Source organism: Miniopterus natalensis, chromosome 2 (assembly GCF_054644295.1).
Source record: "Miniopterus natalensis isolate mMinNat1 chromosome 2, mMinNat1.hap1, whole genome shotgun sequence".
NCBI lineage: Eukaryota > Metazoa > Chordata > Mammalia > Chiroptera > Miniopteridae > Miniopterus > Miniopterus natalensis.
This window is the reverse complement of record NC_142082.1, coordinates 154853291-154909411: the sequence shown is the minus strand read 5'-3', so window position 1 is coordinate 154909411 and position 56121 is coordinate 154853291. Positions and strand designations below refer to the sequence as shown.

Sequence of the window (56121 nt, the reverse complement as noted above, 5' to 3'; positions counted from 1 at the left end):
CACCAGGTGCACTGTCTCTGGGGCCTCCAGGGAGGTACAAAGCCAGCCTCTACTTGTGCCCTGCCCAGGGCCACCCAGCATGAGCTACACAGCAATCCGTAGATGGCTGCTACTTGTGCTGGGCTTGGAGGTGTCCAGAAGAGGCCAAGCTACGAACCAATACAGGCTACTGCTAGTGCCAGACCTGGGGCCACTTACCAAGAGGTATGGGGCATGATGCTGCCTGCTTGTTTGAGAGATTTTAGGAAAGTCCTAAGCCTGAGGCAAGAGAGGCCACTTGCATAGAAAAGCACTGGAAATGGCTTGGATGAGCCTGCAAGTAGGGAGGGTCAGGGTCTCCAGGAATCACCAGGGTGGAGCGCCAAAGGTGTGAGTCAGGTTGATGGAGATTCAGAGAAGGTGCCTGCCTGCCAGCTCTGTGGGGGAAGAGCTGGTCAAGAGAACAGTGGCCTCTGCCAGCTCTTCTGTCTGGGAGAAAGCTGCCCTTCCAGCTCCTACCCTGATTCCAGGCAAGTTAGTTCCTCCCTGAATGGCCCAGTTTTCTTTCAAGCTGCTGCCAAGCGCTGGAGCTCAGAGGGAGCATGTCTGAGTGAGTCCGTGCATGGGCCCTTTAAGAGGAGCTGCCTGGGACTCCCACAGCCTCTGCTCTCTCAGCGACAGTCCCCGCTGGTTTTCACAGCCTGAAGTTGTGGGGATTTCTTTTCCTGGCACTGGAACCCTGGGCTGGGGGGCCCCTCGCTCCTTCAGGAAACCTCCAGAGCTGAGATCCCTCTCCAGTTTTAAACTGCTGCACCCAGGTCCCAGGTTCCAGGATTCTGCCTGATTCTGCCCCATGTCTCAGCCCCTCCTACTGGTGTCAATGTGTTTCTTCTTTAATTTCCTTGTTGTAGGACTTCTGCTCAGCTGGACTTCAGGAGGTTCTGAATGATTGTGGTTGTGGGAGGCGTCGGGTACCACTTTTACCTACGCTGCCATCTTGTCTCTCATAGTCTATGCCACTTTATATAGGAGATTGGAGCATCTGTGGATTTTGGTATCCATGAGGGTTCTGGAACCAATCCCCCATAGATAACAAGGGACGACTATAGCTAAGTTTTTCGAGAGTCTAACATTTTACATGGGTTTTTGACTATGCAGGGGTCAGTGCTCAAAGCCCCGCATTCTTCAAGGGTCAGCTGTACTTTCAACTAATTCCCTTGTTTGTATGCACTAGCCAGTTAGTTTCTGTTGCCTGCAAATCAAAGTTTTTTATAACTATCATTGTATAACTGTGTCATAATGTATTCAACTATTTCCCCTATCAATGGATATTCAGATTGTTTGTAGTGTTCTTTAACCCCAAACAGTGCTGCATCAGACATCCGTATAGATAGTTCATGCACTGTACTTTAATCTCTGGTTTATAAATTCTCATAAGTTTGTTAGGTTTTGCTCATTTTAGTTATAATTTATCTTTTATAAAGAAAAAATAAATATACATGGTTTAAAATCAAGTATACACACACAAATAATTGGAACCTTACTATACACCTTGGTTCCTTTCTTTTTTCAAAATGTGTTTATTAATTTCAGAGGGAGGAAGGGAGGAGGGAGAGAGAGAGAAACATCAATGATAAGAGAGTCATTGATTGGCCACCTCCTGAATCCTCTCTACAGGGATCAAGCTGACAACCCCGGGCATGTGTCCTGACCTGGAATCGAACAGAGATCTCCTGGATCCTAGGTTGATGCTCAACTACTGAGCCAGGCTGGGTTTTTTTCAATGAAAGATACTGTTGCAAGTTGATTTTGTTCCATATGAGCAAAAGGAAAAGAGTAAACTTACTGTTCTGGAGTAACCAAAGCCTTCAGAAAATATGTTATATTGAAATCAGTATCAAAAGGTAGAATTGGACCCCCAATAAAAATATAGTACTAATCTTGAAACACAGGATGTACTTCATAAGTATCAGACATTGATAGGAAGGCTACATTTGGGCTATCTACAAAACTAACAGAAGAAATCTGGGTAGAATCAGTGTTCCCTAAAAGCTTTTCCCTGTCCTGGTTGTACGTAACCCCAAGCCTCAGCACATTGCTCCTGTTTGTATATACAGTTGAAGATGAATGAGGCTGGCCCTGAAGTAGAGACCATGCCTGTATTGTCTGCCATCTTCCTAGTGCCCAAGGCAATGCCTGGCACTTAGGAACTCAAAAAATATTTACTGAATGAGTGAAGATGAGATCCAAGTCAAAGACTATCATTGTATTAAAATTTTCAAGAATTTTGCCTCTGTGCTGATGTAACTTGACCCAGACATGTTAACCCTCTGTGTAATGATTATTTTGCAGCCCCTGGGTAAACTCGTTTCCATTTACCTGAGCCCCTCCCTACCTCAGTTTTACAAAGAGTGGTCCTTGCAAACATAATGGCCTATCCAAAGATCTTTTAGTCAACACTCAGGGTAAAGGATTTATAAAGTGTATTAGTTTGGTAGGGCTGCCATAACAAAATACCACAGACTAGGTGGCTTAAACAGAAATTGCTTTTCTCACAGTACTGGAGGCTAGCAATCCAAGATCAAGGTTGGCTTCCTGAGGCCTCTCTCTGCTTGCAGATGGCCTCCTCCTCACTATGTCCGTACATGGACTTTCCCCTGGTGTCTCTGCATATTCTAATCTCTTTTACAGACACTAGTCAGGTTAGACTAGGGCCCGCCCTAATGCCCTCATTTTAACTTAATCACTTCTTTAAAGCCCTGTCTCCAAATAGTCACATTCTGAGGTACTGTGGGTTAGGGTTTCACATGAATTTGGAGGGGGACACAATTCAGTCCCTAACAAAAAAGAAAACAATGGGAAAGCTCTGGAGGGAGGCCCAGATCTAAGGAAATCAGAGCCAAAAATTCTGGGGTCTGAATGAAATTTAATAACAGGTATCAAATATATCATTGAGTGAACTTTATACCAAAATGTTCTAGACAAATGCTGATGTGGAGATAAATATGTATGGGTATTGAAAAATTTTGAGTATTATGTTATTTGAAATGAATAATGGCCTATGACCTCAGAGAATTAACTTGGAAAAACATCTTTCACTGAGTAAAACTAATTCCCCAAAGAAGAGATCATGGCAATATTAACATTAGAAGCCTCCTAACCAATTCACCAGAGGAAAACTGAAAATAATCAATGACTTACATGTTCATTACTGAGCATAAAGCACACTTGGAAAGGGAGTCAGGCATCCCAAATTTTGGTCTGGGCACTATTTTATAACTGTGACTTCATAGAATTGACTCCATCCAGGATTTCCTTATTCTCACCACAAAAATGAAATAATTATATAATAAAATAAAGGGGTCAGATATCATGATTTCTAAAGTCCATTCCTGGTCTAATATTCTAACAATTTCTTTGTTAGAATCAGTTTACTATCCCATCTTCTACAGAACTCAACTGGTGTGTAGCACTGGTTAGCTGCTGTGGCTTAGCAACCTGGTAGTTAGCATATAACAGGTTAACAGAAATAAAACATTTGAAGAGCAGTGTAATCTTCCAGTAATACTACTTACTTTTCTTCAGTTTGACAAACCTGAAGTTCTAATGACACCAACATAAACTAATCCATTAAAGACATCAGCTGGCCCCAGATTTCATTCATTTCCTATTATTTCACCTATGCTTAAACTGATTTTTAAATTAATTATTTTTAAAATTTAATAATTTTGTTTTTATAGTTATGAAATTGTCCTCTTATGTTTTGTTACTATGGTACAAATACAGTTGGTAAAAAAAAATTATAAGGATTTTATAATAATGAGACTTTTTTAGCATTTTTTTCAAAATAGTAATTTATTATTAAAAAATTGTACAAACGGGCTTTTTATTATTCACAAATTATCATAAATTTTTTTAAACAATTTGTATCCCCCTCCAAAGAAATGTGTTCTGTCTTTACAATCTCCACTGGCAGTGCATTTTGATGGTATAGAAAATAACTCACAGACATTCCATATAACTTTGTTAGAAGGTACAAAGATATGGCGGAACCCAGAATCCCTATGGTGAATTATAAAAAAAAATTTTTTCCCTTCAAGTTTAAGTGCTACTGCAGTTATATAAATAGTGTGGATTACAGAATAAACCCTTCCCAAAAATTTCAAAAGCAAAAGTTGAAAGTCTTCCAGCCAGCTGAAACTTGAAAGATCTACTGTACTTTGGAAAAAACTCTTTAAAGCAGCATCATTTCAAATAGTGGTTAACTCACAAATGTGCATAAAACCACCACAACCACCCTGTCAATCAGGCCTGTCAGAGGCACCAGCTTAAAGTCCAAGGCAGAGCCGGTGGCAGAGGCTCTGAGTAAAGAGACAAGCCATCAGGAGCAGGTATGCAGCCCAGGGCATCCAGGTACTGTCTTAAGGTGAAAAAAAAAAGGGTCAAAAACTGAAGGGACTCTCCTTACAAATGCTAAGGTCCTAATTAAAAAAGCAGCTCCATAAAACACCCGAATCCTTTGACTACATCACTTTAAAACAAAGGCTTCATATAGAAATTTTTTGAAATTTTATTTTACATCAATGCTAACAACTAATTTAGTAGAATGGACTACAGAATGCAAATTTTTTAAAGGTTTCCTTATTAAGGGGATTATAGATTAAAGTAGGAGCCATTTGTACCCTAAAAACAAAACAATTCATAAGTCACCTAATACAGTTTAAATTAGAGATCAGCTATCAACACTATTTTAAAGGGCCTTAAAAGAAAACAAAACAAAACACAGGCCATTATTTGGAATATAAATAAATCATCATATAAAAGTTCTGTTATCTATATAAATTTGATGTATTTTCAAATAATTGAAATAATTTAGCTATTTAAATGACCACTTTAAGCAATAAAAAACAAAAACAAAGAGTATCTACTGAACTATACACTTAAAATTATTGATATGGTAAATGTGTTTTATCACAAAAAGAAGGGCACCTTTTGTTACTGATACTATGAAAGAAGCAACTAAGTAATAAGACTGCTTTTAAGTAGTTCTTTTGTACTCTGATGCTCAAAGACCCAGTATTAAATCCCTAAACCTCTCAATATCAAACCACCCTCCATACTCGTCCAAGTTGAGACAGACTAAGGTGAGAGACTTGTGCAAGGAGTTATAAAAAGAAACACTAGGACTTTACATGAGAATCGCTGTTTTTAAATTTTTGTGTGTGTCTGCATCTATGTAATGGAACAAGTTGATCATGTAAACCAAAAGGTAATTTCTCAAGTATTTTGAAATAAGGAAAAGCATCCCTACCACCAATTTTCTGATCATCTTTTTCATCACTCAGAATTACTGTAATCTCCTTGGCATCTTTACCATGTATCAGTAAGGACACCACACACAAAGAACCTGTTTTCTTCTTAGACTTGCACTGGAGATTACTGAAGCAGGCTGGGCAAAAACACCAAAGCCGAGGCAGTGATCACACTGACCAAGCCCTTCAGTGTCTACAGAAGCAGGGGTGTTCTCTCTCCAGCTGGCTGTTCCTTCCGGAAGAGCTCTCTGATCTGGGTTAATCGGCCATACAGCCTCTCTCTCAATGGAGGGATGTGGTAGCTGGGATCCAGAATGTTGGTTACTCTGCGTTCCCTCTCTCGTTTCCATAACTTGTATGGGTGGGGAGGAAAATACGGTCGCCCTCTTTCTCTTCGAATCTGTAATGTAATTCCACTAACAGCCAGCATCCCCCATACTGCCAGGATAATGAAGTCTAAAAAAAACAGCAAAAAGCACAGTTTGAACTTTTGTATTCTAAAACCTAGCAGATCTAACACGTAACCTTTTGTAGCCTAAATCCATGTATCCTTAGACTTTGTGGTGAGTTTGTCCAAACATATGTTACTTCCTTACTTACAAACCAAGGAATGAGTGAGGAAGCTATAGTCTTATATTTGAAAATAGGAATTTTCTATTAAAATAGGTATTTGAAAGTCCAGACAGGTTGTAAAGGAACCAGTTGTTTGGATCCTTGACATTCCAGTATTTTATGACCAGTGCCCACAGGCACAGCTGTTGGTTGTGTTTTCCACAAAGGGGCAGGGGGAAGAAGGCAGCCATCTAGGTATACCTCACACACATGCATCATGGAACACTGGCCTCCACCAAGCTTTTATCCCATTCCCCACCCAACTCAAATACAGGGGTATAGAGGAGCATGAAGAGATTCAACAAGTTGTACTGGGCTTCTGGTAAAAGGCTTGGCAAAGTATTGTCTTGTATATAAAACTTCTAAGACACATGGATTTCAAGGTCTCTACCATCAATCAACCTCTTATCCAATAAGGGCAGGCTCAGGACAATAACAATCACGACTGTGCTTGTACATCTTCAATTCTAAGACATGCTTTTCCATTTTCCATATTTTAACATTCCTGAAACCAATATATCTTACAACATTTAACTTAGTGGTCTCTTTTCCTTCAAAAAGTTAATGGAAAATATGTAACGGATAGAAATCCTACAACTAAAGAAATAATACACTTATTGACTAAAAATCACTTTCACTTTCAATTAGGGAAACAAGGAATAACCTAAAACACCAGGTTGTCATTCTCATCCCTCATCCCACCCCCAACCCATTAGGTGCTGTATTTATTCCCAGCATTTTTTTCACAATTGGGAATTGACCAAGTAAACATAAGTAATCCTGATTTAGAAATGTCTTAACAAAGTTCATTTAGTAGTTCATTTTAGAAGTATGAACTTCAACCACCTACGAAATTTAAATCCTTTGCTGCTATGATCGTAAGTTATTAATAGAGGGCTCTAATAGCATTAGTATGGTGTTTATTTCCTCCTTGTGTCCAGTTAACTTTCTTTCCATCCAGTTAACTTCTTTCAGTCTAGCTACCAAGTGCTTTTGTTAGCACAGGTGGGCCAACATTCCTCCTTGACTATTACTCTGATTCTTGGATTTAGAGTCTTACCATTGGTTTGAAAAGGCACATTTGTGAAAGCGCTGCGGAAGTGAACGTTGAGTGCTCTCTTGAGTACATTCAAAGTGATGTAAGAAAGACTTGTATACATGTAACTGTCGATGGCCAAGACCACCAAATAGGAGCCAATGAGTCCACAAGTCAGTATGTTCAGCTGTGGAAGAGTGGGAAAGTTAGGCTTCACCTCTGGTAGAACAAGAAGTTTCTAACTCTCATCACTGGCCTCCATCACAGGGAACGTCTGCTCCCATGGGGCACATGAAAAGGGACCAAGTCTTAGAGCTGAACAAAGGTTATCTAGAAAGATAAACTGAGAACAATCTTTGACACCCACAGTGAGCTCTTAAAACTCGATTTACCTCATATAAAAAATATCTTCCCTGTGAAAGAGCTTAAACAATAAAGTTTAATTAGATGAAGAACTCTTTTGCAGAGATGGCTAATGATCCATCAGGTTGTTGCATTACAGTGAGTCCTACCTTCTCTGCTCTCACTGTTAAAAGCAATTTTTTTACATTTATTTTTTTAATTAAATTTATTGGGCTGACATTGGTTAATAAAATTATATAGGTTTCAGGTGTACAATTCTACATCATATCATCTGTACACTGTATTGTGTGTTCACCACCCCAAGCCAAGTCTCCTTCTATCAGCATTATCCCCCCTTTACCTTCTTCTACCTCCTCCCACCCCTCTGGCGATCACCATACTGTCGTCTATGTCTACATATCTTTTTTTCTTCTCACCCAGCCCCCAACCCCCTCCCCTCTGACAGCTGTCAGTCTGTTCTCTGTATCCATGAGTCTGTCTCCACTTTGTTAGTTTATTTTGTTCATTAGATTCCACACATAAGTGATATCATGATACTTGTGGATAAAACACGCAAACCGATGCAGTAAGTGAACAGCTGAAGGCCCAGGACAATATAATAAATAAATCTAATTTTTGGTAAAATACTTACTATTCTTAGGCAGCCCATGAAAATTACTGGAATGAGAACAGCTATACAAGAGAAGGTCACCCAGAATACAGCATCATTACTAAATATTGTTAGGTTTCCTGAAAAAGCAAAAAGAAATCAAGAGTAAGCAACAGGTTTCCCAAGTTTAATTTCATTTTTTCAACATCTGAACATGGGCATATGTAGAAGGTTTAATATATAACAACCAGCAAGTGTGATGACACTTAGAAATGAATTCTGATTTTCTTCACTTAGCTGTCAATCCAATCACCTTTGAAGTTTGTCCTAGCAGGTAGAAGGTTGGGAGTAAAATCAAGCAGGTAAATGCTCTGCATTTATTCCCAGGATAATTTAGAAGAGGCCTGACTAGTCCAAGCTCTTCCATTCACTAGCTGTGAAGCTAGACCTCAGTTTCCTAACCCATAAAATGAGAAGATTGAACCACTTCATCTCCAGACTCCAAATCATCCATTCTAGCTCTAAATTTCTATGATTCCATGATTTTGTACCACAAAGTAAAAAAACTATAGAAGTAAATGGCATTGAGACTTAACCATATGAACTTCCACCCAATATAAGCAGCAAAACCCATTTAGATTTTTACCATCAATGCATTTCCTGCCCAGCCACTGCATACTGGAGGATGTGATCTCCTAATGCATCAGAAAGACAGGAGCTAGCCATTTATCTGTGCCTATGAAACTTATTCCAAAATGTGGCACACCTTGGGTGACCCAGGACAAACATATTACAACTCCTATTTATAAATAGGCTTCAACTGCAAGACTATAAGCCTGACAATTATTTAATACTGACACTGGCACCATCATTCAGTCCACCTGAAGGTGGCCCTATATCTTGAGATCCATGTATCCTGGAAGACTGGGAGTTCTACAGATTCCACATATAAGTGACATCATTTTGTATTTGTCTGACTTATTTCACTCAGCATAATACTCTCTAGATCCACCCTTGCTGTTGCAAATGGTAAGGTTTCTTTCTTTTTTTTTTTTTTATGGTCAAGTAATAGTCCATTGTATATAAGTACCACAGCTCTTTTATCCATTCATCTATCGATGAGCACTTGGGTTGCTTCCATATCTTGGCTACTGTAAATAATGCTGCAATGAACATCAGGTGCATTTGAATTAGTATTTTGAATTAGTATTTTGGGTTCCATCGGATATGTTCCCTTAAGTGGAATCACTGGGTCATAAGGCAGTTCCATTTTTAATTTTTTGAGGAACCTCCATACTGTTTCCATACTGACTGCACCAAGATGCATTCCATTAACACTAATTCAAAAATAAAATTAAGCCCTGGCCGGTGTTGCTCAGTGGTTAGAGCAGTGGCCCTCACACTGAAGGGTCCCAGTCAAGGGCACATACTTGGGTTACAGGTTCAATCCCTGGCCTGGGTCCGGGTGCATGTGGGAGGCAACCAATCGATGTCTCTTTCACATCGATGTTTCTCTCTTCCTCCCTCCTTTCCACTCTCTCTAAAAGAAAATCAATGGAAAAAATATCCTCCGGTGAGAATTAACAAATAAATTTAAAAAATAATAAATAAATAAATAATAAATAAAATAAATAAATAAATAAATAATAAAGCTACCTACAGCAAGTGCTGTGGGAATGAACTTTGGCTATAGGTTTGTTAAAATCAAAACAAAAGGGTCTCTTAATAGTAAACATACAGGTTGTCAATTCTCTCTGGTCTTAATAAACATCTTTAGAGAGCCAACTGCACTCTGTTATACCCTGCATTCTTAAGAGTTGATAGCCTCAAGAGACAGCTACACTTTTTTTTAAAATATTTTTATTGATTTCAGAGAGAGGAAGGGAGAGGGAGAGATAGAAACGTCAATGATGCAAGTCATTGATTGGCTGCCTCCTGCATGCCCTCTAGTGGGGATCGAGCCTGCAACGGGGGCATGTGCCCTGACCAAGAATGGAAACCTGACCTCCTTGGTTCATGGGTCAATGCTCAACTACTTAGCCATTCCGGTCAGGAAGACAACTATACTTATATCTAACATTCCTATCAACTTTAATGTGGTATTGTAATACAAGAACTAAACATTATTACAAAAAAGAATAGCCTAGTAGAGTACCTTGGAATGTAGGTACTCTTTTTCCATTTTTGACAACAGTCAGGAAATGTAAGTTATTGCACAACTACAAAGAAAGTCAACTTACAAGTTAACCAGATTTTTTACCTTGAGAAATGGAATTACTTAGAAAAAAGTCCCCAGAACCATCCCTGTTCTATGGTCCAAGATGACTACAAGTAGGTATCTTAGGAACACAAAGTTTGGCGACGGGTGGGAGTAGAGGTTAGAGGTAAAAGAAAACACTGGGAACAAGGCACCAAGTTCCCCAAGTCAGCTGCCATCAAAGCAGCACCAAATTTACCTATGGGATATATTGGACTTCTGCTTTAAGATTCATTTGAAGAAAGAGTTCCAGGGTTTAAAAAATTAAAAAAACCCCACTGTTCTGCTATATACTAAAAATGCCTTTTTCCTCCATTAATTCTAACAGAAACACTCTTAGACACACACCTTATTACAACAAATAGGTACAAAGCTACCTCTAAAGTCATTCTGTAAGACATTCAGTACAGGTACTTTGAGGAAAGAGGGATTCTTATTTGTACTGGTCCTCCCTAAAGTGCCACATCATCAAGTGCAAATTCCCACGGCTCTATAGAAGACCCCACATCCCTGATGAGGTAGTATTTGTACCTACAGAGCCCAAATAAGACCTTTCAAACAATAAACTGAACACACACCAGTTACACATCTCTTACCCAGGGGAGTGAAGAAAGTCACTGATGAGATGAGGAATCCCAGCACTAGGCCAACACACAGCATGCAGAGTGTGAGGATGCCAAATCGCCACCAAGCAGCTACCAAGAAAATCCCACCAACGCTTCCAGCAATGGCTGTCAGAATCAGACGAACTGCACGAAGAGAGAAGATAAACTATTTGACCAAAAGTAGTTTCTCTGACTGCGTGCTTTAGACACAATACACCATTACCAGAGCCATCCTTAGCCTTTCTGTTGGTCAAACACCAACAGAAGGTTGGCGGGCTCTTCAGTGGTGCCATGAAACCAGCATGGGCTGTCTCTAGGGAGGAGCCAGTCTGAGACATGAGCACTAGCTGGACAGCTAAACCTCCCAGGACTGGTGACAGGCATGCCTTAGCACAACCTATAAACTGGGGCTGAGAAAGAAGGAATGACAAGCATTCTGTTAAACATGACAAGGAAGGAAAGCTTGTGTTTGTTTGAAGGCAAAGAAAATCTTAACATTCTGACTGTTGTAAATCTCATATTTCAATATACCACAAGGCTGAAACATAGGTTTATAACCCATATGGCCCTTCATTTCCCTAAGTACCAAGTAATTTACCAAGTACCAAAAACTTGGAAGAGAAGGTCTGAATGGGCACTTTAGAAAAGATGTTTAGAACATAGGTTTTACATTATTTTAAACACATAATAGCATATCACACCCAATACTGGCCAAACTGGAGAAGCAAAGGAGGTGGAGTGTAAACACAGAAGCTTCCTTTTATTAAAAATATCTTTATTGATTTCAAAGAGAGGAAGGGAGAGAGGGAGAGAGAAACATCAATGATGAGAGAGTCTTTGATCGGCTGCCTCCTGCGCGCCCCCAACTGGGGATCGAGCCCACAACCCGGGCATGTACCCTGACAGGGAATCCAACTACAATCTCCTGGATCCTAGGTCGATGCTCAACTGCTGAGCCATGCCCGGTGGGGCAGCATCTTCCTTTTTGAACACCTAATTAAACTATCTTATTTTCACTTACCATCATACTTAACAGGTGTCAGTCTTGTAATCAGTATATAAAAGAAGAATCCCACGAAGATAAAGCCTATGAAGAATAATTCTAGCAGCAAACCACCAGGAAAAGAAGAAAGCACAAGCTATGGTTAGGTTACAATGCAATTTAAGTATCTAATGTACATATTCATGCTTCCACATTAGGGCATTCAGAGAAGAGAATTATCTAAAAGACAGGAAAAATTTAAAACTCATTAGGAGTATTACTATTAAATGGGTACAATATTAAAGTATTAACCACAAGTTATACCTTCTTGTATATAGGTCAATTTCAATTGCTAAGTTGTTAATTTCAGAGCTCATTTTAACATATTTATATTTCCTTCTTAAAATAAGAATAGTACTTTTGTCATTGTGTCTGATCTGAAGTTGCATAGTAAATTTCCACTTAAGTGAGCAAAAATAAAACTTAAAAGGTAAAAAAATAAATAACAAAATATTTCAAAGCAAAATGTGACTTTTATATCTCCTTTTAACTCATCCTTTCCTGTTTAGGATAAACAGTCAACCATTGTCTTCATCCATTAAAATACCTGATAATATCTTTAGCGCCTTACAATTAAATTCTTTGTTAGAGAATCATTCCCCACTTTGAGGAATTAAATATTCTTCACAATAGTCTCTTCTCAATCAAGAAAAAAAGTACAGTAATGGAGGGAAAGGAATTTCTATTTCAAACAATTAAGCAAGTTTAAAGAGTTTTGTGAGGTCAGGATTATGTTCACTATCCCCTTAATGCTCCATTTATACTCCTTGTTAATGAATTAAAGAAGAAATTTTTTTTTTAGTAATTGCAAACATCAGTTACATAAAAGACAACCCAAAGAATTCAAATCAATTCAGTGAAGCATAATTTTTTTAAAAATATGTCTTTATTGATTTCAGGGAGAGGGAGAGAGAGAAGCATCAATGGTGAGAGAGTCATCATTGATCAGCTGCCTCCCACACACTCCCAACTGGGGATCGAGCCCGCAGTCGGGGCATGTACCTGACCAGAAATGGAACCTTGATCTCCTGGACCCTAGGTGGATGCTCAACCACTGAGCCACGCCCGGCTGGGCAGTGAAGCATAGTTTATATTCTACCCCCACACTGAGTTTCACTGAGTGTCCTGTGAGTTCCCTTCTGCTGTCTGAACCTCCTAGGACCAAGCAGATATTTCAGTCTCACTGAACATACAGCCCTACAGCTGGACTTACATGAAACCATGTTGATCACCATCACCAAACTTCACACATACACATTTTTTTACAGTAACATCCTAATTTCTAACCTGTTATCTTTAACCAACTAGCAAATCTAGCAATTGAAGAAGTTTGCTGCACAAATAAATTTTATTCCCTTCTTAACAAGAGGAGGTTGTACTCCATTATTGAGAAAAGAGAAAGAAAAAAAAATGCTGAGCAACTCAGTAGAATCTTTACTAAAATAGCTCAGCCACAAATCTAGGAAGATAGTGGAGATAAATAGTTGCTTACTCTCCTTACAGGTCATAAATTCCCCACAGCATTTAAGGAAAAAAGACCATGAGGCATGTAAATAACAACTACATCAGACATAGTACCTGTTTTCCAGAATCTGTGTCCGAAGAAACAAATGAAGAGACCAAGCAGGGCAAAAAGAGTGAAAAATACTTTGGTAGATACTCTTCCTAAAAATAATGAAAATTTAGTAGATAATACATGCAATTTGATACTTTGTATTTAATTAACAGAAGCTTCATAAAAAAAGCAAAGTCAACTGACAATAGTTTATTCCATACATGTATAATTTATTTTAAAAATATCCTTGCCACCCCTAAATGAAGAGCCCAAATGAGAGATAAAATTAAAGACAATGTCACATTCTGCTTATTTTAAGGCCTGTGGTTGGAACTTGATGAAGCGAAGGAATTTAGCCCGCCCGCCTCTTTTAAAGGAGGAACTGTAATTCATCCCCAGTTGATAACAGCTCTTCTTTAAAGAAGAATGCTAAATCGAGCTATAAATAGGATAAAAAGCAAACAGCATAATATGTTAACTAGCATTTGAGGAAGCTGGGTGAAGATTATACAGAAATGCTTTGTACTATTTTTGCATCTTTTCCATGAAACTATTTCAAAATAAAATGTTAGTACCCACACAGAAAATGACCTTGCCACACCTCTACTACCACCATTGTTCCTAACTGTCATCATCATCTCTCACCTGGCTTACTACAATGGCCTGCTGATCAATCTCTGTTTCTTTTCTTGTCCTTGACTTTTCTCAAAAAAGCAGCTGGAGTGATCCCATTAAAATATGAGTCCGATCATGGCACTATTTGCTCAAACCCTCCAATGCCTTTCCATTTCACTCGGAATAAAGGCTAGCTATTATGACCTAAAAGACCATGAATTAGCTGCCTGCCCTGCACAACTAGCCCTCCTCAGGCTCCTCCAGTCCCTGTTCTCGATGCAGTTGTTCAAACACACCAGTAAGCTCCCAGCTGAAGGACTCCACACAGGCTGTTCCCTCTACTGGTATGTAGCCCCCGACATGCGGCTCTGGGCCTCACCTTGGGTCTTTATACAAATATTACCTTCCCAGCAAGGACTCCCTGGCCATGCTATCTCTAATTCTTCTCTCACTGCCACTTATCTCCCTTCCTACTTCGTTGTTGCTTCTTAGCAGTCATCACTTTCTCATGTATCATATGTCACAAGTTTACCTTGTCTATCTCATCTTCCCCACTATAATACAAGCTCCAGGAGGGCAAGTATTTTGTCTTTTTGTTCACTGTTATAGTCCAATGCTGAGAGCAGAGAGTGGAGTAGTGTAGGGGCTTAAAAGCAATCTGTAGAATGAATGAATAAATGAATACTACACAAAAGCATTTTTAATATTCTTAAATTCTATATTAGTTGACATAGAAGAATTTCCAAAGCCAAAGAAGAATTTCCAAATTTAAATCCATATACTCACCAAGAGAAGAACAATTACCCTGTGTTGCATCAAAGCTGCAACCATATGTGTGAACAGGAACGTAAGCGGCAGACGTATTAAGAAGTGGGTCCCACACAATGACATTATAAATGACACCTTGTCCCCGGAGGGAGGAGAAGGAAACACTTGTCTTATCATTAGCTGTTAGGGTAACCACCTGAAGCCAAAAATAACGCATGATTAGTGTTTAGCTTTTTTAAGGCTATTCTGTTATAATCCACCTACAAGTGATATTAAATTGTAATATTAAAATATAATTCTTAAAATATACACCAACCTATTTAGTTATGTCAAAAGATTGTCCTACACAGATGGTATGTACTAATATACAGAAGCTCTTACACAAAATGTTTCTAAAGTTTTTGCATAGTGTTAAATGTTAATAAGTAAAATAAGACACATAAGTAACATGTAAAGGCTAATTAGGAAAAAGCAAAAACATGTATTTTCTCATTTGCTAGATTGTACAGAACATAAGGGCAGGAACTATATTTATTTTGCTCACTAGTCTTTCCTCAGGACTTAGGCACAATGCCCAGCACAGAGTAAGTATTCAACAATTCTTAGCCATTACTACTAGTTACAGAGCTGACAAAGTCTGTTATACCTCACAGAGAGTACCCACTTACTTTTGCTTAACAGACTCAGAAATAAGAAAACATTATATGTAGTTGTGTTATGCAATACTCTTTAACTTCAAAAATTCCCTTTTAAAAGTTATTTTTTAAATAGGTAATACATATAACAGAAGAAAAAAATTCTATGTAACCATAATACATAGTTATGCTCCCATTAATATAAGTGAGAAAATTAAATATTAGAAATTCAGGAATAATTATGAGCCTCTTAGAGGACTTCCACTGTTTGGCAATATTGCTTAGCCTTCATAAATATGTTACTTGGGCAAAGTATTAGGTCAAGTGTAACAAAATGTACTTCCTACTGACCCAAGTTTTTACTATGAAACCTTCCTTACAGAAATACTGAAAGAATAATACAATTAATAAACTACAAAGCACCAATTAGATTCAACCACTGTTAATATTTTACCATATTTGCTTTTCTATTTCTCCCTCCTTCTCTTCGCCCCTCTATTTTCTTCTGCTGAACCATTTTAAAGTAAGTTACAGATATCACGAAATTCCACTTCTAAAAAACACAGTGTGCATGTCCTAAAACAGTGCTTCTCAAACTTAGTGTCTATGAATCACTGGGACAGTTTGTTAAAATTCAGATTCTGATTCTGTTGGTCAGAGGAGGTACCTGATATTCTGTTTTTCTAACAATCTCTCTGCTGAGGCCAATGCTATGCGTTCACCTACCACACTCTGAGTAGCAAGGTATGGTGTAAAAGGATCTTCTCCTACACATCCACAATGCCTTGCCTCATGTAAGAAAATTAATAAATTCTTACCTAATACAAGGTCCATGTCCGGATTTTTCCAAACATCTTCTATGGCTTTTATTCCCTTTAACCAAGATCCAACCAAGTTTCATGCACAGTATTTATCTCTAACCTCTGAAATCTAGAACAGCCCTTTCCACCACCCTACTCCCACTCACCCAATGAATTTTGAAGAGGTCAAGGGCAGTCACTTTACAGAACATTCCACAATCTGAACTTTTCAGATTGTGTTCAAAGTGTCCAATTTGCACTTTACTCCCCTGTGTTTCCTATAAACAGAAACTCCAAGGACTGAATTCAGGGTAACCATGTTTTGCTAAAATACTCCACAGGTTATGGTAATGGTTATAATGTCAGACTGCACTCACGTGAGCACATGATGCAGGTGGACCCATGATCAGCGAAGCTGTGTTGACCGCAGGGATAAGGAGGAGACAGTCAGATCCCTCCACCCTAAAAACAGTTTTCCCTTTACAATTAGAATGTAAGGGTGCTATTTAGGCATCCTGGGAGTAACCTGTCCCCCATCAATCTTTCATCTAATGATCCTTGCCTGAATTATTTCATTGAGGGTCACAAAATGGTGATTTTCTAATTCTAATTATTCCCTCTACATTTATTAGTTGGCATTGTTCTGTAAAGAAGAGCTTTCTCTCATCAACTGAGGATGAATTACAGTCCCTCCTTTAAAAAAAGCAGGACAAATTCCTTCCGTTTTCAGAGCAACGTGGCATGAGTCTCTTCCAATGGTAGCAACAGGAGAGATTTTCATTTTGTTTGTTTTGTATCAGTACAGAACTTGTTTTTATTTATTCAAGATTTGCAATCAATCATTTTCTGTTTTGATCACTGAACTGTCCCAAAGTGTGAGGCTCTTCAAACAGGTTCCAGAGCCTTTTTGACACGTCTTCATTAGTCACTGAGGGTTTCCTTGAATTTCAGGACACAATACTCTAACTCTTAGCTAAAAGTTAAAAAGTAACCTAAAAAGGCTCTGTTCCGTCAGTTCTTATATTCTTCATAAGAATAAACTAGGTCTTCAAAATTTCCTATTTTAAAGGATAAACTTTTCCCATAGAGCTTCCTACTTTGTGAATAAGCACAATGAGTTTTCTTGTATCAGGCTCCCTCAGCATGGGACAGTAACATCCTAGGTTAAACAAAGCAACAAAATGAGATCTTGCTCTGTACCAGATGAGCCCTGAGGCTAACCATGTATGCCCTGTTTCAATCACCTCTTTCTATATAATCTGGTAATCTCTCAGCTTTCTGAGAAGAATCAGAGCAGTCTAGAAAAACTCTACCCATCGACCATTAGAATGATGACCTTGCATATTAGACTACTTATCAAGCACCTTTCAAAACATAAAGATAAAATCCTGCCCTCCACAGAAATTATCTATAAAGTGAATCTGAAATTTTATTGTGCACAGGAATCACCTGGGGAATCTCATAAAATGAAAATTCTGATTGTGGAGGTCTGAGTGGAGCCTGAGTCTACAACTCTAACAAATTCCCAGGTGACGCCAATGCTTCTGGCCCATACCTCACACGTGGAGTAGCAAGATGCTACATGGGTTCAAAAGCTCAGAGAAAATTTTTCTCCAAGTTAGAGACTTGGAGTTTGGGTTTAAACATTAATGCCAATGAGTACATAGTTAAATAGTTTCTCATTTTTTCTCACGAAACTCTTACCTTTATATTTGCCAAAAGTTTTAATCTAATAGGTATAGGAGTACATAGAGAATTACCACCCATTTCCATCCATATCTCAAGATTACAAGGTCATGTATGTGGCTGCAACTAAAAAGTAACAACTTACATGCATCTCTTTAAAACCCAACATTACACTGAGTTATCACTAGCAAAGACTCCCAAGATAATAACAAAATAAGAGACAATAAAGTGGGAATCCCAGAAAGACGACGTGAACAGTAAAGAAATAAGCTCCTGGTAGCTTCTCCCCTACTCAACTCTCAAATCACAAGAATCAGATTTACCTTAATAGCACTGGCTGTCACCTGAGGCACTTCGGCCATCCTCTGCAGATGCTTCAGCAACCCCTCTTGAGTGAGGTCATTCTCGGGCAGAAAATACTGATAGACATCGTACTGCAACCTCCACCTAGAGTCCTGTCCCGTCTTTGTGTCACATGGTGGAGAATCTGTGCCTCTAAAGTCAACCAACAAAACAGAACATCAGTCTCTTGTGGGGGAAGTCCCACCTATAAAAGGGAACCAAAAGCTTGAATTTCAAACTTCTGAAACAATGATTCCAATTTTGGCATTAAGTAAAAGGACACTGACAGGAAGTATGGTTGAATAACCAGATGTTAATGTGAGTCAGCCCTAGAGTCAAATGCCAGCTTTGCCATTTGTTAGAGGTAAGTAGGAGTCACTTAATCTCAAAGACCCTTAGGGAACCCCTCTGTAAAGTAAGAACAACTGCCCTGCTTAATAAAATTGCTAGAATTAAATGACAAAGAACATAGAGCACTCAGCACTGTGGATGATGCACAGAGAGCATTCAAATGTTACTCAAACATTAGCTAGCATTATTATTAAAGTAGAAACAAAAGCAGAGTTTTAATTAAAATAAAATCCTTACCAAAAAAAAAAAAGTATGTTTTGAGGCCCAAAATGCTTTCAATATTTAAAACTCTTAATGGATACTAAGATGTACTTGTAAGCTCATAATAGAAACTTGACATCTGACTCTTTATACTAATTGAGAGAGACAATATTAACCATAAATGACAGCTCCAGTATTAGTTACAATGTATGAATTACTTTCATTCAAAAAAATTGAACAATTCAATTTTACTAAAGAGAATGATGGGTTCTGAGAGAGTTCACTGAATATACAGTGCATGTTCTAAAACTAATGGTAAGAGACAGACATACCTTGCATAGCCTAGGTTTGCTGGGGCAAATTTGATAGTTGTTGCAAAGAAATCATACTCCAAGTAAATGTTGGGGTCAATATCTAGGTCAAACTCCAAATTACAGCCTCCAGGGATAGGATCTAGATGAAAAATAAGGAAGTCACTCAACACAGAATTTTTACATATTTAAATTATACTCAGAAAACAGAACTCTACTCTTGCAAGAACTTTCCAATATAGAAATTAAACACAGAGCTTCTAGTTTTGTATTACCTCATGAGCTGAGGTTAAAGAGGGTAAAATTAACTGAGGGTAAGGGCTCTAGAACGGGGGTCAGCAAATCTTTTCTGTAAAGGGTCAGATAGTGCCTATTTTAGGCTTTGAGGGCCTGATGGTCTCTGTGGCAACTACTCAACCCTGCCCTCATGGCACCAGAGTGGTCATAGACGACACATAAGAGAATAGGCATGGCTGCATTCCAATAAGACTTTATGTACAAAACAGGCAGCAAGTTGGATTTGGTTCAGTCTGTAGTTTGCCAAACTCTGCCCTAGAGTTGAAATGGTCACAAGAGAAAAGAGATTCTTAAGCTGGGATCCAAGAACAGGTTTCAAGGGCTCCATGAACACCCAGAAATTGTATGTTGAATGTGTGTGTTTACTAGGGAGAGAGGTTTTTATTAGATTTGGGGGTCTATGAACCCACAAAAAGAGCATAAGAACCCTGGGATGGAGGGTTCCTTTGCCAAAGAGAAAAGGAACTCCATGAGTAATAGAGGAAGGGGTGTCCACTTTTCACATGCTTCTTTCAGCAGGGAAATAGTGTCATCATCAATTCTGCCAGTCTTTGTATATAAATAAAAGAGTAAAAGTAAAAGACCTCAAAAGATCCCCAAGACCATGTATCGGAACAGTATTTGAATGTGTAATTAAACACGAAATAAATTTTGGGTATTTCATTGATATTAATAATGTGGCTAAAACAGCTCATCTTTTCTCATTAGGAACCCTATTTGTGGCCTTTAAGCACAACAAAACTTAAATCACTGTCATTTGACATGAACTCAACTCCATACAAAGAACTGTATACTGAGGACTCCAGTGGAGAGACTGAGATAAGACAGAACAAGGTAAACCAAGTTAAAGATTGATAAGATCTCAACTACATACACTCATCTAATCATTTCCACAGTTAGGTCTTTAAGCTAAAGAATTCTGGCAGCTGACTTTCGGGGCCAGATTTGGAATAGAGACACCCTGTGTGCACATAATGTTTCAACATTGTGTGGAATTTTTCTCAGGATTATGTGATCTTCTTTCATACTTTCTTTTTGCTACGTTTACGAATATTTACCATACCTGAGAAAAGGGTGTGTATGGTAATTGAAGTTCCACTGTTCATAGTTTTTCTTTGTACACTGTCCTTGATGGAAGCTTGAAATCCATGTTTTTTGATCAGGTAATTACCCTTTCTTCAACTTTGGTCACTTTTTAGATTCTTCCTCCTTTATTAGCTACTGCTCCCTCTCCTTATTACCATCAAATCTGAAGCGTAGTCTAAATTCCCTCACCTCATCTTCACTCCTCAATCACTGTCATCTACCTTTCATGCCCAAAGCACCTCTAAAAGGACTCTCATTAAAGGCCACCACTCACTGTACTTTCAAATGGACACTCTCAGTCACTTCTCTTGACCTCTCTGCAATGTACAGCCTGGCATATGGGAGACACTATGAAAGTATCTATTATTTTTCCCCTTAAATTTCTATGTATATGCCTAGACAATCGTACTCATTTTTGTGACTTTAACAAGAGCTAACTGATTAAATATCTAACCTCACTCCTCCACTCCAGGCCCTTATTTTAAAACTGCTTTCTATGCATTTCCATCCAGATGTCCTACAAGTGTCTCAAATTCATTGTGTACCAAACTGAAGTCACCATCTACCCCATCCCAACCCCCTAAAACATCCAGCACCATCTACACTTATTTTGCATCACTATCTCCCAGCTGCCCAAATGGGAAGCCTATGCTCCCCCTTTAATAATCCATAACCACTGCCTTATCAATTCTACCTTCCAAATATCTCAAATTCAGCCCCCTCTTCCCCTTCTCCTCTCTTGTGGCCTCTGTTCAGATTATCATTTCCCACTGAGACCTCAAAGGTATGCTGAGTCCTAACTCTGCTATGCCCTCTCCAACCTGCTCCCCATGCTGCTTCTAGAGTTAACTTTCAAAGAGATGAAGTGCATCATATCATTCCTCTGCTTAAATACTCTATGCTTCCTCAGAACCGAACTCAGAATAGAATGCAAACCTCAAACTGTATACTCGGCCCTCACACTCTGCCTCCAGCCACACCCACTATTTGCCATTCTCCAAGCACTCCCATTTTTCTTCAGCTCCTTCCTCTGCCTAGAATAACCAACTAAAGTTTTAAGGACTGTGTCTTGCCCTTTTGTTACTGCTTCTCCAAGGATTCCTTAAATGTTTTTCAAATGCATAATGTATTCTCTAGTTCCTATCTAGGCTTTCGACATCATGCTAATTCTCTGGCTCCCTTGGTATTAAAACCTTTCTAATTAAATATATTGTACTTACAATAAACACTTTCGATAAGATTTGTTTTCCTTAAGTTTTCATGAACAAGTTCCATATTCTAGATAGTAATGCAAGTCAAAGACAGAAAGGTTACCACCTCTTTCTGAATAGGAGAGTGGAATGGCCACACTTTGGACAGGTTCAGCATCTGAAGTCTCCAAATACCAAGAGCACATACTCTGCTCTGGTCTAAGAATGAAAACTAGTCCTTTGTCAGTGCCTGTTCCCGAGGTACTGGGAAGGAGAGTCTGCAATAAGGAAGAAAAAAGTCATCATGAATAGGGAGTTGAGCAAAATATTTAAATTCTAGAATTGATCTAGTATGCATGTTCTATTCCAAAACTTCTCAAAAAGGAATAAAACAGATCCTCCTTGGATAATTAAAGACTTCTTTTCACCTCTATATGCATGTGCCCCCCCCCACACACGGAAGAACTATTTAATACGCACGATCTCTGATCAGATGCAATAAAATTCCCAAGCTTCTCAACCCCCCAAATTAAGATTTACTATGTCAAGTACTAGAATTAATGTTGAATGGTGAAACTAAAATAGTTTCATAGCAAGTGTGATGTCCTTTATTCAGGAGAAAACAATCCATGGATTGGGGGAGTGCAATGTCTCATAAGCTGTTCCTGAGGGATTTGGCGCAAGAGCGAGCTGTACAGAGCATTAAAAGCAGCGATGCAGAAACAGGGCATAATGGGCTAGGAGGTTGGGAAGTTCTTACGCTATCAGCAGGTCCTATTTTTAGGATAAGCTAAGCTAGCTACAACAGAGCTAGAGCATTAGGATTGGCATGTGTTAGGTTTCCTTGACAGGTTTTCCCGTAACTGCAGACAGAGTTGCAGGCTGACTTTTCTGTAAGTCACTGATGGGTTTCAATTTGACAAGCATAAGGGAGAATGACCCAAATACTAAGTGACGAACTATGAGGTCGACAGTTTCAAAGAACCAACTGCCATGATGACCTCCCCAAAATCCAAGGTGCCACCCTTCATCAGGAAGGGCAGAGGAACAGAAACAATTCTCTTCACACAGACCACTCACTTCCAGAGCTGTGTGCAGTTCTAGTTATCCCCTCCGTAGTACAGACACAGTGAGAACTAAAGGCAGCATAATGAAGGAATATTATTACGAATAAAGAAGATAATATCCTTTCTGCATGAAAATGGAGGCCCAAAAACTTGTTCGCCCAGGCCACTTTCGTTTTTTTGTGTGTGTGTATATTTGTTTAAATATGTCTTTATTGATTTCAGAGAGAAGAAGGGAGAGGGAGAGAGACAAATAGAAACATCAATGATGAGAGAGTCACTGATCAGCTGCCTCCTGCATGCCCCTACTGGGGATCGAGCCCACAACCCAGGCATGTGCCCTGACCTGGAATCGAACTGTGATCTCCTGGTTTCTAGGTTGATGCTCAACCGCTGAATCATGCCTGCCAGGATCCAGGCCACTTTTATTACATTAGTTATGTCGACATCCCTTTATCCAAGCTGTTTCCTCAGAAGTAAAAACAGGCATTATAACTACTTTGTTGAGCTGTTGTGAGATTAATTATAGGGAAACCAGACACAGAGGTTTCTAACTAGGAACCCCAGAGGCCCAGAGAGTTCCAGAGGTCCCCATGAAATCATACAGATGTATCTGTACATGTTGCCAAGTCGACAGTCCATAGATTTCAGTGGATTCAAAGTCTATGGCCCCAGGAGCTAAGAACCACCAGCCGAACACACAGTAGGCATGCAATAAATATAAATGCTTTTTTTCTCCACCCTTTCTTTTCCTTCAAATGTTGTCTGTGCTGCGATGTTATTAAGAGGGAAATTATGTATGTGCCATTTTACGATGTCTCCTATGTAAGGCCTGAATGGGAAGTTTCCTTTTGAATATAGTCCCAGAAAAAACTTGGCTTCCTCTGACTAACTGGCATGTTTCTTCCAACTAAGAAAGTTATGAAATTTAACATGTTTTGATTTCTGCTCTGGCTGCCAAGAACTAAAGCAAAGTCAATGTAAATGGGTCATAGACACCGTTATCTCTTGCAATTAACAATTTATTCCTTCCTGTTCTCCTTGATCAGACTCTTCCATGTCTAATCTATTAAATGACCACACACAGGTATGCAACTTCAAAACTTTCATGGTAGGAGGAGGATGTCAGAATAAAAAAATACAAAATACTTACTTAGTTTGAAAGATAATATGACCAATGCCTATAAAATATATATGAATTGGACTAAAAGAGCTTTGTTTAGCAAATTCTAGACATCAGAAGATAAGCTTACAACAAGTAAAAAGAAACACAACATCATACAGAGTGGAAATTATTTGTCTAACGGGTCATATAAGCTAAATAGAAATAGATTTGTAAAGGTTAACATAAATTGCAGGTCTTTAACTGCTTAGGCTAATCCAGGGCATATGAAAAACTTCCCAAAGCTGAGGTTGAGGTTACAGGGTTTAGTGATGGTTTATGTAAGAGTTCTAAATGCTATTAGAAGATGAACTCAGTGTTAGGATTTTTTGTTTCCATGAGGGATCAAAGAATAAAGATCCTGTAGGGTCTTATTAAACATACAGGTCTTGGTAAACTTCAACACTAAATGGGTAAACAAAAATGGAAACCCATTAAAATGTAAATGTAAAAATCATTAAGGACCCAGTAGAGTAAGAAAAAGTGAGAAATCATGAGGAAAGCTTTAACTACATTCAAACAGGAAACAGTTGGTAGAACTCCCCCTCCCCCCAAACTCAGCACTCTATCTCCACCTCTTTATTTTTTATTACTTATTATTATCTTTTTTTAATCCTTACCCAAGGATATTTTTCCATTGCTTTTCAGAGAGAGTGGAAGGGAGAGAGAGAGAGAAAGAGAAACATCAATGTGAGACACACACATCAACTGGCGGGTTCCTGTATGCGCCCGATCAAGCCTGCAACTGAGTTACGTGCCCTTGGCCGAAATCAAACCCAGGATCCTTCAGCTCTAACCACTGAGAAACCAGATAGAGCTATCTCCTCTTCTTTAAATCAGAGGTCACCACACTCGAGAAAGGCCTGAGATACTCACCTCTTAGCTGGTCTAAATCATTAACTTAACAGAAACCAACTTGACTTTGTAAAAACTTAAGACATAAAGAGGCATCAAATTCTAATGCTTATACTAAATATGAGGCCCCAAAATACAGAAATAGTTTTTACAGAAATAATCCTTTGTACTTACCTTAGAAAAAGAAAGCGTTGTATTCTGATACTGTGAGTGTATTTGGAAAACAAGAAAAGTCACATTGCTGGAAATATTACGCAAAATAGCTTCCTCTGGAAAGGGCCTGTTGAGCTTGAAGTATCTAAATTTCCCCACAGAAAATTCAATAATACCTACAATGAGAAAAATGTTTCATTATAATATATGTACCTCTAATATCAATTTGTAGAAATCACAAAGATAAACACACACACTAATTTAATCCTCAAAAAGAAAAAACAGTAAGCTCAATGTTATTACTGCCCCTATTTCACTGATAAGGACAATTAAGCTTAAAGAGGTGAAGCAGCCCACCAGGGTGACTCGGCTAATGAGTGGTGGAACTAAGAAGTAAAGTGGAAAAAAAGTATTTAAAAAAAATGCGAACAATTCTTAAAGTGGCTAAGGATGCTCACGGTGCTTGGATCCCAAAGCCCAGAAGAATTCACCATCTGGTGGCAATTATAACAATTCTATTCCAAACAGAATTTAAAGATTAACAATGCTGAGGAGCTACTGACAACTGTGAATGGCACTGGTTGGTATTAAAGAACAGTATGAACTAAGAATTCTGAAGTCACCTTGGAGACCCAGAGGTACAATTTTACCCCACCATTTACCAGCTGTGTGATCTTGGGCAAGTTTCTTAATTCTCTTAAACCTCAATTTCTTCACCTGTCAAATGGGACTGTATTACCTAGCTTGCAAAAGATGGTGCCATCAACACTGGCAAAAATGTCATTTGAATGCCCACCCCAGATATTTCATATAAAGTAACGAACCACAGGTATTCTGGAGAAACAAGCCTTTTGTTGTTTAAGGATCAAGTTCAGAGTCCACATAAGACACGTTATAACAACAGTTTTCCAACACCTCATCTAGGCCTTTCCCATCCATCTACCTGCCTCCATTTCTGGTTGTGTTTAGCTCACTCACCTTGTCCATGGTTCTGTGTGTGTCTTTCTCCTAGCTGCAAACTAGTTCTTTCTTTGTCCAACCTCATTCTCAAATAATCCACTAAATAAGCAAACCGGGGTGAAGATAAATCACAAGTAAGAAATACTTGGAGAACCTAAACATTCACTGCTTTAAAAGACAGTAAGGGCCCAGCCTGTGTGGCTCAGTGGTTGAGTGTCGACCCAGGAACCAAGAGGTCACCAGTTCCATTCCCGGTCAGGGCACATGCCCAGGCTTGATCCCCGGTGGGGGTGTGCAGGAGGCAGCTGATCAACGATGTTTCTCTCTATCCCTCTCCCTTCCTCTCTCTCTAAAAATAAAATAAAAAAATATTTAAAAGACAGTAAGGAAAAACAGGACCGTAGAAAATAAAACACATTATTAAACAACTAGTAACTTAACAAAATAAGTAGGGGTTATCAAATGTATATATTTTAAGTGATTTCTCTTTTCTTTACACATCCTGTCAGATGTGTGTTACAAAAATCTTCTCCCAATCTTGTAGCTTGTCTTTTCACTCTCATTACCTTTAGATTAACAGAAGTTCTAATTTTAATGTAGACCAATTTAAGTTTTTCCTTTATAATTTTAAAGAAAGCTTTGCTAACATATTCCAAGACCATGAAGAGACATTCCCCATGTTAACTTCTAGAACTTTATTTGACCTTTCACATTGAAGGCTAAAATCAACCTGAAATTGATTTCTGTGTATGGTGTAACGTAGGGGCAGGGGAGGGCAGTGTTAACGTTCATTTTTCCATATGTATATCCAGTTGATATAGCAACCTTTCTTGAAAATATAGTTTCTCTACTGCTCTGCAATTCCATCTTTCACATAAATCAAGTAACCGTATGTGAGGGTCTGTTTCTGGACTCATGTTCTATTTGTCTATTTGTCTAAGCTAACACCAATACTACAATGTCTCAATTTCTGCCCCAAATTTGTTCTTCCTCTTCAAGACTGTTTTGACTATTTTTGGCCCCTTTTCACTTCCATATAAATTCTAGAAAGTAGTTTGTCAATGTCACACAAAAAGACTGCTGGGATTTTGACTGGGATGACGATAAATGCATTACTTTAGGGAGAAATGATATCTTAATAACAGAATTTTCTAATTTATGAATTAAAGATATCCCTCTATTTACTGTTTCTCAATTTACCTCAAGAATGTTGTATAGCTTTTTCTGCAGTGGTTTTTACATATCCCATTATAATTATCCCTAAATATTTAATGTTTCTTGATACTGTTAATTTAGTTTTTATTTTAAATTTCAATTTCTAGTTATCTCTTCACCAATATGTTTTTTTAAAAGTTCTCCAGCTGATTTCTAATGTTCAGCCAGGTTTGAGAACTCCTAACTCAATGTTTGATGAATTAGGGAAGGATAAGTATATTTTTCCTATTCTTAATTATAACTAACTTCTATGTGAAAATCCTCTGGCAGTGTTACCTTACAATCTGACAGCCATTTCACAACTTTTATAGAAGATTGTGTATTAACAAAATCAGTCATGGCTTGACTCCCGGCTATACAGGGCTTTGTCATGTTTGACATTCCAAAGCCTAGTACAGTACTGGTTCCCTAATTGGCGCATAGTAAATGTTTAGTAAGTGACAGTTCAAGTTTGTGACCTCAGGGAAGTAATTTCTTTTCTCAGCGCCTCGGTACCCTCATGGTAAAATGGAGGTATTTGTGCTGCATAAATCACTTGACTGCTGAAAGTATCGAACGAATGGGGAAAATTTTGTGAACTGTCCAATACTATGAGATAAAGTATTATTAACTTCCATTAGCTTTCCGGTGTTTCAGAGGCTCCTCCTCTTCTCCTTTTTTTTTTTTTTTTTACACAAGTCAGGCATTTGGTATGGTCCTACAAATAAACTAGTAGGAAGAAGAGGGCTAACCGGTATAAGTGCTTGGCACATCCATCAAAAGCATCAAGTTGAGAAGGAGACTTCCTCAGAGTGACAGGGAAAAACACTGCAAGTCGAGACAACTTCAACAGTACAGTCTAGCCAACTCTTCATTTAATTCCTGCTCATAAAAGCACACATGGCAAGTAAAGGCATATAGCCAAAATATATCCTGAAGAAGTTAACAGGAACTTAATTTACCTCTAAGCCATCTGGAAAGGGATGCGTGAGAAACATTTTACAAGGCATAATGAGGTCTTATGACTTTGGGAGTGGGAGGGAAACGGTACATCAAATGATATTACAGAGCACATGGCTAACATGGAGACAGAGCACTGAGGCTGCAGCTCGCCTCTAGAGAGAAGTGCCTCTGTTTTTTCTGCCAAAAATATTTTTTGCCATCTGACCCATAACAGGGGACTCCTTTCTATTTTTCATACTCTTCCTCATTCCTACCCAGCCACTTTTTCTTTCCAAGAATTCCATTCTACAAAGAGCTACCCAATCCCTTGTCTTTCCCAATCAAATCCTAAACTTAAAATTGTTCAACTCTTCCCTTTTACTATTTGACTAAAATTTACCTCCACTGTTTGCACTTTCACACAACAACCAGATTCTAGGATAGATCTGTGAAAGCTGAGTCTGCACAATTCTCTTCAGATGAAACATTAGAAACAAAAACAGTACATTTAGCTACTTAAACTGGTCAACATTCAACTGCCCCACCCAATTTCTCATTTCCATCTTATGAATTTTCATTAGCCCTAAAAGCCGAAAGGAAACACAAAAATGTACATACTACCTTTCACATACTTTCAAGAGAAAGAGACCACTTGCTCAACTAACTACACAAATGGCCTGCTACCTTACTTATAGCATTATCAATAGCACAAATACTAGAAGGTTCAAATGACACTCTGCTCAACTCCAATTACTACCTAATTCCATGAGTTAATTGGTTGTGAAACAATAATGAAAGATGTTACAGGCAGCAGAGAACTGGGACTTCAAGACAAGAGAAAATTGTTTAAATGTACGATGCACCTTTTGTGCCCTGCCCGTCACAGAAAGCACCTTCCTCACTCTAGGGACTCAATCTGCAGCCTTCAAAGATTCATTTGGCTTTCCAGCCACTACTTTAGTGGTGTAAGTTAGCTTGTCCTGCCCAAGATAAGTCAATTCTCCTAAATTACAGCAGTTGCTTAATTCCTTCAGTGTGTCTAGTTATCAGAATCATCAAACAGAAATCCAGCCATTTTCCAGGAGGAGATGCAAGTCTTGAACCAAGTCTTTCTTAATTTCTTTACGCCCATCTGACAGATGTGGAGAACATCAGCTTTTATTACCACTCAGCGGTTAAGTTCCCACATCTTGTCCTTCCGCACAGAGCGACCATACTAATGCGAGGAAAAAAGAGTGTCATGGGAGAGGAAATATCAGTGCTGCAATCGGAGAAAAGAGGCAAGAAAAGAGGCATCTGAAAAATATTAATCCCTCGGTTACTCAGACTTCTCAACTTCTGTGTAAAATTTTCTAGATGTTATCAAATACTAAAGCACAGAACTAGAAATGACAAGTTCTGGATCACTGCCCTCCTGACTCAGGGGCTAGCCTGGATCAACTATAAACTCAATCTCTCAAATTCTTCACCTATTGCAGTGGAGCAAGCACCTCTTCCAACTCCCTCACAAAGCTATTTTGAGAAATGAGAATTCACAGAATTAAGTGGAAAGCGCCATACCCAGTAAAATATTCTTATTGGGGGCAGCTTTGCTGAAGTGGAAGGACGTGAAATCTGAGGTGAGACATACTAGGGTTCCAGCGCTGCCTGTGGCCCTGTTAGCTGTCTGCTTGTGTAGGGAGCATGGTCACCTCCCACCTCAGCTCCCTCCTCTGCAAGTCAGGATTGCAATCATTTCATGGGGTCCTGAGGGTTAAATAACACTGCCACGAAAAGCACCTGGCGCACTCCGCACTGCAGGGAATAGTAGCGCCCTAGTATAAAAAAGGCTATTTTTTCCCCCTGCAAAAACAGAACTTACCCTTTTCTGTTTTGGCCTGAAGTCCTAGGCAAAGAATCGAGAACTCGGCTTACACAAGAGCTTTTTCAGAGATACGTACATAGAAACACAATCGGATTATTCAGGAAATATTCTATTTCAGAACTGTAACTAGTTTCTTACGCTCAAAACAAAACTAAGAATGTGCTTAACCTCAGGGAAAAAGCACATGATTATCAGCCTGGCACAATTAGTGCCTTTCACGGTTTATATATTAACAAACCAGAATGACTGCTAAAACCCATTCACCAGGCACATGGCCCACCATCTAAAGCCCGACCTGAGCTCGCTCTTCCTCTCAAACTCTGTCGGGCTTACCAATTATTAAAGCATCTAGATTTGGGGGGTGCAAAAGCCTGCTCGGCTTGGGGGGCCGTCCGTCGCAACGCCCGTCGTTCCGCAGGAAGCCACAGTCCAAAGGCTGCGCTACGCCCCTTGGGAGCGAAGAGGTGCCTTCAAGTGTCAAATTAAACCCACAAACATGGCTGCTCCCCGAGGGGGAATAATAACGTGTCAGGGCAGAGTCGCGTATCTCTTCCCATTCCCACAGCCTGCACACGCTGGGGCGCCTCCTTAGCGAGGGAGTTACCTCCTCCTGCAGGAAAGGGCTCGGCGGGACCATTCCTGCGGGCTCCGCGCCCCCGCCTCCGGGGCTAGGCGGCCGCGGGCGAGGTGGGTTTGGACCTTGCAAGGAATGCAAAAGCCACCTGGGCTGCAGAGGGGGGCGCCCCGGCCTTACCCGCGCTGGAGTTCCCGACGGTCTCGGCTCCGCCAGCCACCCCGGGTTGCGACGCCAGCGCCGCCAGCGCCAGCAGCCGGAGGAGCCCCATAGCCGCCCGGGCCCGGCGGAGCCAGCGCCAGGGTCGGGAAGCGGCGCGCAGCCCGGCCCGCGCTACTCCTGGGCGCTCGCGCTCCGCGCCATCGGCCGCCAGGCGCTCGCGCCGCACACCAGCCAGGTCCCAGGTCCGCCGCGCGGCGAGCAACCCGGGCCGCGCTCCGCCTCAGCCCGAGTTCCCTCCACCGCAATTACCCTCCGCGGTGGGGCACCGCCCCTCCGCCCCGCCCCGCTCCGCTTAAGTCACGGCTCCGTAGCCCCAGGCGGGGGTGACGGAGGGACGTTCCCAGGCTGCGCGCGCCCCCTCGTGGCGCAGGGCGGGCCCTGAGCCGGCGGCGTTCCCGGGATCCCCGCGCGGAGAGCGGCGGAGACCCCAGGAAGTTATGTGGCGTAACCCGCGCTTCTCGCTTTTTTATCTTTCCCGCTTACGAAAACCACCCGTACAGTAGACACAACTGTTGCGGCCTAACGTTCCTAGGCTCCTGTTCCCGAGATTAACGGTCCTTTGCAAAAAGAAAACAAAAGGAAGGACTCTGGTGCTCAAAGCGCAGAGACCGTTCCCCCGCGGCCGCTGCCGTTGGCGGCGCAGGCGGACGGAGTGTAGAAACGCGGCGGTGCTGCCGCTTCTGCGGCGTTACTGCGCCAGTGAGGAGCGCGCCCTCGGAAGGAAGGTTTCCTCGTCTCCACGCAAAATATCCTCGAAGACTCCAGACCTTACCGGAGGTTCCTCTCAGCTCTCGCACCTGAGCGCTGCTGTTCAGGCGGCGGCGGGCGGGACGGGGCTCCTGCGCGCAACCGGCTTCCCAGGCTGACCGGTACTGGGGAAGACTGCCCTGCTCGCCTTTTCCTGCTCTTTACATTTTTTCTTTTCTTTTTTAAAAAATATATCTTTATTGATTTCAGAGAGGGGAAAGGAGAGGGAGAGAAAGAGAGAGAGAAACATCAATAATGAGTCATTGATCGAGCCCGCAACCAGGGCATGTGCCCTGGCCGGGAATCGAACCCGGATCGCCTGGATCCCAGGTCGAAGCTCAACCGCTGAGCCACGCCCTGCCTGGCTAACTTTTCCATTTATATATTTTAATGAGCAACTATCTTGAAAATGACATACAGCATTTGGTGAAGCCACTAAGCTAAAAATCTATGGCAATCTCACGTTAACAGGCACCACTCTTCCTGTTCTCTCTCGGCCTGGCCCGAATTGTCACACCTTTGGCAGCACTGCCTGTGCCGGTTACTGCCTCTCCCGCGGCCCCGCATCCCTGTCCCTCTCCATAGGTGAAGTACCAGGGAGATGACAGGAGCTAGAATGATGAGGGTAGCATCTGAATCAGGGGTACATTATTCAGTAAACTGTGTTCTGATATTAGGGGGGGAGGCTTAAAACTCTCGCACTGTCAAAATGCAACCCCAAAGTAATAAAATCATAAGAGCTACAAGAAATATGCTTTTTAAAAAACTGATCTCATAGTGGTTCTTTTTAAAAAAAAAAAATTTAAGAATTTATTTGAGCAAAAATCACTTGGAATCTGGCCATGCCAAACCGGGGGCAGTTAGTAGGGTTCCGGGGAGGAACTTTGTAAACAAAAAAACAAAGAAGGAAACCATAAAAGATAAGATTAGTAGGCCTGGCTACTTAAAAATTTAAACTTCATGAAAGTTAAAAAACCCTAAATATGAAAAGTCAAGTTGATGGCAAAAAATAAAAATTAGCAAAGGACACAAATAGGGAATTTCACACACAAACAAAAGAAATATAAGTGACTAACAAAAATATGAAAAAAGTTCAAATTTACTAGTAAAAAAAAATCAAATTAAGAAACTAAGCCGTAAATATTTAAAAAGAACAAGAACATTCAATATGGATGAAAGAGCTGAGTAGATATTCTAAGATAGGACTAACGTCAGTGTAACTTCAAACAACTTTTTATAGCATAATCTGCATCAAAAATCTTAAAAATATTCATAGCTTTGGTATGATAATTCCACTTTTAGATTTAAGTATGTAAATATGTACAAAAATTAGATAGAAGTATAAAATTAGTGCCCAAAACTGTTCATTAAGATGTTATTTACAATAGGAGAAAAACTAAAACAACCTAAATGCCAAAAATAAGGACTTAATTAAATAACCTGTGATACATGCATATAATAAAATACCATGTACCCCTTATGAAAAGGCAAGTTACAAAGCAATAAATATATATAGTTATGTCTTATTTGATTTCTCTTTAATATGCATTCATGTTTATATTCATAGAAAGGTTAAAAATGTATCAAAATGTTAAAAATTATAAAGGTGATTGGATTAAGAATGATTTTTTCTTTGCACGTGTCTGCTCTTTGTAAATTTACTTTGAACATGTGTTGCTCTTAAATAAGAAAATATAATTTTTGAGAAGATATGTATAGTTTTAAAGGTTTTCTTATAAAAGCATTCAGGATAGCAGTCCATTTTCCTGAGTATGACACATAATGCTTTCATGATATAGCTCCTGTCCATCTGTCCAGGTTCTTGCTGCAACTAAACTCCCCCTCATCTATGCTGGCCACACTGAATCAATTTCAGGTCCCTGAACTAACCTCATTCTCTCCCCTCCATACCTTTGCATTGCAGTTCCCTATGCCTGCAGAGGACAGCTGGTGACAGGTATGTCAATAATAGTAAGAGTTTCTCATTACCTTGGCTCTGAAATATTGTGACAGCGTGGAGGATGATTGCCTGAGGTCTCTTGCTCATATAGGAGTTTCAGCAGAGATCTAAACAAATGGGCTCAGCAGCTTTGCAGATGAGTGTTTTATTCCTATGAATTGAAAGGAAACACAAAAACTCAGACGATTCCGCAATCCAAGATATATATAACTAGAGCCTTAAAGTCTGCTTAAGAAGAGAGGGAGGGAGGAAGGGAGGGAGGTTGGGAGGGAGGAGGGAGGGAGGGAGGGAGGGAGGGAGGGAGGGAGGGAAATTCAAGACACCTTGGATGGAGATGACAGCAGAGATCCAGAGGAAAGGCAAGAAAAGACTTCTGTGAAACTTGCCCACTCTGTCACCTTCCCTCTGTATTTTTAAACTCACGTTTGTCTTGTGGGTAGCAACTTACATTACTTTGACTGCTTTTATTAAATTCAATAAATGTTTAGGAATTACTACATGGAAATCATTATGCTGGGAAATTCATTCAGTCCATAAATATGCCATTCAGTGGTTTCTGTGTGCCAGGCTAAAAGCTTGGTGCTAGGTATTGGAAAAATGGAACCAATTAACACATTGTTTGCGGGTAGTTTTTATCGCGCACTCTACTACCAGTCAACGTAAAACATATAAACACGTTTCCCGCATACAATGTGTTAAAATATGTTACCTTGCCCCCAAGTATCTTATGGTGCTGGATGAGTTAGAGTAATATATGAATAATTATACCTCAGTATGTTGAGTGAAATAATAGATGTATAAGGAACAGTTGTGGTAAAGTTTGGGAGCAATTAACTAGAGTTTGGGGGAAAGTTTTATAAAGGAGATATTGAAAATAAAGGCTGAACACTGAGTGACCGATCAACAAAGTGTGCAGAGCATGTTTAGGGAATTGCAAGGAGTCTAAGTAAGTAAAGCAAATAATAAGCTAGTGCTTATTTTTAGTATTTCAGCCAAGATGACAGTGAACTTGAAAACCAGTCAGACATGGCTGGACATGAACCTGAGGTCTCTGTGGAGCTACTGAAAACCTGGAAGGGAGACAGTGAAAAACAGAACAAAAGCTGCATGGTAGTATGAGTTGTCTTGAAGTGGCTCTTCTACCCCAGGCACCCAGTTCTTTTCAATCACATTGCAAAACTTAGTATTCTCCTTTAGTGGGTTTTCTTATTCATTTCTCTGTGTCCAACCGGTCACCAATCCATGTTAAGTTTTTCCTTCAAAAACAGCCTTTCTTGCCTGGCCAATGAGGCTCCTCGGTTGACCATGGATCCATGAACCTGGAGATCACGGTTCCATTCCAGGTCACAGCACATGCCCGCACTGTGGGCTTGATCCCCAGTAGGGGGCGTGCAGGAGGCAGTGATCAATGATTCTTCCCATCATTGATGTTTCTATCTTTCCCTCTCCCTCCCTCTCTCTGAAATCAATAAAAACATTTTTTTTAAAAATAGCCTTTCTTTTCTTATTAGGATCAACACCTAGTCTAGGCAAAACTTATTCTTGGATAACTGCAAAACCCTCCTAGAATCGCTGACTTATTTGTCTTTGCAAACCTAGCAGCCAACATACTTCCTGGCACATGGCAGGCACTCAATAAAGTACACTCTCAATTCAGTGTAGGAGGAGAATGTCACCAATTACTCCAAATTACAGATAAAACAAATTGGAGTTATGTCTCATTAATTCCATTATGGGGGCAGGTGCCTCACCAGAGGTTCTGAATTAGGTCCCAACAGGTATGCATATTATTTGGGAATGGGAGTGGAGGTGAAGCAGAAGTGGAACTTTCCAGTTAGGGCTGGGATAAATCCAACAAGCTAAATTCTCCATGGACAGTTTTCCTCACTTTCCCCCATCCCAGGAGGATAATCAGGGCTAATCAGCCCAAGAAAGAGAATATGTGAGTCTGTTTCCAGTTCACAAACCAGTCATTGGCTGATTCCTGACAGTTTTCTTTTCCACTATCTCCAGGCTTTCTTTAATACCATATTTATACTATCACTCTTCACGCTTAAACTCTCAATAGATCCCAACTCTAAGTCTAAATTGCACAATTTATCTTTGTAAAATGTGAACCTGTCCTTCCTATGCATGTCACTTATTTTCCAGGAATCTTGCTTACAACTACATACTGTAAACCTCCAAGCTCCTCTCCACTAACCCTCACACTGATTTTCCTCACTGTCAAACAAACAGGTTTTTGGTTGCCTACACTCGCATCTTACTTCTTAACTCCAAAAGCTCTTCTCATCTTTGCCTACGGAAACCCTCCTTCTCTGTATTCTAACACAGGCAATACAGTTTAGTACTTAATTGCTTCAGTCGGCTTCCCAGCACACCCACACTCAGAATTAAAGCAAGCGCCCAGTCTCCACTTGGATAAGGCCCTCTCCGCACCCAAAAACAACAGAGGAGGCATCCTAACCCAACCCTTCCTGATTGCCTGGTGATTTTAAATTTGTATTTGTTGAGGATAAAATCTGTATCGTGACTGCCAAGTATTCTTGAGTTGCTTGCTGAGTATATGAGACAGGCCAGTAAGGACAAGCAGAATAGGGAAACCGAGACAGATAAACAGCAGCTTGTAGCCTTCTAGAAAATCTAGGTGCCAAGCAGTTTGCAGCCACCTAGTAAACCCTATCTTCGTTAAACCAGGGACACCAAAATATAAAAGGTTTGCACTTCTTCCCAACCAAGTAAATAGCTTAAATTACCCAGGTCTGGGAGAGAGCAGAAATCCAATCAATGCCATTTGCAAACCACACCCAAGGACAGATGAAGTTAAGGAATAAATCTCATTTTGGTATCTCAGCGTAAAGCTGATGCATATTCTACTGAGACCCTCCAGTAAGACCAGCCTAGGCTCATTTCCCCAGCCCTTTCTTGTTTCACTGTCCCCAGCTTTTTGAATTTTTATTAATATGTTGTAATTGATTTCAGAGAGAGGAAGGGAGAGTGAGAGGGGGAGAGAGAGAGGGAGGGAGGGAGAGAGAGAAAGAGAAACATCAATGATGAGACTCACCCATTGGCTGCCTCCTGCAGGTCCCCGGCTGGGGACAGCCTGCTGCTGGGCAGTGCCCTGGCCCAGAATGCAACAAGGCCCTCCCGGCTCATAGCTTCACGCTCAACCACCGACCCGCACTGGCCAGGCTCACTGTCCCCAGCTTTAATAACCGTCCTCTAAAATTCACCTGGATTCACGCTGTGAAATTTTTCCTACACAAAGTCAAGAAGCCACACACTACTGGCTGGCCCTAGGCAGACCCCTTCCGGGCCAGGTTCCCTTTCCGGTAACATTCCTTTCGTGTTCCACCTAGAAAGAAAAAGCAACCTATAGTAAATTCGTAGATGTTTAAAAATGAAAACATGGGAGGGTAGGGAAAATTGACGTTTAAAAACCGCAGAATTTAACAATCTCCCTAAAGGGGTTACTACCTAGAAGGCTGTTAAGCAGTACAGTATATTAGCCCCCAACGTGAGCGGACCCCAGACACTCCCCAAGTTATTGAAAACAGCCCCCGCGGAGGTTCTTCCCAGGGGGAGCTGGTCTGCACGGCGTGAGCCTCAGGGAAGCCCTTCCCTCTCATCGCGGGGCGTGACTTTGTGCTCGACTCCACCCCCTCCAAGAACACAGCCCTGTGATTGGTCGTGACGCATCCCTGAGCGGCCCAATCGGGTACGAGCAGCCGCTGTAGCGTCTTTTCGCTGATGGGAGAAACATGGCGGACCGGCTCACGCAGCTGCAGGACGCGGTGAACTCGGTGAGCAATTTCACCTCTGTCTTCCCCTTTTCTAGGTAAAGCCGGGGCGGAGAAGGGGTTCGAGCCCACGAAACCCGGAAGTGGGGGGCGGACTGAAACGGGGCTTCAGCAAAAAGCGGCCGGAGCGGGGGCAGGCGTCGCTGCCTCTGGGAGGCTGGAGGCCGGTGGCGCCGCGGTGCGGAGCTGCGGCAGGGAGCGCGAGCAGCTTCTTCCCGCTGGGCAGCGGGGGGTCTCTCTACCCGGACTCTTAAACCGCCCGGTGCTGTTCTCTGGGAACAGTTTTGTCGGCGATGCTGGTAGGAGTTGTTCTCGTTTGGGAAGAGGGGAGAAGCAGCAGAAGCCATCCCCCCACCTCCCCCATTTGAACCCGCGGATGCGCTTGATGGCTGGGTGTTTGTCATTGGGTGTTAGCCTAGAGTATTCGCCGAAACGTTCACGTTGGGGCGGGAGTGATGGCGAGGTGAGAAGTTTTGTTTCATCTTACTTGGTACCGATACACCCAAGGATCCATCTCTTGGCCACTCCCCAGCATAAATCCATTTGGGGAAGACTGACATCTTAATGGTAGTGAATTTTCTAATGCCCGTATATTTCCATTTATTTAAGTCTTCTTTAATATCTCCTCCAAAGTCTACTTCATATCTTGTAAGTAGCCCCCCACCTTGATCCTTTTGATTATTGTTCCCTTTACGCCTAAGTGGAAAGTATATGCAAACCACAGGATTCGTGTACTTAATACCATTAAGAGTTAAGTAGTTTTCTATTGGGAGTTCTATTTCTCATTGTCATTCCATTTATGATTTGACGTCCCAGGTAAGATGTCTATAGAGAATATGTTGACTGGAAAATCTAAGTACCTGGTCCCTTGCCAGTTTTTTCACAGTGGATGCTAAAAAGTTGACATTCTTGTCACATCAGCTTTTGTACCCTTGAAGAGTGTGAATCTACTTGTGAGAAACGGATCTACTCGGCGTGTGTATAAAATAAGACCTTTTAATGCTGAGAGGACCAGCTCCTAAATGTTGATGAATTTACCAAGATAAACTCTACCAGGTGGTGACTTTCCTGGGCTGCCAGCCGACCTCCCTCAGGAAGATACTCCTTTGAGGTTTTACAAAATCCAATCATAATGATGCTACTGGATAGAAATGTTATTTTAGGGATATGTTGCATATTCATACCTATCTTGTAGCCAGGAGGAGAGTAAAAACAAAGTGAAGATGGCCCTAACTCCAGGGTAGGCATGCTGATTGTTGGATTTTGGAGAGAAACCTCTAGGTTTACCAGTATTGTGTGCCTACTGTGTATATAACCACTGTCCTGTTTACAGAGAGACACTCCTTGAGTTTACAGTCTGATTAGGAAGATGTCATATATTCAAGACACATTTAAATAATGCAAAAGTATTATGTGGTTAGTTATAATGAATCAAGATTTTCCGCTGTAACTGCTAAAATTGGAATATAGAGTGATAACTAAAATAGAGGGACTCTTCCTAAGAATTTATCTGAATTGTAATTATTTGTAAAATTAATGAAATACTATTTTTTGTTTTTAATAATGAGCTTTATGTAGCTATATATTTTTATCAAAAATGTTAAGCATATTATTTTTATAATTTTATTCATAATCCCACCAAAATGACATTTACCCTCAGAGAACTCTTTAAGTGCAGAAACTGTCTAGTCTGCTGTATCTCTGTAATGTTTATACATATACAGTGCATGTCATATAGTTTATTTTCTATAGATATTTGTTAAGTAAATAGATCTTGAGAGCTTTTGAAGCACAGAGCAAATAGCCATTGTGTTGTATATTTTTTGTGTTTTCTCTGCTCCTCCTAACAATGCTGTAATGTGAGAATGTTCCCAATTTAAAAAAATAAAAAATCAAAAATCCAAGTTTCTAGTACCAGAATTAGAGTCCACATCTGTACCGCTTCTGAACACTACTACTGCTCCATACATTTGCAAAATGTGAGCAAAAGCAGTGTAGTCAGGAATTAATTTATCACTAGTCAGGTATATATGAAGGAGCAGTAGAAAATGAGTAACTGGAGTTGACTTAGATTATTGAAAGCTTTGAAAAAGCCTGAAGAATTGGAGATTTATCTTGAAAACCATACTGGGTGAGCTCAAAATGTTTGAACAGGGTAAAATAACAGTGAGTTAGAAAACAATAAGGAGGCTCTTGTAACAATTCTGATGTGAGGTAATTGATTGAACTAACACAGCTGCAGTGATGATAGAAGGAAAGGGAAAGATTTGTAGTATTAACAGGATTGAAAATGAAAAGAAAGTTAAGAGTGATATACTGGTTTACTAGGAGAACCTCAGTACAAATTAGATGTTAAAGGAAACAGTTGACTTTGAGCTCTGTCATTCAAATAAAGGCAGAGAGAAATTTAGTGGGAATGATTATTCACTGATTGAAAATAAGGAATTGAGATTTGAGAGGTCAGGGCTATCGATAGAAGTTGAGGGGGAGGCAAAGAGTTTGGAGCTGGTAAAGAACTAGTATTCTAAATCTTCAGAACTGCTTAAGGAATACTTTTAGAGCACCAAGAGTTTACAAACTCGAGTTATAAAGAAAAACATTTCTAAATACTTAGGTGCTATCTTTACCCACTACTTCCTTAGAGATGTCACTACGCTGGTCTCAGACAATGGATCAATACTTCATACATGCGTTACACATACCATTTTATTTATCCTGGAGCTATACTTAGATATTTGCTGGTCAGATTTGCTTTTTCCTACTGCTGCCCCAAAAAAGTCCTTACTTGTGCTTGCAACAAGTACTGGCATGTATTTCTTTTATCATTCCATTGCCTTGTGAAGAAAAGAAAAATTTTGTATTTCTTTTCAACTGTTTCAAGTAGATTGCTACCAAACGTAATTTCTTTGAATGGTTAAAACATTTCATCGCTGTTAATAACTGGCTAATTTTATCCAAAATTACTTGTTTCTGTTTTATTCCCTTGCTGAGAGAGCATTATTATAGAAACTTATTGTTGCATTACCAATAAAATCCTTACATTTGATAAATCCTTTCTAACTTTGGCATGTTCCCCTTGGCCTCAAGCTTGCAGATCAGTTTTGTAATGCCATTGGAGTGTTGCAGCAGTGTGGTCCTCCTGCCTCTTTTAGTAATATTCAGACAGCAATTAACAAAGATCAGCCGGCTAATCCTACAGAAGGTAAGTAGATTTCTTTGGCTTCTCTTAGTTTGACTCTCATATTACTTGTAATCTTTTAAAATTAGATTTATTGAGAAATGTAGCCTATTTGTGGCTTTCTAAAAATGTTGTTTGAGAATTTTACTGCAAGCTTGGTCATAAAGGAAATTAGTTTGTTATAGTCAATTTGACATAACATGCCATATAGTAACGTATCATAATTCTGTTTATGTCAAATAACAGATTGTCACTCCTTTAGAGGAAGATTTGTATGAACTTAACTGAATTTTACTTCTGGGATCTTAATAAGGCAGGCATCCCATTTACAGATTTTGTTATCCAAGTGACCACCATATTGTCCTAATAAGGGATATATATTATGGTTAGCTCTTAATTTGAGTTAATATTAAGGGTAATTCTCAAACACTTAACAGGGTGGATGTGTTAAAATTACACTTTAGTCATTAGAAGTCTAGTATAGAACAAGTTATATAAAGTTTTCTGGCTTCATTAAGTTAATGTTTAATTTCTGTTTCTGAAACCTTGAGCTTCTTTAATATCCTAAATTAGTAGTATCTTTATCCAGAATATGCCCAGCTTTTTGCAGCACTGATTGCACGAACAGCAAAAGACATTGATGTTTTGATAGATTCCTTGCCAAGTGAAGAATCTACAGCTGCTTTACAGGTAAAAATCTCTTCCTTTAAGTAGTACTTTGCTAGTAGGGAATTTTGACTTAAAGGATTTAATACTATTTGTTAAAATAGTTAAAGTTTAAGATTAAATTTTAAAGTGAGAGTTTCATTCATTGTGAATTAGTATAGTCTTTTAAAGACTGCACAGAATATGTATATATAGCTGTCCAATTTTGAGAAATAAGGACTTCCTATTTTTCTCAGTTTGGCTCTTTACCTAGCCAAGAATGAGAGGAGGATGGCATTCTGGATGTGGAGTAGAATAGTGGTGTCTGAAAGCAGTGTGGAAGGGAGTCACATATAGACATTGAGAGAGCTCTAATTAAAAATTCATCATTTTAAATAATTCATACAAGGAAAACTTTTAATAGTTCCCCGATTTTAGAACTTGTGCCACTGAAAACTCTATTACAATGGTTGCATAGTCATCCAGATATAAAAGTAAATACTTCTGCAGTTTCTTTCCTTCTCAGTCCTTCTTAATCTTCATTTTTAATTTCTCAAAAGATTTTTAAATTTGTGTCTTATAAAGGCTGCTAGCTTGTATAAGCTAGAAGAAGAAAACCACGAAGCTGCTACATGTCTGGAGGATGTTGTTTATCGAGGGGACATGCTTCTCGAAAAGATACAAAGTGCACTTGCTGATATTGCGCAGTCACAGCTGAAGACAAGAAGTGGTACCCACAGCCAATCTCTCCCGGACTCATAGTGCCCATATCTACCATGTGGCTGAGAAAAGAACTGTTTCAATGCCATTAAGAATTCTGCATCAGATTTCGATGTAAGCCTTACCAACAGTTAGAGAAACATTAAGCACTATAACATGTTATCTTTTTAGCTATTTTTAATAGTCTTCTATTTTCACCCTTGATAAATTAGCTTGTAAAATTGTGATTGAACAAGCTTTAAACTATCATTATACCATCATTTTTTATTATCTGAATGAAATTGAGGCAGCTATTGCATCGACGATGATTATTTAATTAAACAAGTGTATTATAAAACTCCATTGTGACATAATTTCTATCTTTATTTTTATCATATTTCTACAAGTATTTTTACAAATAAAAACATCCCTCAAGCCAGAGGAGAGGTAAGTGCAGAGATACGGAACATTTCTATTTAGGTTGGTGTCCTTTCTGCCTCTTTAGAGGTCACATTGTAGAACCTTGGAGCTTGAGCAAGGAAAGTTTTTGAAACCCTGTGGCTTTTAAGAAACAAAGAGAATTAGTGTGACTGGACAAGAGATTAGGTCTCTTTTATGGATATTTTCCTTTTTCCAGAACCCCATACCTATTCTAGTTTATCTCCATACTTGTTTCTACTAAGAAATCCTCCTCTCTGTCTATGGAATTTCCATGCTATTGTGAGAATTTGTCTTCATTCTGAACTAATTTTTTCCTATAACTTTTTACTTCTTTTTATTCTTCCCCTTAACTTCACCAGTGAAGTATGTTTCCTGAGTCATCGATTCCTTCTCATTCTTTTTACTTACCTGAAGGTTCTGTTTTCTGATCCTGGTAAATTCTCAACCTTTATTGCTGCATTGTAATCTAACCAGAACATCCTTCCACTCCATCAGTTACTTCAGCATGATTTTCTCTATTGCACCTTAGTTTGTTACTGCAAACTTTTGTGTCAGCATTATCAAGTGTGTTTACTCATCCAGCTCTTGGATCTCCTTGAGTCTAATGATTATGTCCATAGAAAGCTGGAGTTAAAATGTGTTCCACCTTGTAACTGGTTCTTTCTCCAGAGGCTACAATTTTTCAGGATATCCTGAGCTACATTTCCTGCAATCCATTACTTATCCAGAGCTTAAGGAGCAGGAACAATAATCAGAGATCCTGTCTGTTATTCCCATCATAACCAACTCTTCCTCAGTTCTTAAAAAATACCAAAAGGCACTTTTAACACCTATAATAAAATTTATAAAATCATTGCTTTTAAAAATTACATTAAATGTTATATGTATGAATAGATATTTTAAATGTTTGGCTTATTCTCTCTGATAGCACTTAAAATGCATTGCATTTTATTTTTTAAACACTGGCACATGGGAGGCAACAATTGATACATTTCTCACATCAATGTTTCTCTCTTTCCTTTTCCCTCCCTTCCACCCTCAAACAAAACAAGTCAATGGAAAAAATATCCTCCGGTGAGGAGTAGCAAAAAACAACAAAAACAAACACTTTAGAGACAAATAACTCAGGAATCAAAGGGAAATCATAAAGGATATAATTCAGAACGTAATGAAAAACTATATATAGAAACTTCTGGCATTGCACTAAGACAGCATTTAGCAGAAAATGCAAGTATTTTATTGTTTATATTGAAAGAAAGAAGGAAAGAAATAATAAAGCTAACAGAAGAAATTAAGAAAACCATACCATGAAAGAATTAGGAAAGCCCTAAGTTGGGGGATTCAAAGTGAGTAATAAAATTGACCACTTAGACAAGCTTGATCAAGGATAAAAGATGGCGTAAGTAATATGGAGAATTAAAGAAAATGTCATACGCATTGATTTTAAAATACTAAGAGGAAATTTGATGAACTTCTTGCCAATATTTGAAGATTTTGGTGACAGGATATAGTCCTAGAAGTAGCAAAAAGGCTCAAGAAAATATGTAAATCATGGTCCTTCAACCTGCAAAGAAATTCAATCAATAGTCAAAACTCTTTCCACCAAATGAAGCGCCAAGCCTAGACAGTTTTAGTAGTCTTAATAAACATTCAGGAAAAAAATTGCAATTTTGCACAAAATAGATAAAGCTCATTACCAAAATTGGACAGACAGTACAAAAATAAAAATTATAACCAATGTCATGAACATGCAAAAATATTAGGTTAAAGCCAGTAGGTATTAAAAAATTGAATACATCACAATAAGTCTGTTTAATCCCAGGAATGCATGGCAGTTTGATCTTTATATATCACTTTGTATTTTGATCAATCCCTAGGTGCCCATTTTTTTCTTTACCATATCTTAAATTGGAATATTCAGTAGGTAGCTGTTTTTCCCTTCCTTCCTTAGAGCATAGAGGATGGTATATTTACCATGGTTGGGCTCTGATTTGTTGTTTTAAAGAGGAAGAGGCTGTTCAGTCTTCCTCCACAGGACTGACCCACACTGTCCCTTGTATTCTTTCTGAAAACTTCCAACAGTAAGTAGAATATCGAAAGATGAACTGCTTGCTGCTGTGTCCCTGCTGCTCACCCTTGCCCCTGCCTGTTTAGGGTTGTCATTGTATTGTGTGTGTTTTTCTGGTTGCCCAAGGAAGGCCTGCGGTAGTGGTGGGAAAGCTCCTTTAAGGCACTGGTGTTGCAGGTAGGAGCTTCTGAGACCAAACAGGTATCAATGTTTCACCACAAGAGGGCAGTTTGACCCTGAACTTTGGTTCTATTTAGGCAGTGGTTGGATAGATGTTTCGTGACTCAGATGGGTACCTGGGGATTACCTAGCTTGGTGGCAGTAGCCACCAGTTAAGATTACCCTGGAGTCCACTTAAAGGTAGTAGTATTCTGATTTGAACTAGTGTCGTCCTGGAGCTAGTAACTTGAATGTGATGACCATATTTTTATTTTCATCTGAAAGCAAAAGCACAGTGACACAACTTCATGGTATAAGACTTTTAGGTTCATCATAGGTCATTAAGTACTAAATCAGCCACAAAGGAAGTGAGCACTTTCTCTCGATGGTAAGTTATCTTCTATGGGCACATTCGTGCGCGTCTGTGTGTGCTAGATAAGCCACACATCAGAACTCTGCTACTTCCTCCCTAAAGGGCAGCCCTACATGGGAAGGCAGTGTAGTAAATAATTCATAGTGTAGGCTCATGTGCTACCCTGCCTGAGGACTACCCCTTATTAATTGTATGGGCGTTTCTAGATTGTTTTACATGTTTGTCCAACACAAATGAAACTGCTATGAACATTTATGTACCAGGGTTTATGTGCGCATATACTTTCATTTCTCTTGAGTAAACATCTAGGAGTAAAATGACTGGATCATATGATAGGTGTGTACTTAAGTTTTTAAAGAATCTGCAAAATAGTTCTCTTAAGAGATTGTGTGGAAATATGAAAAAAATAAACACATAAAAACGCATTTTTCATTTCAAGGGAAAGGCAACATAACGAATGAGAAAATATGTATCTGCATTTTGAAAGACACACCTCCAATGTCAGGTGTCTTGACAAATGTTTGGACATATTTCCATCATTACGGGATTTTGTTCCCCAAAATGATGTATGTCAGCTTTAAAACTCTTCCATTAAAACACTTAAAATATTTTTAGGAACTGTCCTATTTTTAAATCTAAAAAGTTAGTTTTGAACCCATTTGTTTAAAATGTGAAAATGCAAAAACTGCAAGAACAGTTTGTTGATATCTGGGAAGACTGACATTTGCTACTTAAATTTTTAAAAAAATTATAATTGGTGGATGGGCTGAAAAATTAATACTCTGATTTTATATGCTGCTAACTCTTCAATTAAATCCATAATTCCTTTTTTTTTTTGAAAAGCTCTTGTGAGCGTTTAATGAAATTCCCTCCATGTGGCTTCAAGCTACCAGAACACTGTCGTCCCCCCCCCCCAACACTCACCATCTTCTCTGCAGCTCTTCTGCTGAAGAATTTGGCCTTCACGATGCAGACTGCTTTGGGAGCTTTCTCAAAGTCCCCAGAGCTTTGTTGTAGCCCCATCACACCTCATCAATGATCGGAGCAGCACTAGTCTTGGTTTTTTGTTTTGCTTTTGGCATTTACCCATGTTTGCTCAGGGACCAAAGGTCCACAGTTGATCAAGGTTGACAGCTGGGCTGAACCACTGGTTCCTCTTTAAGTGTTAATGCCTCGTACCAACTTTCCCACAGTAACCTGGGTGATGTTTGTCAAAGTTGATCCTGTGATGATTTGTGCTACCAGCATTATCTTGGCCTCTGGGGTGCTTCCTGTGCTTGTTGATGCACCTGTGGCCATGGCTCACGTGGCCCCAAAGTTTCCAGGACTTTCTCAGTCTGGATGGCATGTTGGCAGCTGAGACCAAAGAACTAAATGCAGGAATTTTTTTAGCTGTGAGAACCATTAATATCATAAATATTGAAATAAACTAAACTTGTAACCAGAACTTCATATCACTTTATCCCATGGTACCAAATAAAGTTTTATAAAATCAAAGCATACTCAACTACATTTCTACCACTAAAATTTTTTTGGTGAAGGTAAAGGAATGTTTTATAGTAAAATAAAACATTTAAGAATATTGTTTAATTTCTATCTTATTCTTTCAAAATGTCTATCTTTGTAGGCATGACTTATAGTGTATAAAATATATAGCACTAAGTATGTAGTTTATAAAGAAATAAATATATATTTACTTCAGGGATATCATCTCAAATTTGGATGGAGTATCTAATGAAAAAGTTTGAGGATCCTGGGCCTACATGATGACAAAGCAACCCATATATTTAATTAAATATCAGGTTATCTCAAAGGCAACATTTAATCAAAATATTTATCTTGGGCAGTCCGCCTCCTAATGAAAAAAAAAACTAGAAAGTGGTGCATGTTAATCCAGGTATTAATGTACTCTAGAGACCAGTTCTTAGTGTGGCCCATGGAACCCTGGGCCTGTGGTATCAAAACTATTTTCCTAATTACAGCTAAGACATTACTTGCCGTTTTCACTGTGTTGGCATTTTTACTAATGAGGCAAAAGCAATGTTGAAACTGCTGGATCCTTAACCTAAATCAAGGCATTGCATCCAAACTAGTTATTATACTCTTTACTGTCATATGTGCACAGGAAAACACAAAAACAAACAATTTCACTTAAAGATGCCCTCGATGAAGCAGTAAAAATTAATTTTATTAAGTCTTGACCCTTGCACACATCTTTTTATTATTCTGTATGACAAACTATGGAATATGCATACAGCACTTCTGCTGCATATCCGTGTGTGATGGTTATATTTAGGAAAAAGAACTTAGACAATTTTTTTGAGTTGTAAGCTGAACTAGCTGCTCTTTTCGAGGAATATCATTTACTAAAACTGAGTGATAAACTAAGTTATTTAGATTTAGGTAAATTAAGAGGTATTGTCCCAAAGTGAAACAAGTAATCCTGTCACTTTAAGGAACACAAATGACAATATTTGTTGCCAAAAGAGAGAAAATTTGATTTCAAGTGAAAATTGTAATTTTGGAAAACATGTACCTTCCACATGGAGCTTGATAGCTTCCCAATATTTAAAGGCTTTTCTGATATCTTTGTAATGAGATCATGGATGGTATTAACAATTGAGATTTTTAAAATATTGTTTAATGAAACAGGTCAACATATAGAAGATCCAAATAGCTCAGCAAACCATTTTTTCCCAAAGTGACCAATGTTTGATGTTTCAAAATAATTCAAAGGTAAAGAATCCATTCAAATGAAATGGGTTTTAATATAGTAAGAAGGTTCACTAATAATGATTTTTGATTTGGCATTGCAACTAATCTTTTATAAACTGCCACTTGTTGAATATTAATGCAATATCAAAGAATATCCACAATTATCTGAAAAGGTTACTAAAATTCTCCTCCCTGTTTAAACTGCATATCCAGATTTTCTTCACATACTTCAACCAAAACAGCATACCCTTTGGGACAGTATGGATGGACCTGGAGAAAACTGTGCGAAGTGAAATAAGCCAGGCAGAGAAAGACAAACATCACATGATCTCGCTTATACATAGAATCTAAAGAACTTAATAAACTGATGAACAGAATGTATTCAATGACATGGAAGCATAGATGAGACTGATGAATGTCAGAGGGATGGAGGAGGGTGGGTGGGTGGAGGGGGAGAGAGTAACCAAAGAATTTATATGCATATATGCACAACCCAAGGACACGGACAATGGTGGGGAGAAGGGGCTGGGGAGGGGGATGGGATGGGGTGGAACGGGTCATTGGGGAGGAAAAGGGGACATCTGTAATATTTTAAACAAAAATAAAATTTAAAAATTAAAAAAAAAATTTGCATGCAGAAGCAGATATGACAATCCAGCATTTGTAATGGTTTTATTTTTATTTTAAAATGAATTAATATATTAACAATTTCTTAATTTTAACAGCTATAATCCACATGACCAAAAGTTTTTTGGTGTCCTTTGATAATTTTTAAGAGCATAAGGGACCTTGAGACCAATATGTTTGAGAAGTGCTGTCTCAAAAGAAAGATGAGCCAGCATGATACCTTTACCCTACTAAGATTCTTTAAGGGTTTAGGTAAAAGAAGAACATGCTGGTATCACACAGGGATGGGGGACGGGGAAGATATAACGGGTTCCATGTTTTCCCTTTACTCTTTGCTCTTGTGGTTAAGGTCTGTTATGGATATAACCCTCTCCCAAGGATATGCTTATTGGTTTTTAAAGGGAGGAGGGGAGAGAGAGAGAGAAACATCAGTGTGAGAGAAACATCAATTGCTTGCCTCCCTTTTGCACCCTGACCGGGTGCACCCTGCAACCTAGGTAGGTGCCCTGGTCAGGAATCAAACCCACAATCTTTTGTTGTATGGGACAACACTCCAACCAACTGAGCCACCTGGCCAGGGGCTATGGTGTGTGTGTTTTTTTTAATCCTCACCTGAGGATATTTTTTTTCATTGCGTTTCAGAGAGTGGAAGGGAGAAAGAGAGAGAGAGAAAAAGAGAGAGACATCGATGTGAGAGAGGCACATTGATTGGTTGCCTCCTGCACACACTCCAACTGGGGCCATGGATTGAGCCTACAACTGAGGTACATGCCCTTGAATGGAATCGAACCCAGGACCCTTCAGTCCAAAGGCCAACAGTCTAACCACTGAACCAAACCGGCCAGGGCTATGGTTTCATATTTTATCTTAATTGTCTTATTATGGCAAGAAGAGTTTCGACAATATAGATGACCCTCATAAGTCACGTAACCCTGCTGACAGTTACAGTGAAGCATCTCCTTGTCAGTTATCCAGACTGTTTACAATGAAATACTTATTTTTCAGGCCCAGAATTGGCTAAAATTGGAAGATTTTTCTTAAATTACAAATATTTTTCTGCCAGAGCAAAAAATTTAAGAAAAGTCTTAGACACCATGTTCTTATCTATGATCTTAAAATTATTGTTCTCAGCCCACAGTGAAGAAATAACTTATTAAAAACAAGTATTTTCCAAAGGAAAAATCCAATAAAGATTGAAAATGCACTTGAAGAGTTAGGTTCCATCCTGACATACTATGTTCTCTCAGACAGTGGCGTATTCTGAATGTTTCAGTAAATAACACAAAACAGTACAGTAAACCCCTGTCCTTCCTAAGAGCGGAGAGGTGCTGGAAGAGATTTCTCCCCAACCCTGGCCAAGGTGCTCTTTATTTAACAGGGACCAAACTTAATTCTCTTGATTTGTACTTACTCTTTCTAACCGTGGGTGATACATAGGTATTCAGAAAGGCGTTTTCAGTTTTGACATGCAAATTCAATGTCAGCCTCTTTTTTTTTTTCAATTCGGCTAAGTGAAAGGAGTAGTTGCCAACTAAAGTACACTGTGCAGAATCCAGGACTTACATGGTGACTCAGCATTGACTTTTACTCCCATGATTTTGCTGGGAATTAGGTGCAGCCGCTGAGCATACCAGAAGCACTGACTTTACGTTCAGTAGGTGTACGCTGAGCTTAGGAAAGGTAGACTCTATTTATTTATTTATTTATTTATTTAGTTTGTTTGTTTATTTAAATCCTCACCTGAGGATATTTTTTCCATTACTTCTCAGTGAGAATGGAAAGGAGAGAGAGAGAGAGAGAAACATCAATGTGAGAGAGACACATTGATTGGTTGCCTCCCACACATTCCCTGACCAGGGCTGGGGATAGAGTTTGCAACCGAGGTACGTGCCCTTGGCCAGAAACGAACCCAGGACCCTTCAGTCCACAGGCTGATGCTCTATCCACTGAGCCAAACCAGCCAGGGCAGGAAAGGTAGACTTAATATGCAGTCTCCTGATTATTGCCGCAGAACTAACTATGTAGTCTCCTGAATATTGCTGTAAGAACTTCTTGGTTGAAAGAGTACTGATGCATTCCCTTTGAACAACCTTTTACTACTTAGAAGACATGACAAAATGGTTTAGAGCATAGACTCTGGGTTTGAACACTGGCTATACCCCTTACAAGCCATGAGCCCTTGGTTAAGTCACATCACCACTCCATGTCTCAGAGACTCTACCTATAAAATAATAATGACCCACCTCATAGGATTATGTGGTTGATATGAATAATATATGTAAAGTATGTAGTCTGATATGAAGTGACCAATAAATGTTATTTATAATTGGTTTTCTTTTCTTTCTTGAGCCTCACAACATTCCTATGGTTATCGTGGAGTAGATATCACTAACTCTGAGGGTAAACTGAGATTCAGGAATTAATTGTTTGTCCGCCCAGAGCCTGCCTGTGGAAGGCCCTCTGACTCCGAACTCAGGGTATTTCCCAATACTCCATCCTAAATCTATAAATTTCATTCATTTTTTATAAGTATGGGAATCATATTTACATAGTCTTAGGCCTCATTTAATAAATACAAAGGATTTATAGAGTTCAGATAAGTATATAAATTTGAACTGTGAACCTTTGTGAACAAACAATACATTATTTAATTATTGGGGTTTATTCAATTTTCTGTTGACTATTTTGTTTTATTTACTTGACACAATATTAAAATCTATTTTTCTTCAGTAGATATGATATTTATGGACCAGACTTTTTACATTTAGGAACATTGGCTCCCACTTGACAGGGTAGTTTCTCAAAGTTCTAGAGGGTAGAGACCAGCTTTACATTGCTGAGATTCTAGCACAGTGGCCTGAACAATTGAGTGTACTATAGGAGTTCATTTATTTATTTATTCATCCAGCAAATCTTTATTGCACCCCCACTGTAGGCAGTTGCTGCCCTGAGGTACAGCAATGACTAAGCCAGACCAGGTCTTTGCTCTTATAGAGATTACATTATGGAGGGGGAGATAAGCAATTGACAAATAAATACATCAAAAATGTAATTTTAGATAGCATAAGTAAGAGCTCAGAAGACAATACGACAGGGTAGTGGGATACAAACTGATGGAGGGGAGAGACAGTGAAGAGAGGTGAGAAATCTTAGATAAGTTGTCTGTGAAGACCTATCTGTTGCTTTGAGCTGAGACTTTGATTATTAGAGAGAACCAGCTGAGCAAAAAACCAGGGTTCAGGCAGTGGAAATAGCAAGTTCAAAACTTTGAGGTGGGAACAAACTCGGCATGTTGTAGGAATAAAAAAAATTCACTGTAAGTAATGAAACTCAAAATCCTCATGAGGTCTTTTTTGTCCATTTAAGAAAAATACAAATGCTTTGGATCACCAATTGCATTAGTCACCTTTATTTACCTATTAGAAAAAAGGATAGGAGTGGCTGAGGTACACCTTTCCTTTGAAGTATTTTGAAGGAAAAAACTGGTTTCAACTTGTTGACTCTTTTTACAGTGCTAAAATATGCATAATCTTTCTGCGGCAGATATTTGAGAACCAAAACTTTTAAACTTAAGAGCATTAGTTCATCTGTGAAATGTTAGTTTCTCTTAATAAACTTCACCAAGGACCTAGAATTCAGTGTCTTTACTTATAAATCTGACCTTTAAGCACACATGATTGCCCATGCAGGGATTGTCTTCAAACTATAAATGGCAGAACAATCAGCCTAAATAAGGAATTCAGTCCAATTAAAACAGGTAAGATAATGAGATTACCCAGTTACATATTTAAATGAAATCATTCATGAAAAAAGACAAAAAGACCTATATGCTCATTGTAAGAATGTTAGCCAGAGCTGCCAGCAGCTCTGACCTGTGACAAATCAACCCTAGAGTAGGACAGAATGAAGCCAAGAAGGGGAAAACTTTGGAGATAGGAACAGAGTCCTAGAGACTCAAATCTATTAGTTCCATCCTTGCCCCTTTTAATTACATAAACAATAAACCCACTTTTTTTTCCTTCTTAATTGAGTTCCAGTTGGGCATTCTTTTCTTTTTAGGAAAAAGGCCTGAAGGGGAAATAATAAATTCATAGATGAGGGTTCTGCCACTTACTTACCCAAGTTACAAGCAGTAAGCAGCAGATCCAGGCTTCTCACTGAGGTCTCTCTGAGCCACAAACCTATTGCTCTTTCCATTTTTCCCTCTATTGATCGTTAGTTCTCCATTGGTGTATTATCTGCTAAAAGGTACCAGAGTCCTGCAGGAGAACCGTCCTAAGCAGATTTTATTGTTGCTCCTAATTGTTAGCCCCTCTCCCAGTAAGAGGACTATACATCACTGTAGCTCTTCCCTGTGGGAGAATATACATCTCTGCCCGCAATGCCCACCATGGGGTAGTCTTAGGTTCAACTCAGCATTCAGATTCAGACAACTACCATCAACCACTTGGGCATCAGATTCACTCGAAAGAACGTAAGACAGGAACCACAGTTTGCCAGCAGGCAGCATCAGGTGTCCCTCTTTTGTGGGACATCAAATCACACAGCTGCCCAGGGCCAGCTCAAATGCAAGGTGAGCTCCATCTGGGGCAGGTGCAGGAACCACCCTGACTTAGAGCCTCATTCCCCACAGGAGCCAATACCTCTTATAACAACCTCAGAGGCACAGCTTCTGGCATCCCCACACGGACATGCCCAGTTCAAACAGTCACCATAGTCAGGGATGCTAAAAGCTGCACAGCCTCCATCAGGTGCCTACAGTGCATTTATAGTTCCTCCCAGGCCAGATGCAATGGACAATCAGAGACGGTTTTTACTGTAAACAATGTTGCTGAGGAATATTGTTAGCATACTGCACTAGTCTGGCTCCAGGGGAACAGAGCTAGTGAGTTAACTGAAGGTCAAAAGCCTAAGCAGCAGGGAAAAGATTTTGTTAACCCTTTAGTCTAACTGCAGGACTGATAGCGGGTTTGACCATATGACTTGCTTTGACCAATAGAAGGCAAGTGAAGATTGTCTAATCCTAGCAAAAACCAAGCGGGTGCCATTGCATGGACCACTCTTCACCCTCTTCTGCCTGCCAGGTGACAAGGAGAGGGGCAACACCTTTGGCCTCAGTCCCCGAAGGAAGAAGATAGTAGAATCAGAGCCATGGAACAGAGCTGCAGCTGATCCGTGGCTCTCAGAAAACCTCCAAGCTAGGTAAGGATTTACAGTTGTAAGCCATTGCTAACTGGAGAGTGGTTATTGCAGAATAACCTATTTCTGATATATACACCCCCTTCGGAAAGGTTTTATCACTCTCCAACCTCCCAGGAATCCCTAGGAGAGCCTGCCAGCTAAGCCAGCTGGTTCTTTGGTGTGTCACAGCTTTAGTTCTGGCAATAATCTCCAATTCAAGGAGCTGATGGAAAGCTCCCCTCTCCCCCCACTTTTGAGCAGTTTGGCTGTTAGAGCAGTTCAAGTAAAGCCTGAAAAATATCATGGATGTAGATTGTGATGCTTTATGGCTCTAATTCATCTTCTGCTTTGTACCAGTCAAGGTCCAGTTATGAGACAGAAACTACCCAAAGTTATTTGGCAAAGATAATTTAATATAAAAACACTGTCAACTAGGTATAGAATTGTCAATTTGGTGACCATAAAGCTAAAAAAAGAACTCTAATGTATCACAATGGTAGCAACTGTGGGAAACTGTTAATTACCTTCAGGGTTGAAGGAACAAAGTCAAGAGGTTGGAATTATGAAATTTAGAGACTTAGAGGAGGTGTCCTGCAGAGCTGAAATTCAGCAGTCTGAGTGGTGTTTTGTTCAGCTGGAGCTGGTGTCTCTGAGTTTGGAGTTGGTGCCTCATTGCGCTGGGGCCCAGCTCTGAGGAAGGGTCTGGGGCCCGGTGTCTTTGAGGGGTGTAATGCAACATTTCTGCAAATAATGGGAAAACTGCAAATGAGGATCTAACTGCTGTTATGGCAAAGAAGTGTTAATGGAGTGACACTGGCAAGAACCACATCAAACCCACACGCTCACAAGAAGAATTCAGTCCCTTCTTCCACCTCCAGCCCTTCATCCCCTCTCTAGCGCCCCCTATGGTCAGAGCCTAACAAAGAGTCTGCTGACAAAGCTGAAACGTGGTTTTTAGAGTCCCAGCAAACCACAGGAGATCAGTGCACAGGAATACCTGGCTAAAGGGTGAGTGAGAGCTGAAGTCCAACCTGTGCTGTTCTTGCCAAGACTATGTCAGCCTGGGGAGAGTCATCTTTTTCTAATTTGCACAAAGATGCCAGTAAACACCAATTCAAACATCAGCAATCAAATCTTCCTTTTGTCTTCTAATTAGCTGTGAAAAGCATGCATTTTTATTGTAATATTCCAGGCAAACTTAACATGGCACTAGAATGCAACTTTTTACAGTCATATGTAGCCCTCCCTTGTAAACTATCAAAGATTTGTGCAACCGTGATTGAATTCAATTCCCCATCCTTCCACCTTTTCTCACCACGAATGCTGCTTCTGATACACAATGTAGGTTCAGTAGCCTCCTTTCTTTTATGCTGGACTTCCAGCTGTGCATCCAGAACAGGTCTTTGCTGCATCCACAGGTCTCTTTTTTGGTTTTTTTCTCCCATTGTCTTTTCACTGGAGTTGTGATAGTGAGTTACTTTGCTCTTGTCTTTTCTCTTTCAGCCAGCCTTACTCTATCCTACATATGGTTTGACATTTTTATTAAGGACTTAAATGAAGGCTTAGAAGAAATTATTTTAAAATTTGTTGATAATACAAAAATAGTAGGGTTAGCTACAATAACAGATTCCTTAGTGATTTCTGTAGACTGAAATACTGTGTTGATAGCAAAAAGATGAAAAGTATGAGATACAGGAAAAACCAGGTCAAATGTAAGACAGGGTGAGAGAAAATGAGAATAAAATAACTGAAATGAAGACAAACCTCTATTTTTAAAAAACATGGTGGCAATATTACTTATGTGTCAGCTTTAGAAAGGAATCATGACATTTTTGTAGTAGGCACATGGTAGTGAATCAGTGTTTACATAATTTTTTAAAAAAATATATCTTTATTGATTTCAGAGAGAGGAAGGGAGAGGGAGAGAGAGAGACAGAAACATCAATGATGAGAGAGTCATCGATCGGCTGCCTCCTGCACGCCCCCAACTGGGGATCGAGCCTGCAACCCGGGCATGTGCCCTGGCTGGGAATCGAACCCCGATCGCCTGGATCCTAGGTTGATGCTCAGCCGCTGAGCCACGCCTGGCTGGGCTACATAATTTAGTATTTGACAAAAATCATGGAAATGGATTACTGATTATAGTAGAGGGGAACAATGCTGTGATTTTTGTTTACTCAACCACCTTATGAAAATTCTGAGGAGAAAGAGCTAATTATATATAAATATATGTAGGTATACAACAAAGTATTAATGGTGATTATCTCTGGCTCAGGGCTGGTAAATGTTCACTTTATTTTGCTACTGAAAACCTTATTGTCTCTATTATTCATGCATTTATTTTTTAATAAAAATAAACTTAAAAAATAAAAATAAGAGATAAAAATAAATGAAAAGTAACCAAATATTTTTGGAGATTTAGGAAAATTTTGATATAAAACTATCTTCTTTACAATGATTCAAAATGAATAATAAAGCAACAATTGGAAATAAAAATTATATAATGTGCTCCAGTCAATGAAACATAAGTGATGATTAATTTTAGCTAGAGTTACAGATTTCCAAAGGAGGCAAAAAAGAATAAATTATGAATCTATATTAGCAATATATATGACACACATTTGCAAATAAGAATCCATGAAACATCTTTTTAATATATAGAAAATATTTCCAAAGGATAATTCATTTGACAGAGAGGCAAAATGTTGAAAATATGCTGGGATTTTCCCCCCACTCAGATAATTTATGGAAATAGCCCCCAAACAAAACACCTCTCAAATGTATAATGCTCAGATGAACAATAATAACTATTGCCCATTAAGTGAAAAGGAACGCTTTTGGTGGAGAAAGGATCTAGTTGCAATTTTGTTCTGCTCACCTTTAGAATTAATAAATAGCTTGTTTGT

At 39.5% G+C, this 56121-nt stretch overlaps 2 protein-coding genes and 1 pseudogene across 4 annotated transcripts; 1 reads left to right on the top strand and 2 right to left on the bottom strand.

Annotated features, from left to right (window-relative positions):
* Positions 1-3815: 3815 nt before the first annotated feature.
* TM7SF3 (transmembrane 7 superfamily member 3) lies at positions 3816-36495 on the bottom strand. 3 transcript variants are annotated; one of them, XM_087814748.1, is made up of 13 exons: positions 36394-36495; positions 33359-33480; positions 24888-25042; positions 21760-21910; positions 19081-19201; positions 18178-18349; positions 14752-14929; positions 13374-13460; positions 11775-11855; positions 10745-10897; positions 7934-8031; positions 6964-7126; positions 3816-5747 (listed from the first exon to the last, which is right to left on the bottom strand). In XM_087814748.1, exons 2-13 carry the CDS (start codon positions 33414-33416, stop codon positions 5485-5487), a joined length of 1680 nt encoding a protein of 559 aa, XP_087670874.1. In that variant the 5' UTR covers positions 33417-33480; positions 36394-36495; the 3' UTR covers positions 3816-5484. The 3 variants fall into 3 exon arrangements, with proteins under 3 accessions (XP_087670874.1, XP_087670873.1, XP_016052858.2); XM_087814747.1 differs by lacking the exons at positions 33359-33480; positions 36394-36495 and adding an exon at positions 30581-30686; XM_016197372.2 differs by lacking the exons at positions 33359-33480; positions 36394-36495 and adding an exon at positions 25845-26034.
* A 574-nt stretch (positions 36496-37069) lies between these two features.
* On the top strand, positions 37070-42014 carry MED21 (mediator complex subunit 21). The gene is made up of 4 exons (XM_016199116.2): positions 37070-37132; positions 40217-40331; positions 40897-40997; positions 41538-42014. Exons 1-4 carry the CDS (start codon positions 37091-37093, stop codon positions 41712-41714), a joined length of 435 nt encoding a protein of 144 aa, XP_016054602.1. The 5' UTR covers positions 37070-37090; the 3' UTR covers positions 41715-42014.
* Positions 42015-45502: 3488 nt separating this feature from the next.
* LOC107526610 (large ribosomal subunit protein uL15 pseudogene) lies at positions 45503-46040 on the bottom strand (annotated as a pseudogene).
* Between the last annotated feature and the right edge of the window lie 10081 nt (positions 46041-56121).

Bases quoted from the DNA above. Each gene is read 5' to 3' on its own strand.
- MED21 (XM_016199116.2), top strand. From the start codon at position 37,091: ATGGCGGACCGGCTCACGCAGCTGCAGGACGCGGTGAACTCG. The intron at 37,133-40,216 runs GTGAGCAATTTC...CTTGGCCTCAAG, and splicing joins TGCAGGACGCGGTGAACTCG to CTTGCAGATCAGTTTTGTAA. The intron at 40,998-41,537 runs GTAAAAATCTCT...TGTCTTATAAAG, and splicing joins AATCTACAGCTGCTTTACAG to GCTGCTAGCTTGTATAAGCT.
- TM7SF3 (XM_087814747.1), bottom strand. From the start codon at position 30,671: ATGGGGCTCCTCCGGCTGCTGGCGCTGGCGGCGCTGGCGTCGCAACCC. The intron at 18,350-19,080 runs GTATGTCTGTCT...GGTTGACTTTAG, and splicing joins GCAAACCTAGGCTATGCAAG to AGGCACAGATTCTCCACCAT. The intron at 8,032-10,744 runs GTAAGAGATGTG...TTGCTTTTTCAG, and splicing joins GACTTTCTTCACTCCCCTGG to GAAACCTAACAATATTTAGT.